At 41.8% G+C, this 72,089-nt stretch overlaps 2 protein-coding genes across 2 annotated transcripts in view; both read left to right on the top strand.

Moving 5' to 3' along the window:
- Positions 1–338: 338 nt before the first annotated feature.
- On the top strand, positions 339–38,165 carry GMPS (guanine monophosphate synthase; the record flags this gene model as incomplete). The annotated part of the gene is made up of 16 exons (XM_080695542.1): positions 339–365; positions 11,929–12,110; positions 13,818–13,932; positions 14,743–14,840; positions 17,100–17,203; positions 19,996–20,189; positions 20,437–20,602; positions 21,890–22,041; positions 22,903–23,076; positions 25,725–25,830; positions 28,631–28,746; positions 32,072–32,197; positions 33,104–33,219; positions 35,696–35,826; positions 36,969–37,141; positions 38,064–38,165. The coding sequence occupies 16 exons, from the start codon at positions 339–341 to the stop codon at positions 38,163–38,165; spliced, it is 2,082 nt and encodes a 693-aa protein (XP_080551668.1).
- Positions 38,166–71,303: 33,138 nt separating this feature from the next.
- The window catches only part of LOC308263011 (vomeronasal type-2 receptor 1-like), a gene marked incomplete at both ends in the record, with an annotated part of 19,103 nt that continues 18,317 nt past the window's right edge, over positions 71,304–72,089 (top strand). Inside the window, one exon of the mRNA XM_080695843.1 lies at positions 71,304–71,542. Within this exon, the coding sequence (XP_080551969.1) occupies positions 71,304–71,542 (239 nt within the window). The remainder of the gene's footprint in view (positions 71,543–72,089) is intronic.

Consider the following 72,089-nt stretch of genomic DNA (forward strand, 5'->3'; position numbering starts at 1 on the left):
CAGAATTGGCCCTTGCCTTCTCTTTCCTCTCCCTCCTCCCTCTGCTGTTTCTTCTCCTCCCCTTCTCCCTTTCCCTCCCTCCCCTTCCCAGGGCGGACCGGCTTCTGGCCCCTCCCCTTATGGGCGTGACCAGGCGGCGACGGCAGCTCCTAGTGGCTGGCCGGGCCCGCGGGGCGCTGGCTCCGCCCCCGGCGGCGGAAGCGGAGCGGGCGAGCGGGCGGCGTGCGCGCGGCTGTTCGCTCTCCCGCGGAGCTGGCTGCCAGGTTGCTCCTCGGCCCGCGCTCTCGGCGGCCGCTGCTCCACCACTAGGCCTCCCCGCGCCTCGCACTGCCGCCGCGATGGCCCTGTGCAACGGAGACTCCAAGGTCAGCCCCCGGGGCCCGCTGCCTCGGCCCGCGCTCTCCCGGCGCGGCGCTTTGTTGGCCCTGCCTGCGCGGCGGCCTGGCGTCGGGGCGTCGGTCCGCGGCCGCGGGGCGCCGATCGGGGACGGAGGCAGGCGGCGCCCTCGGCGGCGGGGCCGCGGGCCTCTTGCCTCGCCGGCCTCTTCCCGCCGCCCCCGCGGGCCCGGCGCCGTCAGCTTTGTCCGGGCCGCCGTCGGTGCCCGCGGGCCGCCCCGGTGCTGGGTCCGTTCCCGGTCCTCGTCCTCATCTGTAGGCCACCCACCCTGTTGGGTCTCCACGGGCCGCTCCCGCGCTCATGAGGGCCGCCCTCTTCCCCTCTCCGGGTCCCCAGCACCCTGTCCGCGCTGATCTAGGGGCCGCCCCCGACCGGGTGCCCCCCGCTTTGGGGTTCCCTTCTCTCGGTCCCCCGGGCCCGTTCCCGATCGCTGCGGGCCGCCCCCGCACCCCGAGCCGCCTCGCGCTTTCCTTGCAGGCCATCCTGTCTTCTCTCTCAGCAACTGGGTACCTTGACTCGCTTCTGCGGTCACATTTTCCCTGGCCTAGCGTTCTTCCAGACCGTCAGCGGGAAAGTGCGAGGGTTCGCGGTTACCTAAGCAAGGTGTCCTCCTGGAGGTGTCCTTCGTGGTCTTACGTAGGAGACCACTTTATGGTGCGAGTGCGTAGGGCTTAGAACTTGGGTGGGAATGGGTGTTGTAGTCATCTGGAGCCGCAGTCCTAAGTGGCACACCTTGGTGCGACCTCTCGGGAATTGGTAATCAGAGGTAATTGTTGAGCAAATGAGTGCAAGTGATGAGGCAGCTGATGACTCTTTAACCGAGGTACCTGCCATTCTCAGCCTGGAACGCTCAGATTGGCGGGAACGCACGCAGACCTCAGGGAACAGGTCTTTTCTATTAACGACTTGCAAAACGTTCCTCTTCTCTATTTTGATTCTTAAAATTCATTGGGTAGATTCATCTTAATGCTAGCACATGAATCAGTCGTAATTTTAGTAGTCAAACCTGACTTTTCAAATACTTACGTATTTGAAAAATACGTAATGCATTTGAGAAGATTGTGTTTACAAAAGTTAAGTGACACCAGAAAGTTCAAAATTCAGTAACATTTTCCCCCCTAACTGGAATTTTTGTTTACTTGGAATTTTAAAGAGAATCTTGATCAGTTTGATATATTTGAACCTAAAGCAGCCGCAGCTAGTGAGGCTCTCAGCAACTTAGACCCTGTTTTCAAATAAAATATAAAATAAGTCTGGGAGTATAGCCCGAAGGTAGAAAGCCTCTGGGTTCCACCCCCAGTACCCCCCCCCACACACAAAACCTAAAGTGAATTATCTAAATTCTATTTCAAGGCCTTTTGGTTTTTTTTTTTTAACAGCATAATTAATCATTTAAAATTATCTTAACAATTTGGTGTGGATCAAATTGGAAGCATTTAAGAGGATCAATCTGGGGAATTAACATCTAGTCTATAATTTATGTACTCCTAGGGGAAAACACTGACAAACCTTGATGTGTCAATCATAAGTATTTAAAGATGTGTTTAAATTTAGGTAAATGATTATAATAAATAGTTGATATAAGTTTTACTTGGAAATGTAAGGGTCTCTTTTCTATTGCCTACAACTGAACCACCTTTGCCTCAGGAGTAAAATACAGATGGCTGTAACAAGTTTAAGGTACACCCATTGTTCTGTTATATGAAGATCCTAGTTCATAAGTTACAGGTTGGCAAAGGACTAGCTTTGATTTCTATTTCTGATATATTTCATTTATTAGGATTTTCTCATAGGGCATTTTTGAAGTTATACAGTGTGGTGTATTGGCTTTAAAGCTAATAATCGGGAAGCTGAGACAGGAGGATCCAGGTTCTTTTTTTTTTTTTTTTTTTGGTGGTACTGGGGGTGGAACCCAGAAGCTTTCTACCTCCGGGCTATCCTCCCAGACCTATTTTATATTTTATTTAGAAACAGGGTCTCAGTAAGTTGCTGAGAGCCTCACTAAGTAGTTGAGGCTGGCTTCGAACCTCTGCGATCCTCCTGTCTCAGCCTCCCAAGCATAGGGATTATAAACCTGCGCCACCACGCCCGGCTAGGATCCAGGTTCTAAGCCAGCCTCAGCAACTTTTCGAGATCTTGCTTCAAAATAAAAAGACATACCTGTAATCCCAGTACTTAATAGGTTGAGACAAGATGACTACAGGTTCAAGGCCAGCCTCAGCAACTTATTGAGATCCTGTTTCAAAATAAAAAGGGCTGGTGTAGCTCAGAGGTAGAATGCCTGAGGGTTCTATTCCAATACCATAAGAAAGAGTCACATGCCTGTAATCCTAGTATTTGAGAGGATGACATAGAAGGATCATAGGTTTAAAGACAGCCTCAGCAACCTACTGGAGACCCTGTTTCAAAAAGAAATGTAAACTGGGCGTGGTGATGCACACTTGTAATCCCAGTACTGGGGAGGCTGAGACAGGATCCAGGTTCATGGCCAGTCTCAGCTATTTAGTGAGGCCCTCTGCAACTTAGTGAGACCCTGTTTCAAAATAATAAGAAATAGGGCTGGGGGTGTAGCTCAGAGGTAGAATGTCCCTGGATTCCATGTCCAGTACTGGAAAAAAGCCCAAAACAAAAACAGGTGTGGTGGCAAATGCTTGAAATTCTAGTACTTGGAGGAGACCGAGACAGGAGGATCACATGTTTGCAGCCAACTTCAGCTTAGTGAGGTCCCCTGCAACTTAGTGAGACCCTCTTTCAAAATAAAAACAAAATAGGGCTGGTGGTGTAGCTCAGAGGTAGAATGCCCCTGGGTTCCTTCCCCAGTACCACACACAAAATGGCCAGAAGTGTGGCTCAGAGGTAGGATGTTCTTGGGTTTAATTCCTAGTACCACTTACATGCACACAAAAATTAAAAATAAAATAATTAAATGGCATTTTTGCACGGTAGAAGCAAGGAAGTGTGACCTAAAAGCTGTAAAAGCTTTTGGGTTGTTTTCATTGGTTTTATACATAGCATTTTAAAGCTAGCTTCCTAAACTGAAAGAACATAGCTGGAACTAGAACCTATTTTTTCTTTTTTTCCCCCAGAGTACTTGTTTAACCATCAAAGGCAGACTATTTGCTTAGTTAAGGAACTGACATAAAGTTATTTCACTAAAGATTTTATCAGCTACAGCATGGCCTGTCAGATTTCCCTTAACTTTCTCTGTCTGTAGCAAGACTATTTGTAACAAAATGTTTCCCAGTTTTATTAAGGCAGCATTATCAGTAGTGTTCTTGGGGTGAAGTGTATAGCTCCCCATTGTTTGCTCCCCTGCCTAAGCGTTAGACTCCTGTTTGGAGTAGAGGTGCTACCTATTCCACTTCCTTTCTTGAGGTATTAAATGACTACAGTGTACCATACTTGTATTAAAAGTGTTTTATACAGCTGGGCGGGGCGGCGCACTCTTGTAATCCTAGCATTCAGGAGGCTGAGACCAGAGGATCGCGGTTCGCGGACAGCCTCAGCTACTTAGTGAGGCCCTCTGCAACTCAGTGAGACTATTAAAGAATAAAAAATAGGGCAAGCGTTGTAGCTCAGAGGTCGAATGCCCCTGGGTTCCATCCCCAGACCCGCAAAAAAAAAAAAAGTGTTTTATATATATTTTTTGATTATGTGTAATACTGAATCTTTAAGGATATCTAATATTATTTATTGTGGTACTGGGGATTAAAGCAGGGGCCTTTTCATGCTAGGCAAGTGCTCTACCACAGAGGCCTAATAATGTTACTTTAAAACAGGAACTTCCACGCCAGGCATGGTGGCTCACGTTGGTAATCCCAGCGTTTGGGAGGCAGAGACTGTAGGATCACAGTTCTCAGACAGCCTCAGCTACTTTAGTAAGGTCCTTTGCAATTCAGTGGGTCCCTGTTTCAAAATAACGAATTAAAAACAGGACTGGGTGTATAGCTCAGAGGTAGCATGCCCCTGGGTTCCATTTGCAGTGCTGCAAAAAGAAAAAGCAAAAAACACAGGAACTTCTAAAATTGTTTTGAATTTAATGGAAATACAACTTGGGATGCACTGGGAGGTAAATAACCATCATCTTTTATAGCTTGCTTGCTCATTTGTTTATATGACTGGGGATTGAATCCAGAGGCATTCTACCTCTTAACTATACTCCAGTTCTTTTTACTTTTTTTATTTATTTTGGTGGTATTGCAGGTGGAACTCACGGGCTTTTCTACATTTGGGCTATACTCCCAGACCTGTTTTATACTTTATTTGGAAACAGGGTTCATCTCACTACGTTACTGAGAGCCTCACTAAGTAGCTAAGGCTGGCCTTGAACCTGTGTGATTCTTCTGTCTCAGCCTCCCAAGCACAGGAATTACAAGCATGCACCACCACGCCTGGTTTACTTTTTTATTTTGAAATGGTCTCACTAAGTTGCTGAGACTGGCCTTGAATCTGTGATCCTCCTGTCTCAGCCTCTCTTTTATAATTTAACTTAAAAATTTTTTTTCAGAGTTCAAAGATGAAATTTTTTTCTTTGTATTTCATTCCATCTGTTGTTCAGCTAGAATGTAAGCACTACAAACAAAAGGAATTTTTGTTTTGTAATGTGCTTTTAGTCTTGAAAGACTTTGAAAGTTTTTCAGGACCTCTGATGACATTCATTGCCTTTAGAAAAGCAGGCCTATTTGTCACCTATTAAAATAATTGTCATTTAAGATTGTGTGTGTGTGTGTGTGTGTGTGTGTGTGTGTGTGTTACTGAGGATTGAACCCAGGGGCATTCTCCCTCTGAGCTATACCCCAGCCATTTTTTTTTTTTCTTTTGAAACAAGGTCTTACTAGGTTACATAAAGTCTTGCTATATTGCTGAGGCTGTCCTTGAATCTGTGATCCTCCTATCTCAACTTCCTAAATACTGGGATTACAGATGTATGCCACTACACCTGGCTCTTAAACTTTGTTTCTATGTCTCCCTAAACTCCATTTTAATACTTAAAATGAAGGCCTCAGGATTAATACATAATCTGAAGCACTTTTTTTTTTTTTTTTTTTTTTTTGGTGGTACTGGGGATAGAACCCTTCTACCTCCGGGCTACACTCCCAGACCTATTTTATATTTTAATATTAAGCCAGCGAGACTGGCTTCGAACCTGTGATCTTCCTGTCTCTGCCTCCCAAGCGAGGGGATTACAAGCATGTGCCACCATGCTCACCCTCTGAAGCACTTTTTGAATCAACTTAAAAGTAACTGTTCTCTACAATTTTTATTCTTTGAATTGCATATATATAATTCTGGGTAGGGTGGAATATTATTTTTTTCCATGATTATTGTGGAATAGAGAGTCTTTTTATATTTATTTGCTCAGGAATTACAGTGTTTTAAAAATTGCTTTGCAGCCGGGTGTGGTGGCACACGCTTGTAATCCCCGTGCTTGGAAGGCTGAGACAGGAGGATCGCATAGGTTTGAAGCCAGCCTCAGCTGGCTTAAGAGACACTGTTTCCAAATAAAAAAGTATAAAAATAGGTCTGGAAATGTAGCCTGGAGGTAGAAGGCCCCTGGGTTCCATCCCCAGAACTACCAAAAACAAAAAAACACAAAACAAAACAAAATTGCTTTGCTACTGTAGTAATATAAGTGGTTGGTTTATTTTGTTGTTGAAAGACCATTGCCATGCCTTCAGGGTCATAGTTTTGAGAACCCAGGTAATACTTTTATGCTGTCTTTCCTCTCCTGAAGATTATGCTAGGTGTGGTGATTCACACCTGTAAATCCCAGCACTTAAGGAGGCTGAGAAAGGATTGAAGGCTCAAGACCAGCCTCAGCAATTTAGCAAGACTTTTCAGCAACCTAGTGAAATGCTCTTTCAAAACAAAAAATAAAAAGGGTAGGAGTATAGCTAGGAGTTGGATGTCCCTGGGTTCACTCTCCAGTGCCAACGCGCACACACACAAATCGTCCCTTATAATAATGTGATAGGAAATAAGGCATTTGATCATAGTAGCACGTTCATATACTGTTTAAACAGGAACACAAGTATAAAAGGAAGTGTGAAAAATAATTTGTAATAATTTCTGCAAAATAAAGCGTAAGCGAGCCGGGCGTGGTGGCGCACACTTGTAATCCCAGCATTCTGGAGGCTGAGACTAGAGGATCACGGTTCGCAGCCAGCCTCAGCTATTTAGGCCCTTTGCAACTCGGTGAGACCCTGTTTCAAAATATAGAATGCAAAATAGGCTGGGGGGTGTAGCTTGGAGGTCGAATGCCCCTGTAGACCCACATAAATAAATAATGCTAAGTGAAATAATTGTGGAGATACACAATATAATGGATAACTAGTGAAACTTATGTAGTAAGAGTGTTCAGATGAATCTTCCGTACCTTCTGCACAGGAGCATTCAGCATCTTTGCAGGTACCTAGCGTTTCCCGCTCTGTTGGGTTTGTGATGGTTGAGAGGCTTTAACCTCCAGCTGGGGGTGGCTGTGAAACTGGCGCTAAGCAGCTTGTAGGGGCCCAGCTTCACATGTTTGTCTGTCGTCACCCCGAGCTGGGTGATTAGCAACTCCTTGTGTAGTGCCAGTGCCAGAAAAGATGAATTGTTGGTGTTTGGCTTTCGCAGTGAACCTGAAGGTAAAGTGAGCGCCCATTCACTGCACCTGCAGCCTATACAGTACCAGACAAAGCCAGGGCAGATGAGAATATAGAGTGAAAGTCTAATAAGTTCATCCCATCCTACTCAAGCGTAATTATTTTTAATATGTTGCTAAAAAAGAGAAATCTGAGGCAAATGTTGCGTTTGGTGGAATAGTGGAACAACAGGTGTAAATTAGAGTGCTGGGCGAACTGGTCTATATGGTCACTTCAGTATGAAGCGCAAATTGTTCTGAGTTTGACTGTGATTTCTTTAGTGATGTATATTTAAATTATGGCTAAAATTTAAGCCTAATGTATAAACATTGGGATAATTTTTTCTGAAGTAATACCTTGCTAATAAGTTATTCTAAAAACTTTGAAGTTTGCCATAACATTGTGTTTTTTTTAAAGTGGAAGCTGGCATGGTGGCCCAAAGTTGTAATTCCTGTATTTGGGAGGTTCCGGGTCAGCCTCAGTAACTTAGTGACGATCTTAGGTTCAGGGCCAGCCTCAGCAACTTAATGAGACCCTGTTTTAAAATACATAAAACAAGGACGGGAATATAGCTCTTAGGTAGAAAGCCCCTGGGTTCAGTCCCAGAACCACCAGAAAAATAAAAAATGGAGAATCAGCAATGTGAAAACTGATTAGAAGGTAAAATATAATCTGCCTTAACATTTACAAGGAATGTATTCCAAACCTTTAAATTGCCTGAGCATGTAAAAGTCTCTTTAGTTATTCTTGTTTGCCTCTGGGAAAACAGAAGGGAACCTTTTTATCTCTTAAAACTCACAGCCATGTAAATTTATTTTATTTTATTTATTTATTTGCGGGTCTGGGGATGGAACCCAGGAGCATTCTACCTCTGAGCTACACCCCTGCCCTATTTTTTATTCTTTATTTTGAAACCAGGTCTCACTGAGTTGCAGTGGGCCTCACTAAGTAGCTGAGGCTGTCCGTGAACCGCGCAATCCTCCTGTCACAGCCTCCCGAATGCTGGGATGACAAGCGTGTGCCACCACGCCTGGTTGCCACGTAAATTTAAATCACCTCCACCTCATCTATGATTTGGAGAACTAGTCTCAATAGTTCTCTGTGTCTCATGATCATAAATCTAGGATTTAAGATTTCTAAAATTCTGTTTTGGACAAACTTTAGGTAAACAATCCATATTTTAGGAAATTATCGATGAATAAAGATACCTGTAGATCATTGTTTTGATGTTAATAATGGTGTACAAAGTGGATTAACATAATGTCCTCCATGTTGCTGCAACTAACAGGATTTTATTCTTTTTTATGGTTAGTGGTATTCCATTATGTTTTTTATCCATCAAGTTGATGGACACTGGTTGTTTCCAGTTCTTGACTATTGTAAATAGTGCTGCAGTTGTTTTCTTGGCAGATTTATGTCATTTTCTTTGGATATACATTCAGTAGTGAGAATACTGGATCATATTTAATGTGGGGAGAGAAACTTCCATACTGTTTTATTTTGGCAGTACTAATTTATGTTCCCATCAGCAACATACAGGGGTTCCCTTTTCTCCACACCCTCCACGGCACTTATTCTCTTTTAGTCTCTTCTATTATTCATTCTTATTGGGGCAAGGTGATACCTCATTATGGTTTTGATTTGTATTTTCCTAATTATTAGTGGTGTTGAACATTTTCTTATAAACCTGTTGTCCATTTGTATGTCTTTGAGAAATGTCTATTGAAATATATTACCTATTCTTTATTTTTGCTATTAAGTTTCTGTAATTTCTTATTTTTTACCTCCTTTGTTAAATTTATTTTTTATTTTTTGGTAGCTATTATAAATGGAATTGTTTTTTTTTATTTCAATTTCAGATTATTCACTACTGGCATATAGGAATGTTGCTGATTTTAGGACCCATAATAGTGCCTCACTTTTTACAGGTGCTTAGTAAATACTTGATGAGTGTTTTGTTATTTTATTTCTGTGGTAATGGGGATTGAACCCAGGGATATTTTTACCTTTGAGTCACTCTCCTCTCCTAGCCCTCTTCAGTTCTTTTTTGAAACAGGATCTTGCTAAGTTGTTGAGGGTCTCAGCAACTGGCCTCGAATCTGGGATCTTCCTCTCAGCCTCCCAAGTACATGTGCTTCTATGCTCAGCTATTTTTAGTTTTTAGTACTGAGGACTGAAGCCAAGGGCATTCTACCTTGGAGCTACATCCCAGGCCTGTTTCTGGTTTTGAAACATGGTCTCACTACTTCCTGAGGCTGTCATTGAACCTTCAATCCTCCTGTTGTAAGTCTCCCAGGTACTAGGATTACAGGTATGTGCCACCACATCTGGCTTCTAGCTGATCTCTTTTGTTTTTGTTTTTGTTTTTTTGGTGGTACTGGGGTTCCTGGAAGCCCTTCTACCTCCGGGCTACACTCCCAGACCTATTTTATATATTTTTTAAATTTGGAAACGGGGTCTCTTAAGTCAGCGCGATTTGAACCTGCTGGCTTTGAACCTGTGCGATCCTCCTGTCTCTGCCACCCAAGCGCGGGGATTACAAGTGTGCGCCACCATGCCTGGCTCTGGCTGATCTTTGAAGTGTTAAACCAACCTTGCATTCCTTGGATACGTCTTACTTTATCATGTTGTGTAATACCATTTACATGTTGCTGGGTTTGGCTTGCTAGCAATTTTGTTGGGATTTTGTGTCTATATTCCTAAGAGATAATGACTTGTAGTTTTCTTATTGGTGTTTTTGGTTTTAGTAATGGGACAATACTGGCATTAAACATTGAATTGATACATCATTCTTGCTTTAGCTGCTGTAGGAGATCAGTTTTGGATGTGAGATTTTAAGATACATTTTGGTTGATCGTGTTCCCATTGTTGTATGTGCGTGTGTGGTGTGTGTGTGTGTGTGTGTGTGTGTGTGTGTGTGTGTGTGTTTGTGTGGTACTGGAGATGGAACCCAGGGGCCTTCTATGTCTGGGCTACACTCCCAGACCTCTTTTATATTTTATTTGGAAACAGGGTCTCATTAAGTTGCTGAGAGCCTCACTAAGTAGCTGAGGCTGGCTTCGAACCTGTGCAATCCTCCCGTCTCAGCCTCTCAAGCGCAGGTGTGTGGTGTTTTTAAATCAAAGCTGGTTTTATTTATGTAATGAGCAAACTTCTGTTAGTTTGCCCATTAGCTTTATTATCCTGTCTGATGTGGCACATGAGGGGTTCACCTGGCCTAGCTCTTTACAGGTTAGTTAGTAATGCTTGTAAGTGATTCCTCTCCTTTCTGTCTTCCATTAGTAGCCCCTTATTTTGAGAAGACAGGAAAAGATACGTGCATTTTTTTTTTATACTGGGGATGAAACCCAGGGGCTTTTCCACTCCCAGGCTATACTTCCAGACCTGTTTTATACTTTATTTGGAAATGGTCTAAGTTGCCGATAGCCTCACTAAGTAGCTGAGTCTGGCTTCGAACCTGTATGTTCCTCCTCCCTCAGCCTCCCAAGCGCTGGGATTACAAGCGTACACCACCACGCCCAGCTCGCATTTTTATTTTTTAAGATATAAAACTAAAGAGTTAGGGTAGTATATATCATAAAGACAAGAACAGAACTAACCATAAGTGTAGCCATTTTGTAGCCTTGACTTATATATTTAGTTGCATTTGGCAAGGGAAAGCAGAATCAAAGTCTTATTTGTTGTATATATCTATGGGGTACAGTGTACTGTTTGAGGAGGAGGCAGGTATGTAAGGTCTGTTTATGGCTTGGCACACTGGCACTCCTTGAGCCCAGGGTCAAAGGTAAGGAAATGATTTCATCAATAATAGGACAGACTATAGAAATCATGGAGACAGGGGATGGTGGAGGATTAGGGCCAGTGATGCAGCGTGTCAGCATGGGAAATTAAAAGTAAAAGTAGGATGAAGAGCATAACGGTTCCTCAGGTCCCAGTTGTCGGGCTCTGCAGTTATCAAGGGTGGTCAGCCTTCCCTGTGCATTCAGTGTACCCCAGTAGGAGTTGCTTGTGTCTCTTGGTCTCTATCTTCATTGTGAAGCTTGACCAGTTGATTCAGCTGTTGTCAATTTATTTTCAAGTTTGTTAATTTTTTATCTAGGGTTTTCTTTTTTTTGGGGGGGGTAAGTATTAGAGATTGAACCCAGGTGCTTTACCTCCAAGCTTTACCTTCAGCCCCCCTTTTATTTGCAGTACTGGGGATTAAAGTCAGAGGCATTCTTTCTCTGAGCTACACCCCAGCCCTATTTTTTATTCTTTATTTTGAAACAGGGTCTCACTAAGTTGCAGAGAGCCTCATTAAGTAGCTGAGGCTAACTCAAACCTGTGATTCTCCTATCTCAGCCTCCCAAATGCTGGGATTACAAGCATGTGACACCACATCTGGCTTCCAGCCCTTTTAAAAATTTTTTTTTAAAATTTTGAAACAGGGTCTTGATAAATTGTTGAGGCTGGCCTTGAACCTCCAATCCTCGTATCTTAGCCTCCCAAGTACTAGGATTATAGGCACTTACCACTTGATTATAAAAGTTTCTTAAAATACACATGATTAATTCTTGCTGTGCATGGTAAAAGTAATCATGCCAGATGAAACATACAAAGCAATTTTAATAATAGGAAAATTATTAATTTGTTAAGACATTAAAATTTTTACTATTATAAAATGAAAGTAAAACTAATATTTAGTATAGTAGAAGTTAATTGGCAACCTTGAAAATTAGTTTTCCTTTTTTTTGTGAAAGGCATATTAATAGTACTAGTTTAAACAGGTCTTCCCGTGTGCAGCTATTTACAAAGTGCTTTGAATTAGCAACTCAGAAAATGCTGTTAGCGATTTTCATTTCTGTGTGCTTGGTGCTGACAGGGGAATCTCATCTTTTTTCTAACTAGTTCTGCTTGTCATAATTTGCAGCTGGAGAATGCTGGAGGTGACCTTAAGGATGGCTGCCACCACTACGAAGGCGCTGTTGTCATTCTGGATGCTGGTGCTCAGTATGGGAAAGTCATAGACCGAAGAGTGCGGGAGCTGTTTGTGCAATCTGAAATCTTCCCCTTGGAAACACCAGCATTTGCCATAAAGGAGCAAGGATTCCGGTAGGCCTTCCGCTAAGGTTTTTATGAGAAGATTGATTTTAGGTTGTGGCATATCTTACTATTAGTTTGCTTGGGCACCGAAGTTTTTATTTTATTTTATTTTTTTGGAAAACAAGATATAGAATGGTTTCACTTGGAATCCTCCTGTCGCAGCCTCCCAAGAACTGGGTTCACAGGCATGAATCACCACACCCAGCCCAAATTATGTGTTTTAAAATATAGTAGCCAAACACTTGAGAGCAGAAACATAGTTGTTCCTCCGGTCACTCATCATGAACAGTTTCTAGGTCTCTGCCCAGAGTTCCTTTTCTGTAGCAGGAGAATAGGAATTACAGCACTGTGACTTTTATATTAGGATAATCCTTTCTGCTCAAATCTCTGTTTGAACATTTTTCAAAATAAATGTTAATTTTCTGAAATTCAAGATATTTTAACCTTACTTATTTTGTGAGTCTTGATCTACCTGATACATAAAATCTGTATTTAGAATGACTTGTGGCTTGTTGGGCCTGGTAGTTGTGAGTTTCAAAATAGTGGAGTAGAAGTAGAAGGCCCAGAAAGACTCGTTAACTCTTTTCAAGACTTATTGAGATAAGACATTATAATTGGTTTAAGTGCAGTGAGAGTTTTATCTCTGACTGAGTTTATCGTATGTTTTTCTTATAGTACTGAGAACTTTATCTTTTGGAGTTTAGCAGGTTAATGAGGGATAATGGACAGTCCCATGGTGGTTAGCCTTTGTAAAAGTAACCATAACATACTGCTGTTCTACAGGTCTTGATTATTAAATATTAACTGTGTTTTATAGAACTTTAGCTTCTGTACTCCTAAGGAGCTAGGTTACGGAGCTACCATTATATACTCCTTTAGAATTGTTATCTTAAAGCTGTCTCATTTATCAGCTGAGTAGGTTGTGTTCCGTCTCTTTTGCAAGAGATAGGATAACTAAGGCTGTATACTGTATCTGTTACCGGTTGCCTGTGAGAGCTGAGAGGGTGCTTTTAGGCTAAGACTGTTGTCACATATTCATTTTTATTTTTATTTACATTGCCCTAGCTTGCTGAGTTGTTTTTTTTTAATGACTTTGACTTTTGTTATATTAAACTGAATGCATCAGTGGCCAGGTCTGTAATATAGATAGCACTGGGTTTGCACTTCTCTAATTAGCTCCTCTCCTAAGTGAACCCATAGAATACTCTGAAATGTTATGATGTTGTTATAGTTGTGGGCTGAGTTCTGAGAGCAGAGCATATAGGTCAAAATTGACATTAGATACCTTTCCTGGATCTCAGGGGAAATTGTTAAGGATATATTAAAGCATTGTTAAAGAATAGATTTTGTATGTCGGGTGTGGTGGCGCACGCTTGTAATCCAGCATTTGGGAGGCTGAGGCAGGAGGATCACGGTTACGGGAGAGCCTCAGTTACTTAGTGAGACCCTTTGAAACTCAGTGAGTGTTTCAAAATAAAGAATAAAAAGTAGGGCTGGGGGTATAGCTTGGAGGTAGAATCCCCCTGTGTTCCATCCCCTGTCTGTCTGTCTGTCTGACTGTCTGTCTGTCTCTCTCTCTCTCTCTCTCTCTCTCTCTCTCTCTCTCTCTCTCACACACACACACACACACACACACACACACACACACACACACAGATTTTGTATAGAAATAAGCAGTTAGAGATTTCTCACCAACTCTGTTCCTTCAATCCACAGTGCTATTATCATCTCTGGAGGACCTAATTCTGTGTATGCAGAAGATGCTCCCTGGTTTGACCCAGCAATATTCACTATTGGCAAGCCTGTTCTTGGAATTTGCTATGGCATGCAGGTAAATTTGCTTTGAGAGATTCTCAAAACTGGACATTATCCCTTTACTTGTTTTTCTGTTAGGGCTGGGTTAACCTTCATCATGCATTGTTATTACAGATAGGACTTCTCTTGTGGAACAGACGTACTAAGCAAAGTAGGAGTGATTATATCAGTGCATATTTAATGTTTAAAAAAATCTCATGTGAATTCATCTAATGTGGGTGGAGAGTTTGGGCCATATGTAAACAGTAAGTAAAAGATTTCCACAAGGAGGGGTAGAGTGAAGAGACCGTTTGAAACGTGAGTCTCTAGGCATATGGGATTTGAACAGACAAGTTCATTGAAAGGCCAGATTTTCTTGCTTATCCCTTCTCTTTAGCATAGCCTTCTGCAGGCTTTCAAACTATTCCTTTGGGGCCAGAGATTAAATAGTGTGGGAGAATTTATACTTGTCTGAATTCCTGTCTTTGCACCTCAGTTCTTATCATCTGCTCTGGCTTTTTTCTAGCTCAGAGTATCTTTTTAAATGCTTTTGAATTAAACTTTGATTTAAGTATTAAAGAAATTTCTATTTTTAACAGAGGAATTAAAGTATGTGAAATAGAAAATCAGCTAGTGTTTAACAGAAATTAACCTCGGGTTCAATTTCTAATCTGATTCAGCTTTATAATTATCCTCTTAATCAGTATATAATTTTATATAATGATACCAAACTGTCTAGATTTGTCAAACAACAGGCATTCTGAAAACAAATAATGTAAATGATTAAATCAGCATAATAAAATGAATGTCTTGATTCATACTAACATCAATTTATTTTCCCAAACAGATGATGAATAAGGTATTTGGAGGTACTGTGCACAAAAAAAGTGTTAGAGAAGATGGGGTCTTCAGCATCAGTGTGGATAATACATGCTCATTGTTCAGGTATTATATTTTTAGGTGAATAAAGCAGTTGTAGAAGGATTTAAAGTTAGCACTGGTACTTTCCACATTTGGAGGGTCTATAATTCATAAAATCAGCACCATAGTGCACTTGCAGCACTGTCCAGGCAGCAGAGGGTGGTGATGCTAATCAGGAGGAAGGAAGGCTCTGAGGAAGTACTTCAGAGGCACCTGTCGTTTCGGAGCCCTGTGATCTACCGATGCCAGCGTTGGTACTTTTCCCTTTTCACTCCTGGCTGAAGTGTGATTTATCCACTAGTGTGGCAAACGTGGCACGTGAATAATGGTCTGACCTGTTCTGCTGTATCCTACAAATACCTACTGCCACACTGCTTTCTTTCTGGTACTTAGTACACCATTTGTTTGCGGATTTCATTACTAAGTTCTTGGGTCCCCCAGCCCCACATTCTTTATGTTGAGCCAGAGTTTATCTTGGTGTACAATCTTGTGGGTTTTTTTTTTTTTTTTTTTTTTCCCCAATACTGGGGATGGAAGCCAGGCACATTCTATTTCCGAGCTACACCCCCGGTCCTATTTTTTGGTCTTTATATTTTTTTGAAACAGGTCTCACTGAGTTGAGAAGGGCCTTGCTAAGTAGCTGAGATTGTCCACGAACTGCGATCCTCCAGTCTCCGCCTCCTGAATGCTGGGATTACAAGCATGCACCACCATGTCCTGCCCATGTGTACAATTTTTTTTTCTTTTTCTTTTTTTTTTTTTTTTGTGGTACTGGGGGTAGAACCCAGGGGCTTTCTACCTCAGGGCTATACTCCCAGCCCTATTTTATATTTTATTTGGAAACAGGGTCTCACTAAGTTGCTGAAAGCCTCAATAAGTAGCTGAGGCTGGCTTCGACCCTGCGCGATCCTCCTGTCTCAGCCTCCTAAGCACAGGGATTACAAGAGTGTGCCCCCACGCCCAGCGTACAATCTTTTTAATACAATGAATATATTAGATGTTATTGCTTAGGTAATAAAGATGCTCTGATCTATTTAGAAGTTGATGAATGATGGCTAAGGGTGCCGCTCAGTGATAAAGTTGGTGCTTAGTAGATGTGGGGGCTTGGGTTCAAACCCTAGCCCCCCTCCCCACAAAGGAACAGAAAAGAAATGGAATTTAAATCTGTAAAATGTAGGCCCATTTTAATTAGCATATGCATGAAGTTAATTTTTTTGTATGTATAGTACTGGGATTGATCTACTTTTGAGTTACACCCCTGTACCCTTGCTCCCTTTTTTTTTTTTCTTTTTCCTTTTGGTCTGCTAGCTTGCTGAGAGTCTCGTTAAGTTGCTGAGGCTGGTCTTGAACCTGCAATCCTCCTGTCTTGGCCTCAAGGACTGGGATTACTGGCATGCGCCACCATCCCCAGTTTGAAATTAGTTTTTGTTATCATTTCTTTTTACTGTGCTAATTATTGCTAGTTATAGGTTTATTTTACTAATATATAGTCTTAGCAAATATAATTTGTGCCTTTTTTCTTCTCATGGTAGTAAGGGATTGAACCCAGAGCCTCATGCATGCTATGCAAGTGCTCAGCCACTAAACTATACCCCAGCCCTTTTACATTTTATTTTGAGACAGCTCAAGCTGGTCTTAAACTTGCTGTCCTCCTGCCTCAGCCTCCTGTGTAATTTATTGTACGTTTTAACCTGCAGTACACATACATCTATATAGTACGAGTACTGAGTGACAACTTTAGTTCTTTGAAATGCCTCTGTTCTTAAGATAAATCCAATAATCTCTGGAATTTTTTCTTTTCTTTCTTTCTTTTTTTTTTTTTTTTGATGCTGGGGATTGAACGCAAGGACGTTCTACCTCTGAGCTACACCCCATGCCCCATTTTGTATTTTGTATTCTTTATTTTGAAACAGGTCTCACTAAATTTCAGAGGGCCTCAGTAAGTAGCTGAGGCTGGCCAAAAACCTGCGTTTCTCCTCTCTCAGCCTCCCAAGTACTGGGATTACAAGCATTCACCACCACCTGGCACTGGAAATTATAATTATGTGTGTGTTTGTATTTTCAACTTTATATGTTCTGCTTTTATAAAATGCCATTTCGAGATTTAAGACCCATTTATTGGCTTTATTTTTAATAGAATAAATTTAAATTCTAACTTTTGTGCTGTTTCATACTTTCATCTAGTGTCTTGATGTTTGCGTATAGTAAGTCATATTTCTAAAGCAAAAAACTTAGGCATGTTTTTAACAAAGATATTTGTGATGGTTATTTTTGTGTGTTTAGGGGACTTCAGAAAGAAGAGATTGTTTTGCTCACACATGGAGATAGTGTAGACAAAGTAGCTGATGGGTTCAAGGTTGTGGCACGCTCTGGGAACATCGTAGCAGGTAAAATTTATAAATTTTGCAGCTCTCATTGCAAATTCCTGCAGAGTATGCACATTTCAATATGATGATACACTCTTCCATCTTCCTTCTATTTTAAGAGTCTGTAAATATGGTAAGACCACTGTCAATGAAGGGAATTTAATATCAGAAGAATTAATGCAGAAGTCACATTTTGGCTTGCTTTGTGGTGCTGAACGTTTGTAATCCCAGTACTTGGGAGGCTGAGACAGGAGGATCACAGGTTCACAGCCAGATAGCAACTTTGTGAGGCACTGCAACTTAGACTCTGTTTCAAAACAAAAGAGTTAAATAGGGCTGGAAGTGTAGCTCAGAGGTGGAATGCCCTTGGGTTCCAGCCCCAGAACCCCCTCACCCAAAATAAATTAAGATACTTTAAAGCTAGGCATATTGGTGCACACCTATAATCCCAGTACTTCAAAGGCTGAGGCAGGCAGAGGGCACATTTGAGATCATATGTAGGGAGGCTCTCAGCAACTTAGTGAGACCCTGTTACAAATTAAAAAATGAAGTAGGGGTAGGGGTGTATCCCAGATGTAGGATGCCCCAGGGTTCAGTCCCTAGTACTGCCTAAAACAGTGGGGATAGCAGTAGAGAGGTCCTGGCCGTGATGGGACCATGTTTGAGGAGGGCAAGCCGACTATGAAGTTAGAGCAGAGTAAGCTTGGTGGAGAATGGTAGAGTGAAGGTATGGAGGTTTGGTCCAAAACACAAGACTTCTGAGCCAGTGCAAAACTTTGACTTCATTCATAGTTATGTGTTTTGTTCTGTTTCTTTGTGATTCTCCTGTCTCATCCTTCCAAGTACTGGGATTACAAGTGTGCCCGACCAGTACCAGCTAGTTACCTGGGACTTTGAACAAAGAGGAGATGTGATTTATATTCAGGATTATACTGCAGTGAAAAGAAGAGTCAAAGATAGAAGAAGGAAGACAACTGCAGAAGCTGCTTAGTATCAGGGGATACCGTTGCTTGGACCAGGGAAGCCGGGATGGAAATAGTCAGGAGTGATTGGACTCTGACTTTATTGGTGCATCGTAGTAAAAAATCACAATGGAATACAAGACTTGTGAGGATATCCAAGCAAACATCATCCAGTTAGCCTTTATCCAGTCCCCATCCCACTCCCTCCCCCTAGGACTCTGACCTTTTGAAGGGAGAGAAAAAGGATTTGCTCTTGGATTAGGTGGAAAGTAGAGAAGATAAAGTAGATTTAGTTTTGGCTGCTGTTTTTTGGCCAGAGTAATCAGAGGAAGAGGTTTCTATTTACCTAATGGGAAAGACTTCAGAATTTTGGATTTACATATTAAAGATGTTTTATTAAACATTGAAATGAAGGACAGTTGTATATAGGAGTTGAACTTTACAGAAGAAAACTTGACTAGAGGTAAAAATTTGGGGGGTTAGCAACATGTGTGCGGAATTTTAAGGTCATGAGAGATGGTGTATGAGAGCATATGGGGTCACTTAGAATGTAAAGAAAAGAGATTTAAGAGCTGAGTGCTAGAGCTGCACACAGTGGATACATGCCTATAATCCTGTACTAGGGAGGTTGCAGCAGGAGGATCACAGGTTCCAGGCCAGCCTTAGCAGTTTAGCAAAGGCCCTCAGCAACTTAGCAAATCACTCTACAAATAAAAGGGCTAGGGTGTAGCTTGAAGGTAGAATGCCCCCTGGGCTCAATCCCCAGGAACAACAGCAATAACAAAAGATGGGTCACATGCCAGATGAGGATCAGCCAGCAGGGAGGACTGAGAGGAGCAAACAGTGAAACAGGAGTGATAACCAGGAGCCAAGAAAAGAAACGCAAGGTATCTTGTTGTAAGAGACCACGTGTGTGTGGCAGCCTGCCAGGCCCGATGTATATTCTTAGAGAGTTCAGATAAGTTTCTTGATGCCTGTGCCACAAAATAGTTTTAGTGTACGCACATAGAGGAAAAAAAGCATCTAGCCCATTTGTCAGAAACACATTGGGTTAATAGATGAAGTTATCTAGGTTGCTGAAACTTATATAGGTTGGTGATCTTTCATCTGAGTATCTGAAATTTTCCAAAATCCAAAACTTTTGAGACCTGTGATGTCACAAATGGAAAATTTCATACATGCCTCCATGACAAATTATAGTCGAAATGCAGGCACACTAAAACTATTGTATAAAATTACCTTCAGATTGTATGTATAAGATATGTAATATAATATAAATGAATTTCATATTTAGAGTTATGTCCCATCCCCAAGATACCTCATTATGTATATGCAAATATTCTAAAATCTGAAAAAAATACAATAGACATCTGATGGAAGGGCATTTCAGTAAGGGATATTCACCCTGTGTTTGTGGTTAATAGTATATAAGAGAGAAACACTTGGAATATTCTGACAAGTCTGATGTATGAGATTTTCTTTTCATATAGAAGGTAGATAGTTGCATATCACATGTCTAAGTCAGATGGGACTGAGAACTAAAGTTATGTTACTGCATTAGACATGGTCACAAAAGCAATGGTGGAGATGTGAGAGAACAGTGAAATAATAATCATTGTAAGACTTACTCCACTGTCCTTTAGCTCACTAATTGCTCTATAAAGAAAAGACCTTTATAAAGAAAGATTATGGCAATGTTGTTTTATGTACTATCTTCATATATCTAAAAACCCCTCACTAAACCGTATTAAGTTGAAACATTTAAGGAGAAAGAGATTTTGAAGAATGAATTGTGGGTATTGGTTCAATCTTTTCAGCATGAAAAAAATTGTGATTATATTCTCTATAAAGGTATAGCAAATGAATCAAAAAAATTATATGGTGCACAGTTCCACCCTGAAGTTGGCCTTACAGAAAATGGGAAAGTGATCCTGAAGAACTTTCTATATGACATAGCTGGGTGCAGTGGGACCTTCACTGTGCAGAACAGAGAACTGGAGTGCATTCGGGAGATCAAGGAGCAAGTGGGCACGTCCAAAGTCTTGGTAAGCACGTTAGCGTCTGGCAGGCTACAGACTGATGTCAGTACTGGTGGGAGGAGCCAAAGCTTCATTCCCTGACAGCCAGTAAATGTTGATTGGGTGAATGCAGGCTTTGTATATTTCATTGCTTTAGAATACTATTTCAATTATAAGGTATATCTTCGATACAAATAGTACTTTTAGGTAATGATCTAAGGTAATGGTGTTTATTTTCTTTGTGTTTAATCTGATTTTTCATTTTACCTTTTAGGTTTTACTCAGTGGTGGTGTGGACTCAACAGTTTGTACAGCTTTGCTAAATCGTGCTTTGAACCAAGATCAAGTTATTGCTGTGCACATTGATAATGGCTTCATGAGAAAGAGAGAAAGCCAGTCTGTCGAGGAAGCGCTCAGAAAGCTTGGAATTAAGGTCAAAGGTATTTTTTTATTTTTTTTATTTTTTATTTTTGCCAGTCTGGGGGTAGAACCAGGGGCATTTGATCTCTGAGCTACACCACTGCCCTATTTTTTATTCTTTATTTTGAAACAGGGTCTCACTAAGTTGCAGAGAGCCTCACTAGGTAGCTGAGGCTGTCCACGAACTGGGGAGGGAGTAAAAGGAAGCCAACAAAAAGCAGGCTGATTTGTGCTGTGGACCTGGGGAGGCTCAGGAATCAGAAACATTGGGTAGCTTCTGGGGCACGGTCTCTTGGTAAGCCTAAAAAGGAATTGGTTAAAAGTATGAGAAGCAGATCCTTAACACAAGAGCAAACCGCCACTGTCCTTCCCCATCAGAAGATGGAGGGGCGCTAGAGAGGCTGAGTGGGAGAGGCTCTGGCTGTGAGCGCACCAGTGTCAGGCAGAGTTAGGGATGGCAGCACAGTAAAAGTGTGTCATGAGTGGTGTCTTCTTCCTCCTCCATGTCCTCTGTTCAACCTTCAGAATGCTGGTAGGCAGGAGAGGAGGAGTGTCTTCTCTGGGGTAATTACCTAGCTTTAAGAAAGACCTACAGATTCACTGACATTCCCCTCCCCAATGAGACAACTGTCTGCCTTATTACCTTATGGGGAAACCACCAAATAAGAGATCAGAGTCAGTGTTTTCTTTGTTTTATGATACTGGGGATTGAACCCAGGGTCATTCTACTTCTGAGCTGTATCCCCAGCCCTACTTTATTTTTTGTATTGAAATAGGGTCTCACTAAGTTGCAGAGGTCCTCAGTCCTTCTGTCTCAGCTTCCCAACAGTCTTTTTTTTTTTAATTCCTCAATCATAAATAACAGTCAAGGATTGCTGAAGACGTGTTCACAATAGCAGTTTTCAGCAGACTGGTCGGCATACTGTTCTGAGGGCTTTGGAAGGCAGCTCACCCCTTTATGCTTACACAGACACAATTCCGGGGACGTTGATTCTCTGTGTATGAAGCCCTGCTTTAGTACTGGGCTTCTCGCTATGGCTTTAGCTCATCGCTCAGTTGAAGCACCGGCCAGAGAGAAAGTAACCAGCATAGTTTGCTATATAGCCCTAGGTCAACCCTAATGCAACGGGATTATCATAGAGGTAAACTTTAATAAATTCCTACATCTGAACTCTGTTATGGTTTATTGATACTTCTTGAATAAATAGACTTAGAGGCAATCAAAAGTCCATCCAGATCTTTCTTGGTTTGACTTTATTTTTTTTTAAAAATCTGCTAGTTCAAAACACTTCTCTCGTATCTCCCAGTGATAAATGCTGCCCATTCCTTCTACAATGGAACAACTACTTTGCCAATATCAGATGAAGACAGGACCCCACGAAAAAGAATTAGCAAAACATTAAATATGACTACAAGTCCTGAGGAGAAAAGAAAAATCATCGGCGATACTTTTGTTAAGGTATCATTTAAACATTCTCAGTGTGTACTCTTTTTGATGTGAATTTTAGAATTTGTTCCTTTTTTGGTCGTATCAAGTGACAAGCTTTGATGAACTTTATCTTTGTATGTGTGTGGCTGAGACTTTTACTATATATTGTTTTTATAAACTGACTAGTAGAAGCTGATTTTTTCCCCCCTTTTGGTGGTATGAAGGATTGAGCCCAGGGCGTTCTACCTCTGAGCTGCACTCCCAGCCCTATTTTATTTTTTTATTTTGAAACAGGATCTTGCTAGGTTGATGATAGTCTCACTACTTACTGAAGCTGTCCACAGATCTGCGATTGTCCTGTCTTAGCGTCCCAAGTACTGGGATTACAAGCGTTTGCCACCTGTTTGAAATTGATGTGTAAAAACATGCATGTTGCTGGTCGTGGTGGCACATGCTTGTAATTCCAGCATTTGGGAGGCTGAGACAGGGGGATCTCAGTTCGCGGACAGGCTCAGCTACTTAGTGAGGCCCTCTGTAACTTAGTGAGACCCTGTTTCAAAATAAAGAATAAAAAATAGGGATGGGGGTGTAGCTCAGAGGTCGAATGCCCCTCCATTCAATCCCCAGACACACACACACACACACACACACACACACACACACACACACACACACACACAAAAAAAAGCATGTTACCAAGCTGTTGTATGAATTATTGAAGATAAATGTTTTGAGATAATATTAAACTTCAATTAATCAGCATTTGTGTAGTTTATGGATTTAATTTGCTGGTTGGTATTACAAAAAAGACTGAGAAATTTAGCTGAAAGTATAAAATTTGCTGTTTTTGATTCCTGTCTTCTAAGGCTGTTTTAATCCTGTTGGTTGTAGATTGCTAATGAAGTAATTGGAGAGATGAATTTGAAACCAGAAGAAGTTTTTCTTGCTCAAGGTACTTTACGGCCTGATCTAATTGAAAGTGCATCCCTCGTTGCAAGTGGCAAAGCTGAACTCATTAAAACCCACCACAATGACACAGAACTCATCAGAAAGTTGAGAGAAGAGGTAAATGATTATGAGAATTCTCCATACAGAAGATAGATGGAGAATCTCTTCCTTATCCCCTCCCCACCCCAGAATTCACAGCGTTGTACAAACATCACCACAGCCCCCAAAGGAACCTGAGACTCCTTTAAGTTAGTCTTTATTCTACCTGTGCCTTCCACCCTCCTGCCAGCCCTAGATAACTACTGATTCTGTCTCAGTGGTTTTACCTTCTTTGGACATTTTATACAATCAAATTATCCAATATGTAGTCTTTTATTCTTTTATGGCTAATTTTTTTTCTTTATTTACCATAATATTTTCAAGGTTCATTCATGTTGTAGCATGTATCAGAACTTCATTCCCTCTATTGCTAAATATTCCATTATATGTATACTCTGTTTTCTTTATTTTTTGGGGGGGTGGTACTGGGGATTGAACTCAGGGGCCTTCTGCTTCTGAGCTACACCCCCAGCCCTGTTTTTTATTTTTTATTTTGTAACAGGGTCTCACTGGGTTGTAAAGGGCATCACTCAGTAGCTGAGGCTGGCTGCAAACACAATCCTCCTGTCTCAGCCTCTCAAATGCTAGGATTATAAGCATGCACCACCACACCTGGCTACTCTGTTTTATTTATTCACTTATTTTGTGACTGACTTATTTCACTTGGCATAATGTCCTTAAGATTCATTGATGTTGTAGCATGTCACAGGATCCATTCCTGAGTGTGGGTAACAAACATGTATGTACATTCTTTTGTTGATCTAGTCACTTACTGGAAATTTGTGTTGCTTCCACTACTGGATGTTGTGAATAGCTGTTATAGCCAGGCGTGGTGGCACATGCTTGTAATCCCAGCCTTTGGGAGGCGGAAACCGGAGGAGACTGGAGGATCACAGGCGGAGACTGGAGGATTACAGTTCCACGAACAGCCTCAGCTACTTAGTGAGGCCTTTGCAACTCAGTGAGACCCTGTTTCAAAAATAAAAAGACTAAAAATTAGGGCTGGGGGTGTACCTCAGAGTTATAATGCCCCTGGGTTCCATCCCCGGTACTGCAAAAAAAAAAGGGGGGGGGGCACTGTTATGAACATGTGTTTTTGATCATCTCTTTAAAGCTCTGGTTTCTGTTCTTTTACATATATACCCAGAAGTGAGCTTGCTGGAGATGTGGCAGTTCTGTTTTTAACTGTTTTGAGGGTCTTTCTATACGTTTTTTGGTTCTTTTGTTTGTTTGTTTGTTTTTGCAGGTCTGGGGATAGAACCCAGGGGCATTCTACCTCCAAGCTACACGCCCTGACCCATTTTTTATTTATTTTGAAACAGGGTCTTACTAAGTTGTGGAGGCTGTCTGTGAACTGCGATCCTCCTGTCTCACCCTCCCAAATGCTGGGATTACAAGCGTGCGCCACCACGCCTGGTTTATACCACATTTCTTAGCAATTGCATCATTTTACAACCAATCAAAATTACATTAAGGTCCCAGTTTTTCCATACCTTTGCAAACATTTAGTGTTTTCTTTTGTTTTTATAATAGCCATCCTAATGGATGTCTTGCTTCTGATTTTAATTATCCCAGTGGCTGTGAAATGGTATCTCATTAGGATTTTGATTTGCATTTCTCTAATAGTTCATGATGTTGAATGTTGAATATCTTTTTAAGTGCTTATTGCTTATTTATAAGTTAGCTTATGTTTTATATTTAATTGCAAATGGTTTTTATAAATCCTTGTTAACAAATCTAATTAGATATGTGGCTCCACCAGTATTTTCTCTTATTTTGAGTTGGTTTCTTGATATAATTTAGATTTTTAATTTTGAAGCTCTAATATATTTTCTAATTGCATTGAGAACTAGAACAGAGAACAGGGTTGGTTTACCCTGATTTATTTTATTTAAAAGATTTATATTTAAAGTGTTTCAAAGAAACATATAAATGCAACTAAAATAATTTATCTAATTCCTTGTAAACACATAGAGTAAATAGAAATGCTTTTTTTCTCTTTTTTCCCCCTCTTTTTTTTGGGGGGGGGGTACTGAGGATTGAAGGAACATTTTACCTCTGAGCAATACCTTGAATTTTTTTTTATTTTTTTATTTGAAACTGACCTCCTGTCTACCCTCCTAAGTATTGGGATTCCAGGCGTGAGCCACCATAACTAGCTAAAAATGCATTTTAATTTTAATTTAACTTACATATTGGTGATATTGGGGATTGAACACAGGACATTTTACCTCCGAGCTACACCCCTTGCCCATATTTTATTTTTGTAATAGGGTCTCCTTAGGTTGCTGAGAATCTCATTAAGTTGGTCTTGTGCCACCACACCTAGCTAAAATGTTTTTGTTTCTGTGGTATTGGGAATGGATTCCAGGGGCATTCTACATCCCTAGCCCTATTTTTACTTTTATTTTGAAGCAAGGTCTCACTAGGCTAATGGGTCTCACTACTTGCTGAGGCTGTCTCGAATTTGAGATCCTTCTGTCTCAGCCTTCCAAGTACTGGGATTACATATGTGCCACCATTCCTGACATCTTAGAAATGAATGTTTGAAGACAGTTTTTACATTAAGGAAAACGCCAACAGGAAAAGTTAAGTACTTATTTCTCCTTGTTCTCTGTGTCAGTTTGATGACAATTTGTATTGTTTGGCTTTTTTTCTTCCCTTAGGGAAAAGTAATAGAACCTCTGAAAGATTTTCATAAAGATGAAGTAAGAATTTTAGGCAGAGAACTTGGACTTCCAGAAGAATTAGTTTCCAGGCATCCATTTCCAGGTAAAAATACAATCAGTTTTGATTTGATTTGTCTCTGTGCCTTGTTGAAGAACTTTATCCTTTTGCAGAGCATGTGATATGTGAGAAAGGAAAGGATGGGCAGGAAACAAAACAGGGTCTTACTGAGTGGTCAGAGCTGTCTTGAACCTCCTGTCTCAGCCTCCCAAGTACTGGGATTACAAGCATTGCCATCATGCCTGGCCTAAACATTTATTCATTTTTTCATTATATTTGATATTAAGTGATTTTCAGGAGTATGCTATATTTTAATAACATTACTACATAGTTCTTAATGGTAGAGCTAAAATGTTTGTTCTTTATACTGTAGATGTATTGCACGGAAGTGAGGATTAAAATTTGGTTCTGTAAAATTATATATATATTTGTGTGTGTGTGTGTGTGTGTGTGTGTGTGTTACTTATTTTGAGATGGGTCTTGTGAAATTGCTCGGGCTGGCTTGGCACCTTGGCTTACCAACAGCTAGGACTGTAGACATGTGCCACTGTGCCAGGCTTGGCTTCCTCAAATTTTTATTCTGAGCAGTTATAGATGAACAACTTCATTCATGTGCAAAGCATTTTTTGCACAGTGCTCTATATAACCAGCTCATAAACAACAAGACAATTTTATGTAGTCATTTGCTGTTGTGCAGAAAGGAATTAGAGGCTACTTGTTAAAAGGTAGGACTGAGAGTCATATTTTTTAATTTGGACAAACCTTGAATCTAAGTTTTCTCTATAACAGTAGTTTGTTGATGATTTGGGAAAATGGTCTAATTAAATTAAAAACAGTAATAACCAACATTTCTCAAGTACTTTCAGTGTGTTAGGCACTATGCTGAATACTTTAAACATATTCTTATTTGGTCTTCACAGTAGAAACAAGTATTACCCTATTTTACAAATGAGGACACTTGCAAACAAGGATAATGTCCCAGAAGTTTTTCAGAATAGAATGCACAGTGGCTGAGTTATGTCCTCGAGTCTCTACATTATATCCCCAGGTCTCTACATAGAGCTTCTGCTATAACCACCTTTTGCCTCTATACATAGTGTTACAGATGTATAAGCCATATAACACTTGTTGTCAAATCTAGTCATATAAGGTTTTCAGTCACCTGTTCATCAGTGAAGGATGGTTGGTGAATGTTAATGGAGACAGGTCAGGTGTTCTTTAGGCTCATTTGATTTTTTTTTTTTTTCCCCCTGGTACTGGGGATGGAACCTAGGGGCATCCTACCCAGTTTTTTAATTTTTTTTTTTAATTTTTTTTTTGGTACTGGGGATTGAACCCTAGGACATACCTTTTTTATTTTGAAACAAGGTCTCACTAAGTAACTGAGGCTGGCTTGAACCTGCAATTCTCCTGTCTCAGCCTCCCAATTCTCCTGTCTCAGCCTCCTAAGAATTGGTATTAAAGCTGTGATATACCACGCCCTGCTCTCTTGGTTTTCTTTTCTTTTTCTTTCCTTCCCCCTCCCCTCAGTACTGGGGATGGAACCCAGGGGCATTCTAACTCCAAGCTACACCCCAACCCTGTTTTTTTATTCTTTATTTTTTTGAAACAGGGTCTCACTGAGTTGCAAAGGGCCTCACTAAGTAGCTTAGGCTGTCCACGAACTGCACACAATCCTTTTGTCTCAGCCTCCTGAATACTGGGATTACAAGTTTGCACCACCACACCTGGCTCTTGACTTTCTTAAAGTTTGCTTTATATGTTGGAATTTCATTGGAAAAATGGTTTTGTGCTTTAAAACCACTTATCTTAAGTTGTGGAATTGAGGGCAAAGACGATGAATATTGGCAGGTTTTTGCCTATAGCTCAAGTGATGCTTTTTTCTGTTGTAGCAATGTAATAGAATCTAGTTTTTCAGAGATTCATGCATACCTTACGTTTTTGTTATGTTTTAATTCCAAATGGAATTAAACACTTTATATGTTTAATAGCATTATTACATTTTTTTATTTTTAGTGATGAGCGTAGTTATTTTATTGTACTGCTCTCCTTAATTTTGTGTGTGTTGGATTTTTTTTTTTTTTTTTTTTTTTGTGGGTCTGGGGATAGATCCAGGGGCATTTGACCTCTGAGCTACACCCCTTGCCCTATTTTTTATTCTTTATTTTGAAACCGGGTCTCACTGAGTTGCAGAGGGCCTCACTAAGCAGCTGAGGCTGTCCGCGAACCGCGATCCTCCAGGTCTCAGCCTCCCGAATGCTGGGATTACAAGCATGCGCCACCATGCCCGGCTGGAAAATTTTTTCGATAAATTTTAAAATAAATTGGAATATATGCTGTGAATTAATATTCACTGCAAGATTTGGGGATATTTAGTGCATAGGTCATAAAAATAGGACTGGGGGCATAGCTCAGTGATAAGAATACTTGCTTAACATGTGCAGTGTCCTATGTGGTTTCTAGCACTTCAAAAAATAATAAAACAGGTGGTAGACATCATTGATGTGGAGAGAATGGAAGCTTTCTAAATGAGTTAGGTGTGAATGTTTGAAATTGAATGTTTTCTTTATTCATGCTGGAACCCAGGGCCTTGCACATACTAACCATGAGTTCTTTTACTGAGCTACACCCTCAGTCTTGGTGATAAACACTTAAAAAAACCCTAATTCAGGCTGGGGATATAGCTCAATGGTAAAGGGCTTGCCTGGCATGCTTGAAGACTTGTGCTTGGACCCCCGCCCCCCCCAACACTGCAAAACAGAAACAAATCCAAGACTTATATACAACCATTTGGAAGTGGCACTTTTATGTTAAATGTTAATTACTGTGATTGTTCCTATCTTAGGTCCTGGCCTGGCAATCAGAGTAATATGTGCTGAAGAGCCTTATATTTGTAAAGACTTTCCTGAAACCAACAATATTTTGAAAATAGTAGCTGATTTTTCTGCCAGTGTTAAGAAGGTAATACTTGGCCTATCTTATTGGTGCAAGGAATTGGAAGGATTTTGTCTTGTATTTACAATGAATTTATTAGGGTTATTTTTATTTGAAATGACTGAGAAAGTATTCTACGGAGACTTCAAGATGCAGACTTTTTTCCCAGGCAAATAAAACTGGACATCCTGAATCTCTAAATGTACTGTATAATGTATTTAAAGCCGTCCTTTTATATGTACCACACACAGTAAAGTAGGGAAAGTGTTTTGAGTTATTAGTGACTTGGAAACATCAGTCCAAGAAACCAAGGCTGTCTGTTCCTCTTGAAGGCAGCTGCCAGCCCCTGTGGTCTCAGGCTTTGGTTTAACAGCTCCATTCACTCTAAGTATTTGGGTCATGAAGGAATGGGAAGTGAGTTAGATCCTCACACAGAGTATTTGAGCTCCACTTTGAGACTGAGTAGAGCAGTCTCCCAGTTCTTCTGCAGGTAGATAGATGCCTGTGTGATCTGCAAACCCTGAGCTAAGAATCTGAACTTAGGGTGGACCTGGTTCAGTTGGTAGTACTTCCAGAAGCAACATAAAATTTCTTTGAAATAATCTTCAAATAGTCCCCCCAAAATTCCCCTAGAGTTCCAGTAAATGAGAGCTTACAATTAAAAAACTACAAAACACATAGAAGTAAGGCACAATAAATGAGAGTGAAAATAGCAGACAGGACAGGATCCTCAGAAACTTCAGACTGGAATTAACAAACATCTAAGATAAGGAGAAATAAAAGAAGCTGTCGCTAACAAAAACTAAAGTACAAGAGACTCCTAAATATGGGCAGATTCGAAAAAAATAAACTAAGAGCTGAGAGTGGTGCACACTTGTAATTCCAGCATTTGGGAGGCTGAGACAGGAGGATCGCAGTTTGAGGACAGCTTTGGCTGCTACTTAGTGAGGCCCTTTGCAACTCAGTGAGACCCTGTTTCAAAATAAAGAATTAAAAAATAGGCTGGAGGTGTAGCTCAGAGATAGAATGGTCCTGGGTTCCATCCCCAGTACCCAGTACCGCCAAAAAAAAAAAAAAAAAAAAAAAATCTAGGAATGAAAGTAACTAAAATTGGCAGAAGAGAGAATGCATGAACTCAAAGGTGGACGTTTAAAAAATGGGTAGAAGAGGTGATAATAGAATGAGAAGTCCAGAAGGAGCTATAGTAGGCAAAAATAAATTTTCCAAAATGACTCAGATTCAGCAAACATAACACATCTCAAGCAGGATAAAGGAAATAATTCGACACCAGATAGGCATATCTTAATAAAATTATTGACTGTTAAAGACAAAACAGCTACAGAAAAGATGAATATCTATAAAGACAAGATTTTATTGTCCTGAATGCACCTGTAAGAGGCAGACCTCAGTGCCTAGAAAATTAATGAAGGTGTGTAACTAAACTGCTTCTTAAGAACTAGAGCAAAGTCATTTTCAGATAATTTGTCACCAATAATCTCTAACTTAAGGAACTAAAAGCAATGACTTTTTTTTTTCTCTCAGTACTGGGGATTGAACCCAGGGGCATTCTACCTCAGATCTACACCACCGGCCCTATCTTTTATTCTTTAGTTTAAAACAGGGTCTCACTAAGCTGCGGGGTGGGAGCCTTACTAAGTAGCTGAGGCTGGCTATGAACCTGCAATCCTCCTGTCTCAGCTTCCCAAGTACTGGGATTACAAGTGTGCACCACCATGCCTGGCTAAAAGCAGTGGCTTTCAACCCTGGCTTTGTGTTAGAATTGCTTGGCAGGAGCTTTTAACGATTATTATTTTTTACTAGTCTGCCTGGGATTTCTTATTTACTTGATCTGGGATAGGACCTGAGTATCCCAAGTACTTGGGTTGTGGCAATTTAGTTAAGAACCATCGATTAACAGCACTATTTTCCAGTGTTTTTTTTTTTTTAAAGCACTATCTTGAGAAGGAAAGAAATTTGAAATTTCAGAAGAAAGCTCTTAACTATACAAGAAGGATTGGTTGACAAAACAGTAAATGGGAAAATTGAAACAAAGATAGACTATAATAGGAATAGTCTCTTATTTATTAAAATGTAACAATTATATAAAGCATTTGAAAATTCTTATATTTGCCATAAGAACTAATTAAATCTCTTTTGGTTAAATATCCATGTTAATACTTAAAGTGAACTGCTAAAAGACTAGAAACAGAATTTAACTTTAAAGCCAACCAGTAAAGGAGAAGTAAACAAGCCAGAGAAATCTCCAGTTTTTTTATTTTTTTATTTTTTGATGGTACTGGGGGTGGAACCCAGAGAGGCTTTCTACCTCCGGGCTATACTCCCAGACCCATTTTCTATTTTATTTGGAAACGGTCTCACTAAGTTGCTGAGAGCCTCACTAAGTAGCTGAGGCTGGCTTAGAACCTGGGCCGTCCTCCTGTCTCGGCCTCCCAAGCGCGGGGATTACAAGCGTGCGCCACCACGCCCGGCTTGAACTCTCCAGTTTAAAAGATGGCAAAAGGCTGGGTGTGGTGGTGCACGCATATAATCCCAGCATTTGGGAGGCTGAGACAGGATCGTGGTTCGTGGACAGCCTCAGCTACTTAGGCTCTTAGCAATGCAGTGAGATTCTGTTTCCAAATAAAATATAAAATAGGTCTAGGAGTTTAGCCCAGAGGTAGAAAGCCCCTAGATTTAATTCCCAGTACCACACACACAAAAAAAAGGCAAAAAAGAGAAACAAAAAATGGGACAGATAGAAATACAGAATAGATGGTAGAATGAAATTCAGTCTATCAATAACTCACAGTTAATTAAAAGGATCAATTAGATAAGATTTAGATTTTAGTTTAGATTATCAAACTAAATTGTAAACCAAAATATGTTTAGTATGAATAGTAAATCTGAATAGTATAGTCCTTCTAAGAGACATTACTAATCGAGATAAGAGGAATGAAAGCAAAAGAATGAACAGCATACTAGTTAAACCAAACAAAGGAAGTGGGTGGGGCTATGCTAATTTCAGACGAAATTGACTTAGTGGCAAAAAGTGTTAGACATAAGCTGATTGTTTGACCAGTGCTAGTTGTTATCACCGCTGGTGACAGAATATTAGGTCCCGATGTTTGTAAGTCTACTCTGTATTTATTATCCTGACATTTAACCTCTTTGTAACCCTACCCACCAGGAATGGATTTTTGGTATCATGTATAGCATATATGGTTCAAGAGATAGTACATAAGGTGCATTGTTAAAAATCAGTAAGTATAGATGTGCAAGATAGAAGTAGATTCCAGAAGGATGAATACTGTGCTTACTGAAAGCTGAGCAACTGTCTCTGTCTCTGTCCTAGCCTCATACGCTGTTACAGAGAGTCAAGGCCTGCACGACAGAGGAGGACCAGGAGAGGCTGATGCAGATCACAAGTCTGCATTCCCTGAGCGCCTTCTTGCTGCCAATTAAAACTGTGGGTGTGCAGGTGAGTCAGCCAGCCAGCCCCCACCCTCAGCCTCTGGTAATAGGAGGTGAACTTTTTAGGTTATACATATGAATAAGGTAATATGGGTATTTCTTTGTGTGATACAGGGTGGGGGGATTGAACCCGGGGTGTTCTACCTTTGAGGTATGCTGCCACCAGCCCTATTTTATTTATTTTGAAGCAGGGTCTCACTAAGTTTAGAGGGCCTCACAAATTGCTGAGGCTAGCTGCAAACCTGTGATCCTCTTATGTCAGCCTCCCAAGTACTGAGATTACAAGTGTGTGCCACCATGCCCAATTTAGTCACTTATTTTCAAGTAAACTTTGTAGAACTCATTTTAAAACATTGCTAAGTAAATGTTTATGAATTATTCTCATCTCCCACTTGTCTGCCAAGTTAGGGTTAGGGTATGCTGGCTATCCATAGTTGGGCAGGTATTTGGGGTCAAAGCCTAGTGGACTTTCTGGCATGTGTCAAATTGTTGAAATTATTCTAACTCTAGTGGAATTCCAGGGCTTTAATCTCTATCATTAATGAAGCATCTAAAATACACTTATTTAAACACTATGTTCTTATTAAATAAAACAAGCCGGGTGTGGTGGCGCACTCTCATAATCCCACTCTCCCTTCATTCGGGAGGCTGAGACTGGAGGATCATGGTTCGTGGACAGCCTCAGCTACTTAGTGAGGCCCTCTAGAACTTGGTGAGACCCGGTTTCAAAATAAAGAATAAAAAATAGGACAGGGGGTGTAGCTCAGAGGTCGATTGCCCCCTGGTTCCATCCCCAGACCCACAAAAAACAAACAAAAATACTCGTAATAGTTCCATGCAAAAAATATTTTCCAGCCCACCTTTTGACTTCCATAAAACTATTAAAAATTATTCATTGTGTATCTGTTTTTAGGGTGACTGTCGGTCCTACAGTTATGTGTGTGGAATCTCCAGTAAAGACGAGCCTGACTGGGAATCCCTAATTTTCCTCGCGAGGCTTATACCTCGAATGTGTCATAACATTAACAGGTATGTCCTGCAGGGGGTGGGGAAGAGGGAGCACGGGTTAAGTGAATGGAAGGGTGATTTTTTTTTTTTTTTTTTTTTGTGGTCCTGAGGGTAGAACCCAGAGGCTTTCTACCTCCGGGCTATACTCCTAGACCTTTTTTATATTTTATTTGGAAACAGGGTCTCACTAAGTTGCTGAGAGCCTCACTAACTAGCTGAGGCTGGCTTCGAACCTGTGTGATCCTCCTGTCTCAGCCTCCCAAGCGCGGGGAATTACAAGCGTGCACCACCACACCTGGCTCGATTTTTTTTTTTTTTTTTTAAGGTCTTCCCAGGAATGAAAGACCAAAAGCTCTTTTGTTGATAGGGTGATAATAGATAAGAACTGTATACTTCAGATATGTAATTTGTACATGGTAGACAGATAGTTAATGTTACCTCATGTTTTGATCCTTTATTACAGTGTAGTCACCTGTTTACTTAATCATTTAGAGTTGAAATAGAACATATTTTAATTTTAGGATAAGAAGCTTCAAAGAATGTCTTTCAGATTAGCTGTGTGTGCTGTTTCATGGAAACTAACATGTTTTATTATAGGACTAAAAATATATATCTATATGTATGTATATATAGGTTAATAAAGCTAGACATAGGGATTGATTAATTATGTAGTAATCCCAAGGAAACTCAAAGAAACAGGCATGTGGCAGATATACATTTGAGTGTATAACTTATTTTGGCAGACCTTATTTTGCTTTGATTCTGCATTAATTTCTTATATTAGATTTATCAACAGATGACTTCTAATCTGTCTCTAATAAAGTCAGTTGTATTCTCTAACTTAAATTTAAAAAATCTCATTTGTTGCTGGGCATGGTGGCGCACGCTTGTAATACCAGCGCTTGGGAGGCTGAGAAAGGAGAATTGCACAGGTTCGAAGCCAGCCTCAGATACTTAGCTTAGGCTCTCAGCAATTTAGTGAGACCCTGTTTTCAAATAAGTTATAAAATAGGGCTGGGGGTGTAGCTCGGAGGTAGAAAGCCCCTGTGTTTCACTCCCCAGTATCACCTAAATAAATAAATAAAACAAAAAAAATCTCACTTGTTGCTGGGTGTGGTGGCGCACGCTTATGATCCCAGCATTTGGGAGGCTGAGACTGGAGGATCGCAATTTGCTGCCAGCCTCAGCTACTTGGTGAGGCCCTAGCAACTTAGTGAGACCTTGTTTCAAAATAAAGAACAAAAAATAGGGCTGGGAGTGTAGCTCGGAGGTAGAATACCCCTGGGTTTCTTCCCCAGTACTGCCAAAAAAAAAAAAAAATTTCACTTGTTTAGTACCTGATTACTTATTAAATATTGTCTCAGTTGTTTGTGATCTCCAGTTTTGTATAACTCGTATGTTTATTTTATAGCATTCTTAGAGTTTTATCTTTTATTTTCTTTTGCCAGAGGACATTCACACTGTTTACACATACCTTTGTGCATTTTTATTTTATTTAAACTTTGTCCTTTACTGTGCTGGCTTCTTTCTTTCCCCTTGTTTTTCTGTCTTTCCCTACCAATCCTTTCTCTCTCCTCAAAAATAAAAATAAAAAAAAAGCCTACCATTCGGCAAACAAAACACTAGATATAAAATAGGGACCTGGCGAGCGGCCCCTAAAAGAGTCTTGGTGGCCTTCTTATTCTTTGTCAAGGTCCTTTTTGAGAATTGGAATTTAAAAATACTTTTCTGTTTTACTAAATTTTTTTCTAATTTGGGTGAGGGAATTTTGGCACAGGGAGGAATTTTTCTGGTTTTACATTCCATGCGGGGTGGGCATCTGTGTGTCCCTGCAAATCCAGCAGCCAGTATTGTAGAAATGCGAAGATGCAAAGATCCTGCTTTGGGGAGGACACTGGTCATTGGATGGAGCCCACCCTAATGCAGTTTGAGTCCATCTCAGCTTGATTGCATCTGCAGTGACTGTTTTCACCCACAGATTCTGGGTGGGCATAAATTTGGGGAGCTGTCACAACTCACTATATTATGTGAAAAGGTAGTACTGATTGATTACACATATCTTTGTGCATTTGTATTTTATTTTTACTTTGTGGTACTAAGGATTGAATCTAGGGGTATTCTACCTCTGACTCCCCGACCCCCGGTTCTATTTTATTTTTTGGTTTGAAACAGGATCTAAGCTGTGGAGAGCCTCATTAAATTTTGGAGGCTGGCCTTGAACCTATGATCCCACTGTCTCAGTCTCCCAAGTACTAGGATTATAGGCATGTGCCACCATGCCCAGCTCCTTTGCGCATTCTGAGTAGTGGTTTTCCAGACAGCACGCTTTGAGAGGTGCCTAAGCACCATTTCCTCCTGTGATCTTATCTCCCAACCTACCTGTTAGGAGGTTGAAGTGAGCGGGAAAGAGGCTTGAAAACACATGGAGAGAATGTTACACTCTGCCTTGTTTCTCATTGTACTAAAACCTAATTTGTCTCATTTTTACCTCTTCCAGAGTTGTCTATATCTTTGGCCCACCAGTTAAGGAGCCTCCTACAGATGTTACTCCCACTTTCTTGACAACAGGGGTGCTCAGTACATTACGCCAAGCTGATTTCGAGGCACAAAACATTCTCCGGGAGTCTGGTATGGTGCTCCTGTGCTACTCGTTCCACACTGTGAAGCGTTGGGGCGTTCGACATTGGAATATCTAGCAGGAGGATGCAGCTTTTGCTTTTTAGATACTCCTAGTTTTATTACTTATTATGGATGTTTTCATAATGTTGCCTTCTAAGTTTATTTACCTTTGTGGCCGCTTGCAGGCCCACCCAGAGTGGAAGGAAATTTGATTTGCCCTCACTCACTCAGACCAGCTGAGGCTGACAAGGCACTGTTCTGCCTTCTTGTTCAGCCACATACTGTGAGAAGGTGTCCTTTCATAGCATGCTTGGTGACATGTTCTTTGTACTTTTGTCCTTTCTGGGGGATGATTTTGCTGTTTCAGATCTCAAGCACAACGCATAAGTGCTATCTGGGTCTTAAGGACAAGGCTGTGCAGCACATTATGAGAAAACCATGTGTTAGATAAGTTTTGTCATATATGAGTTGAAGTGCTGTTGGTTTTATGCTTAATGTTAACGAATTTACCATAAACATTAAGGTGTCCTTTAAACAGAAACACATGTGAAACATGATCATGTATAGATCAGTTGTTGAAAATGTGACCCAGAAGCTGGGTGTGGTGGCGCACACTTGTAATCCTACAACTTGGGAGGCTGAGACGGGAGGATCTCACAGGTTGGAAGTCAGCCTCAGCTACTTAGTGAGGCTCTCAGCAACTTAGTGAGACCCTGTTTCCAAATAAAGTCGTATAGCCTAAAGGTAGAAAAGCTTCTGGGTTCCACCCCTAGTGCCACCAAAAAAAAAAAAAAAAAAAAAAAAAAAGAGAGAGAGAGAGAGAGGGAGAGGGAGAGAGGAAAAAAGAAAAAAGAAAATGTGACTCTGGCTTGCAGAAATCACAAGCTGTTTCCCCAGGAGAAATGGACAGGTTTTTGCTGATTTAGTGTTTGCAGTGTAGGATGCAGTATAATTGCCTGAGTCGTGAGAACCAAGTCTCCCTCTCTGTATCATATCACTGTGGTGGTCAGATCCTACTGTTTGTGTTTGTAGCCGAGTTCACTTAGAATTCTATGGGAGTATGTGAATTCAGTGGGGTATGATTTTAAATATTACCTGGGAGGATTTGTTTTGCATGGAGTGGAGATCATCTTTAACATTTCTTCCTGTAGGATATGCTGGGAAAATCAGCCAGATGCCAGTGATTTTGACACCATTACATTTTGATCGGGACCCGCTTCAGAAGCAGCCTTCATGCCAGAGATCTGTGGTTATTCGAACTTTTATTACCAGTGACTTCATGACTGGTGTACCTGCGACACCTGGCAGTGAGATCCCTGTGGAGGTGATTCATGTGTTTTTGTTAATATTCATTTCAGTACCTCATACATTTTATAGATAGGCTGTGACAAAGTTTATAATTCTAGGCTTGGTTCTTTGTTTGTAAGAGGTTTGCTCTTTTTTTCTGTCTCCATTTATTTGACTAATACACTGCAGCAGAGAAAGCCCTCATATTTAATATGTCCTCCGGATATCTGATTATGATGTACAAAGTAACCATCAGTAATCTATCATTTTATCTAATCCTGTCAACCTCTTTTATTCTGTAGCTCTAGTCAAGTAAATAAAATACCCTAGGAGTGAAGAATTTTAGGAATAAGGATGAATTTTAGGAATCAGGATGATACTAAGACCTACTATGTGTGTGTAAATGTCTGTGTCTTTCTCTTCTCTCTGTGTTCCAATTACTTATTAGTAATTGAAAATCGAACAGACTTTTTTTTTTAATTGGGCCATTGTTCTAATACAAAAGTTTGTGGCCCTGGTTATAGCTTAATGGCTGGGTTGGAGATTCTGGCTTAGCATCTATTTTTCCTTAGGCTCCAATTTGCCATGTCTCTGTCCAGTCAAGTGGCCAGACCATTCTCTCCTCCTGTATACTTGGCAAGGATTATTGTGATAGCAGATTGCGAAGAACCTTTTTGCCCTTAGTTGTACATTTCAGCCAGGCAACTTATAAATCATTGCATTAAACACATAAAATCACATACTTGGCTGCTCTTGCAAATTCAAATTGCTATGTTTTTAAGTACCTGTTTGTGGGCACATTTTGAATTGTACTGACTAACACTAATCGGAGACCATCCCTGTATACACGTAGGATACTAGTGGAAATAGGTCACATTTAATTTTAAATTGCAAATATAAGCTTTCTTGGACATGCCATAGATTCTGACTTCCATTTGTAATCTTTGTTTTTATAATAGGTGGTGTTAAAGATGGTCACTGAGATTAAGAAGATTCCTGGTATTTCTCGAATTATGTATGATTTAACATCAAAGCCCCCAGGAACTACTGAGTGGGAGTAATAAACTTCTTGTTCATTAAGTACCGTGTGCAGTTTAAGTTGATTAGAAACCATTCTCATTATTGACATTCAGTACTGTGAAAAGAGCTTCTGGAGCAGCTACACCACATCTGAGTTCTCCACAGCAGAATTCCATGACTTAAGTGCGTGTTGGGCATAACTCACGGGACTGATGGGTTTGTACGGGTAAATAACCAAAGCCAGCACCATGGCCACGTGCAGACAGGGGGACGCTGCCTTCGCCTCGCTTGTTCGTGTGTGTAACTCACTGTTGCTTTCTATACCTCTGTCTGTGAAGCTGGCTGAAGTTGGGATAGTGCTGGGTTGCTGTCTCCTTGTCAGTTTCTAAGAGCTGTTATCGGCGTGCCTGTGTGTACCTGTTGGAGAATTGAATTTTCCTGTAAGTAACATTATCTCCAAAGGTAAACAGCAGATAAAGGTATAGAGGGACTGTTTAAGGCATTTTTGCAGGATATTTGAGTTATGAAACATAGACTGTGTTAAGGTAGAAAAACATCCGCATTCATGGAAATACTTTAGAATCTTATATCCATGGTGGGAAGGAACCGGGAATTTGTGAACAAATGTCTGTGAGTGGGTTGCTTGTGTTCTGTGTGTTAAACAGTAAAGAACTTCAGGCCTTCCAGCTTTGTGTTACTGGCTGCCACAACCTGCCTAGGCGCTTCCTCTTCTCTCCCCTGGAGGGGCTGTCTCTGAGATGTCTGGTGTAGCACAGATGGAATTCAGAAGGGAGTTTTAATCCCTTGTTTGGCTGCTAAGAGGAGTAGCACTCAGATCACAGAAGTCACAGCACATGCCCACCGCTTATAAATGGGATGAGAAAAATGCTTGTATCTGGTGAAGAGTTGTAAAATGACCTTGTAGGTCTAATCTATAGACAGATCCATTGCTTGCTACTCAGAAATCTGTGACTTATTCTTGATCCATGCAAGTTATTTGCCAAGCCTTGTAATTCCTTATGTAAGAGCAGTTTTAAGACCCAATATGGGGCTTTTTGCTATTGTGTTCAGTTGCTTATAGAATCTTTATGAAATTAATATAAACATGATAATAGGCCAAATTCCACAGCTGCTTCTCTTATATTTTAGCTAAGGTTGTCACCATGTTAAATTTCACCTCAGGCTTCTACCTATTATCTAATTTAGAAGATCTTGTCTAATAATCAGGTACAAATATTTGTTCAGGATTCAGTGTTAAACAACAAAAAGATGTGTGGTAAACTGGGCGTGGTGGCACACGCTTGTAATCTCAATACTTGGGAGGCTGAGACAGGAGGATTGCAGTTACGCAGTCAGCTTCAGCAGCTTGTGAGGCCCTCTGCAACTTAGTGAGACCCTGTTTCAAAATATGGAATATTCGGGAGGCTGAGACCTGGAGGATCGCAGTTCGCGGATAGCCTCAGCTACTTAGTGAGGCCCTCTGCAACTCAGTGAGACCCTGTTTCAAAATATGGAATAAAGTAGGGATGGGATTATAGCTTGGAGTTTAGAATGTCCCTGGGTTCAATCCCCAGTACCACACACACATACAAATAATGTGTGGTAGAAGCCATGTTTTCCTTTTGGCTGATCCAGAAGGAAATCAAAAGCTATTGCAGGAACCAACAAGGGAAGATTAGTCTCGCTATCTGCACCCAAGACAAAGGAAGGTTTGACCTTCACAAGGCCTGATGAGGAGGTACTTACTCATAAAGGCCTTTGGAGGGAAGATACGATTGTGATGTGGTCTTGAAGAGTTTAAACAATTGTCTTAGAGCAGAGTAGACAAGATAAAAAATGCTTAGCAGCATGTATCAGTACATGCCTATGTTAAAAAAAGTTAACCTAGCAAAATTGTATTACAGTTTTGTATTCAAGCAAACAATAATTAGGGTGAATACATGGTAAGAATTTTGATTTTCCAAGATGGCCCTATGGAAGACCACTTCACTTGAGATGCTCCATTTGGAAATGGTTAGATGATTATGGAAGTGCTGGTCATTGGGCCTTGTATCCTGGACATATGTGGTTATATTATTATCATCACAGCTCTGGGAAATTTCAGTTAAAAAGTTAAAAGTTTGCCTAGCTTTGTTTTCATGATGTTTTTTTCTTGAACACCTTTTTATATTTCTTTTGTTAACCCTCTTTCTCTCTCCCTTTCCGCCTCTCCTACTCCTCCCGTACTAGAGGTGAAACCCAGGGCTTCCCACATGCTAGACAAGTGCTCCCCTGAGCTACATCTCCAGTAATCCTTGTACTAGAAAGATGATTTCCCCAAACACACCTTCACATGATGCCATTTTTAAAAAATTTTAATTTCTGGTACTCACGTACTATGTAACACACCCTCTTTTGCACAGCACCTTTTGCTTGGTGCTGTTCAGCACTACCCTGTACTTTCACAGTGTCTCACCAGAGCCACTGAGAGGAGTTAGGGCACAGCTGCATTTATAGTAAGGACATAAGCTCAATTTAAGAACAGTTACCTAGTGAATTTAAGAATTAAATGTCAGGTTTCCTTAGTTTCCATAGTTTTCATTTAATTTATTTGGATACTTTATGGTCAGGCTTGACTGAGACTAGAATGATGATTCATATACTCATGACATAAAATACACTCGTGACATAAAATGCCTGACTCATGACATTTATCATTATCCTGGGAAAATCTTGACCTCATTCCATGGCTCACCATCTTCCTGGGACATTTCTCTAATATATTTTGTTTCTTTGTACTCATTATAATGAAATCAAATTAGTGAACATACAATTTATTCCTAAGACTGGCAGACACAAAACAATTTTCAAAAATTAAATACCTAGGCCCTGCAGGGCATGGTGGCTCACGCTTCTAATCCCCGCGCTTGGGAGGCGGAGACAGGAGGATCGTGCAGGTTCGAAGCCAGCCTCGTTGGTTTGAGACCCTGTTTCCAAATAAAACATAAAATAGGTCTGGGATTGTAGCCTGGAGGTAGAAGGGTTCCATCCCCAGTACCACCACAAAAACAAAACAACAAAAAACATCTAGGCCCTTCTTTAATGGCCCCATCGATGATCATCGGCTCTTAGAAATAGCAGAGTTAGGTTGGCATAATTTCTGAGGTTGTCTTTAGATATATCCAGAGGACAGTCGTAATGTTTCTGATCTTCCTTAATTGTGAGGTAGCAGCATGCATGTGGCCAAACTTAACAGTTTCCTTGCTGTATTCTGTATTTGAGCCTGTCTGCTGATGGTGTGCCTCACTGAATAATTGACTAATTTCTAGAGAACTCTTGGAGGAAATAGGCAGTACCTGGCCATCTTTATTGCTGTGCCCAATTATTAACAGCTATATGAACAGCCCTTTTGTTATAAAATGAGGCAGGGTAGATTTCCAGCATCAAATCCAGCCCTAAATTATTTATAAATAAAAAGCTTAGCAGCTGGGCCTGGTGGTGCACGCTTGTAACCCCAGCACTTGGGAGGCTGAGACAGGAGGATCTGGGTTTGCGGACAGCTTCAGCTACTACTTAAGTGGGGCCCTTTGCAATTCAGTGAGACCCTGTTTCAAAATAAAGAATAAAAAAATAGGGCTGGGGCATAGCTCCGAGGTAGAATGCCCCTGGGTTCCACCCCCAGTACTGCCAGGGGGAAAAAAATATAGCGTAGCAAGAGACAGATTGAGGAAACTGGATAGTTTTAGTTTTTGGTAAGATATCCATTATAACCTAGTCAAAATTATCAGTTACCCTTATTTTTGAACCTGCGGTGGGGATCAGCAAGACTTGGTCACTTGAGGATCTTCTTCATTGAGATGACACCTAAAAAGTATCTATTGAGTCCCTTTACTGTGTTTTTTTATTTTTATTTATTTATTTTTGCGGGTCTGAGGATGGAATCCAGGGCCATTTGACTTCTGAGCTATACCCCCTGCCCTAATTTTTAATCTTTTTATTTTGAAACCGGGTCTCATTGAGTTGCAGAGGGCCTCACTAAGTAGCTGAGGCTGTCCGCGAACCGCTATCCTCCAGGTCTCAGCCTCCTGAATGCCGGGATTACCAGCGTGCGCCACCACGCCCAGCCTACTGTGTTTTTTTTTTTTAAAGCTGACAGTAAGCTGGAGTTTTGAGATGAAAGTTTCTTCAGTTACGTACAACAAATTCTTGGCAGAGCTGGAGTCAGTCAGAATCCAGGCTCTTTTTTTTTTTTTTAAACAGTACTGGGGATGGAACCCAGGGACTTTCCACTTTCGAGCTATATCCACAGCCCTATTTTTTATTCTTTATTTTGAAACAGTATCTCACTGAGTTGCAAAGGACCTCACTAAAAGGTAGTCCACAAACCATGATCCTCCTGTCTCAGCCCCTCAAATGCTGGGATTACAAGTGCGCACCACCCCACCCGGCAGAACCCAGGCTTTCTGGTTCCCTCTATCAGTGAGGTAATGCTCCAAGACCCTTCAAGGCAGGGCTTATGGGGAAGTTCTCTGTACAATTGTGGGGATACGTGTACTTTGAAAATTGTTTCCTTAGAACTGTCTCCTTACCGTCTCCCTACAGTAAGTTTTGGGGACCAGCAATATTAGCAGTTCCCTCCAACATCCCCATGCCCGGGGTTAAGGCCTGAAGCACTCACTACCCTTCCACCTGCACCCGTGCACTGTTTGCTGTTTTCCCTATTCAAACACTCCTTGGGCCTCAGCCGTCACCTCAATGGATGAACATCCCATTGGCCCAAATCCAGAATGTAATTGGAAACGGTACAGGCTGGAGTCTCTTGTATTAGTTTTTTCATTGTTGTGACCAAAATGCCTGACAAAAACAACTTCGAGGAGGAAAGGTTTATTTGGGCTCAGGGTTTCAGAGGTTCAGTCCTTGGTTGTCTGTCTCCAAGGCAGAAACATCAGGGTGGGAGGGCATGGTTCCCTCATGCGGGCCAGAAGGAAACAGCCGGGCACAGATAGGGCCTCGGGGACCTACCTCCTCCAACCACATCCTACCTGCTGGTAGTGATGGGGCAGACACGCTGGCCACCTGTTTGGTAGGGTTTAGGGCAGCTGACGTGACCATTACCCATGCTGAGATCTGAGCAACTGCATAGACATCTCGACCATTTTTCCTATTTTTTTTTTTCTCTCAAGGAGAAACCCACCTCTATGCTGTAGCCACAGATGATTCTGACCGTAGCTAGTTAGCGAAATCGAGACTGATCTATTAACTGCATCAGCTGAGAAATCCTCTGAAGCTATGTCATGAGTATCATTCTTTAAAGAATTGGAATAACCTACATGTAACCTAAGTTTTCTGAATTAGAATAATTGAGCCCAACATCTTAATTTACTGTTAAAGTCTCTGTTCATTGGTAAACCTGTGGTGTCTTTGGGTCTTGTGAAGGTTCCGTGGTTAATTAAGTCAGACTTTGGGGAGTCTGGTCATTTCTTGGGTATACTAAGTTAGATAGCACCAGCCAAGCTTGGTGACATACACCTGTAATCCCAGTACTTGGGAGGCTGAGATGGGAGGATTGCAGGTTTGACGCCAGCCTCAACAATTTAGCAAGACCCTGTTTGAAAAATTACAAAAGGGCCTGGCAGTATAGCTTAGAGGTAGAACACCCCTGAGTTCAATCTCCAGTACCCCCCCCCAAAAAAAAAACAGTTCAATAGCCTCCAAATCTTAGTTGTCTGGGAAGCCTGAACCTTGAGTATTCCAAGTAGAATATATACCTTTGTAAAACAGATTTTTAAGGTAAGTAATTTTCTGTCTTTGCATCTACTATGAGCATCGTTACAATCTTGATAATACATGAAGTGAATGTAAACCTATGGGACATATTTTTATAAAGAAATATTTTGCTAGTTGGTAGGTAGCGTCGTCACGAAATCACTGTGTAATTATGGTATATGCAGCATATATGTGTAACAATGTGAAACGAATCCCTTTTGTCTTCAGTGCACTTCATAAACACGCGGATGACTTTCATAATTTGCCATGAGGACTCGGTGTTTATCAGAAAATCAGATAAACAAGAGTAAGACACACGTCTTCAGAATATGGAAAATAAATTTCATATACTGCCGGTGGTTTGCGGACAATAATAAACTTAATCTATTTCTCTTACATATACAGACAAGTACCAGCATTTTGCCCAGTGTTAACAGTGGACAGAAAACATTGCGTAGCTTTTCAGTTAAATTATCGGCTGATGGCGTTTGGATGCACGTGTGCTTCCAAAATTAGTCCTGTGTGTGTATGTAAACCACAAACAAGGACTGTGGACTCGTTTATATTTGACTAAATCTTTTGTTGGTTTCTCAAAGCATAAATTACTTTCCGTTGTTTGGTAATTACTTAGGTTCTTTAACTATTTGAAACTATGTTATCAGTATCGATCAAACCCAAACTGAAGAATATAGGAGATAACCTCGATCAGAAACAAGATTTGGTGATGACTTGGGGGCAGCCATGTTACTCTGCTCGGTGTTCTCTCAGGTCACGACTTGATCCGGCCTGCTTTCTGAGAAGACGACTAATTCAACTGTACTTTTTAAAGGTTTTTGTTTTTATAGTTTTAGTAGCTCAAAACAAAAACATTACAGGTCTTTATCTTGAAATCTTACCAGTCAAAACTATCCATTCTACCTTTCAAGAATACTTTAGTCAAAAGCTATGTTTAATACTACAGGTAAGTTTTATTCTGTGTATTATAGTGAATTCTAATGAGTATGGAGATTGAATTTTTCTTAAGAAAAATAGCTGGGCATCCCACATTATTATGACCTCACTATTATTAGTTTGTCATTTTCTAATTATTAAATGTTTTAAAATATATGAGAGCTATTTTATATGCATGTATTACTGTTGTTTTAGACAAATGTAACCTCCTAAAACATTCTTTTCTTCTCTCAATTTTAAATTAACATTGTTAGAAGTATTCTTAAAATTCCCATAATATGGCTGTATAAAATGGTGGAAGAACGTGAGAGCCTTTTGTCAATGTGCTTTTGTCTAATTGTATTTGAATATTCTAAGAAACAAGTTTGTCGAATAAAAAAATATTTAGCTAAGTGCAAGAAAATTCCATCTTTTGATTCTTTTGGAAAAAGCTGTTTTATTGTGGATGGTGAGAATATGATAAGTTGAACTATTTATTTGTATTATTAGGGGAATAGCATCAATATATATATATATCGATATATATCATATATATCGATATATATATATAGTGACTATTGTTCAACAATCTTAAAACTGCAAAATTTCAATAATACACAAAAGTAGAATTACCAACCCCCCATATTTATATCACTCAGATTCAAGAATTAGGATAATAACTTTCCATAGTGATTGAGTTAACCGTGACATACAGTTAAGATTTTCAAAGCCAGGAGTGATGGTACAAATCTGTAATCCCAGTACTTGGGAGGCTAAGGCAAGAGGATCACAGATTTGAGGCCAGCCTCAGAAACTTAGATCTTGTTTCAAAACTAAAAAAAAAAAAAAAAGGGGCTCAGGTATAGTTTAGAGGCAGAATGCCCCTGGGTTCAATCCTCAGTACCAAAAAAGAAAGAAAAAAAGAAAGATTTCCAAAAAGTCGGTAATAAGTACTCAGACTTTTAAATAAATGAGATGGCTTGACGTATTTTTTTCCTTAAAATTCAAAATTGTGCTGTTCTATTTTTTTTTTTTATTAGATTGTTGCTTTAAAAGAAACTGTTAAAGCCGGGCATGGTGGCGCACGCTTGTAATCCCAGCATTCGGGAGGCTGAGACTGGAGGATCGCGGTTTGCGGACAGCCTCAGCTACTTAGTGAGGCTCTCAGCAACTCAGTGAGCCCGGTTTCAAAATAAAGAATAAAAAATAGGGCAGGGGGTGTAGCTCGGAGGTCGAATGCTCCTGGGTTCCATCCCCAGACCTGCAACAACAACAACAAAATAATAATAATAATAATAATAAAATAATAATAATAATAATAATAATAATAATAAACTGTTAAGAAATCACTACTGAATAGGAGACATTTTAGATGATTGTTTTGATTTATTTTCCTTTTGTGGTCAGGCTCGTAAAATATCTGATGAATTTAGTATAAAGGTTCCCAATTTTTCTTAAGAGTTTCCTCAATTTGTTTAAAAAATTGAGCCCACAGGAAAATAGATAAGTCTTATTTATTAATATTCATTACTAAGCAACTTAAGAGTCCGAACAGAGCGTTTAACAAAAAGCTTATAACATACACTGACAGAGAAAAGTGCACTGTTTTCATAAGGAACTAGAAGTAATTACTAGTGGGGTGTGCGTGTCCGCTAGGCACTGTGATGACCTCTCCAATCAAGGCCACCCTCCTGATCTGTTCATGCCAATTTTTGAGTACTTTCGTTTCTTTTTTTAAATCTCAGCAGCCACTGAAAACCTAGCTTTGCAAAGACACTGAAAGAAGTGTCACTTGATCTTGAGTTGACTTACCCCAAGCTAGAAAATGCCTCAAGTCTGTATGAGTTTGTTCCAGAGGCCTGGAAGCACGTTAGGGCACAGCTTAGGAAGCACAGTGTCTGAGTATTGTGTTTTTTCTTTCTTCCTTCTTAATTTTTTTTTTTTTATAATTTTGGAGGCTATATCTTGAGATACGTTTCCTTAATTCTGAGAAAGTGGGGTCTAACATGAAAGAGTTGGACTGCTTTGCAAACATGTAGATACGTGAGAATGCTGTTGCTTCTTTCTAGGAGTGGAGAAACAGATACAACACACAGAACAGAAAATATTCATGTATAAAATGTAAAATGTGCCCAGAACAGTTTGCAGCATATCTCCAGAGGACCATGGTAGGAAAGTAAACATTTCCTGTCTGAGATACCATAATGGACATGTCAGCAATTCTTCAGTGACATAGATTCCTAGTTGCGTTTTTAGGTTCCATTTTAAGAAACCTGTTAGGTTCCTAGTTCTCGTGATAAAACATTGGCCCTGAAATTCAACAAACCTGGCTTATTTCTGACCCGGGAGGCTCTGTAACCTTGGACAGGGCACCTCTCTCACCAGGTAACAGCATGAGATGCAGTCATGATGCTTGCATGGGTCAAGTGAGGGGACAAGAACTGCTCATCTGTACTGTGTGTCTGAAAAGATGCTTCGGATGTAAGATGCCGGTGTCAGCGCAATCTCTTATCTAAGACAGACGGAGGGGCAGGTGAAGGAGTGTAATGGGTTTAATAATCCCATTGGGCTCAATTAGCCGGGACAAGTTGAATATGTTTACACAGTACCAGATGCCTAGATTTCGAAGGTGGGGTAACTTGCTTTGAACTCTGCGGATATATGGGCATCTTTGTGAAGTGTGTGCCACATGATAGTGGCCCTAACACAGCGGCTCCCTGTCTCCTCCGAATCGCCAACCTTGCACTTGAAAAGTACCAACATTACACGTCCACTTTCCGCCTTTGAATCGGGTGGTGCCCATGATGATGAGACATTTGTTCTAACAATCCCAGAGTTTGGGACCATGTTAAATAAGTTAAGGAGTAATTGTAGAATAAATATTTAGCCCTTTTTATTTTGAAACAGTCTTGCTAGGTGTCTTGCTAAACACCTGTGCCCGTGCTCTTTATCTCTGGCCTCTGCCCTTTCTCATTAAACTGAAAATTTAATAGTTGAGCCATGCTTCATGTTTTTTTTTTGTTTTTGTTTTTGTTTATTTGTTTGTTTGTTTGTTTTTGGTGGTCCTGGGATTCCTGGAAGCCCTTCTACCTCCGGGCTACACTCCCAGACCTATTTTATACTTTTTTTTTTTTTTTTTTGAAACAGGGTCTCTTAAGCCGGCACGGCTGGCTTCGAACCTGTGCGATCCTCCTGTCTCCGCCTCCCAAGCGTGGGGATTACAAGCGTGTGCCACCAAACCTGGCTCATGGTTTTTTTTTTTTTTTTTAAATAAGAAAAACAATTTATTAGGCATGGTGGCACATGTTTGTAATCCCAGTACTTAGGAGGGTGAGACCAGAGGATCACAGATTCGAGGCCAGCCTCAGCAATTTAGGCCCTCTGCAACTTAGCAAGACCCTGTTTCAAACTAAAGAATAAAAAGTAGGGCTGGATGTATAGCACAGAGGTAGAATACCCCTGAGTTCAATTTCCAGTACTAAAAAAAATAATTAAGAATCATCTCAGGGTAAGAGGAGATTCCTGGGGGAAAGTCCCTGGTTCTCCCAGGCAGGGCCTCTGACTGGAAACAGCGTGGAGAAGCCTGGCAGCTGGCAGTTGGAGCATGTTGGTCTCATCCTGAAGCTGAGTCCACTCTGGCCCAAGTCAAGATCCAGGTAGTTGGCTTCATTCCCCCTCATCTATCTGGCTTTTGGGAGCAACTTTGTTGCTGAACGTGGATGTCTCTGCCCCTCCCTCTGGAGCACTCTTGGCTCCAGGGCCAGCATACAGCAGCACACACGGAGGATGTGGGTGCAAATCCTCTTGGTGCCTCCCCCCCCCCACAGCACTCACTGGTCCTGGGCACTGGGCACTGGAGCTGGCTCCCGATGGATGGGGTCACGGGGTGCTGGAGAGGCTCTATCTGTTGGTCCCTGGGAGGACCTGCTTCCCTCTGCCTCCCCCGTGCTGCTGCTCTTGCAGGGGCCTGGCCTGGGGGGCCTCTGGGCCATGCGGGGGAGAGGGGGCTGCGCTGGGAGAAGCGTCCTCTTCGCCAGGCAGCTCAGGGGAATGGCAGGCAGGCTGGCCCTCTTGCAGACCTCCTGCAGGCCCTGTGTGTGCTCCTTGCCTGGTATGTATTTAGAGGGCGCCAGCCGGCAGGCGCCAAGGTCGAGCTGGCTGGCTCTCCTTCTTTGGGGCAGCAGGAAGGTGAAAGAATCTGCCAGGGATGGGGCAGCACCACCCCCGATGCTCTGGCCCTGCCCACGTCACCTAGTGTTGGAGCAGCAGGTGTGTTGCCATGGTGCTGTCAGGCGTCTTGTTCACCATGACAGCCAGGTCTGGCCTGGGTCACACCCCAGGTGCCATGTCACACTCAGGATTATGGGGTTCGGGCGTTTGGGGAGCAGCTGGGCAGGAGGAGGTGAGGCTCCTTCCCCTGTTTCAGCCAGGGGTGTGCCAGGGTCTCTGAAGCTGTGGTTCAGCTATCAGTAAGCAGCTGATGAGGCTTTCTGCCTGGGAGAAAATGTGAGGGGGCACTGAGCACCCTCCCTGCAGCGCCTGCCACCCAAGATGCTCCACAGTGGTGGCGTTGACTGGGAGGCGGACTTTGAGCCTACAGTAGAGGACCATACCCAGCCCTGGGTTTCTACCTCGGGGCTATCGCCTTGGCAGTGGTCGACCTCTGGGGGGCAGTGGTAGGCAGGCCGCAGACATGGTCAGCTTCTGCCCAGCGGTGAAGCAGCAGCTTGGCCCAAAGTTGACATTCCTTTCCGTGTCTAGGAAGATGTTCTCTGGCTTCAGGTCCCTATGAAGAATGTCCTGTGGCAGTAGTGCACCCCGCTCACAACCTGCCTGAACACCCTCCGGACCTCCTCCTCCTCCGTGTCACCTGGTGGCCAGATGTGGTGCAGCAGCCCCAGTTCACAGGCTCCATCACCAGGTAGACATAGTCGGCCAAGGTATGATCCCCAACAGCTGGACCATGTTCAGGTGCTCCACTGTCCTCACGACGTTCATTTCTGATTGAAGGAATGCGTTGTCTCTAAATGTAGGTAAGACCTTCAGAGCCACCTCGGTCCCAGTGAGGATATGGCAGGCCAGTTTGATGTGGGCAAAACCGCCCTTGCCAGTGTCCCTCAGGATCATATAATTATCCATGAGGCCATGCTCACAGGGAGAGCTGGCCATGAGGCAGGGCCTGGTCTCTCCTCTTTCTCCTTGTACTGTCCATCAAAAGCTGAAGTAGCAACTAATGATGCGAACTAAAAAACAGAACACATCAACAAACCAAAGTACAGCAAAACAACAAACCCAACACACACACACACACACACACACACACACACACACACACACACCCTCAACAAAGCCAAAAGCCAAACCAACAAATCGGATCCAAAGCCACCAGTCCACCATAAGTGCTATCTTGGTGTCCGACAGGTCACCACCAAGAGCTCCGTACTAATGGACAAAAGCCAGCCAGGCGAGGGCCTTATATAGCCTAACCTGGAGACTCCATCACAGTGGCCCCTGTGAGGTCACGGGGCCGGGTCAGGGCTGGGTGTGGCCCACGGGGGCTGGCTCACTTTTGGGCCTCCAGGACTTTTTCACTTTAATAAGAATAAGAAGGACTCTAGAAACTCTTTAGCTTCAGTGGGTTATGGGGGCTGATATTTACTTGTTTAGAAAATAAAATTTGTAGGATTCTTCAATTTTTTTCCCATTTGTAATAAAAAATTGAATAGTTTTTTTTTAACTTTTAAAGGAATCATATCTACACTCAAGGTATTCAGTTTCTTTTTCTTCCAACTTGAAATGATTGGTGTCGAAAGAATGGTGGCATGTTAACATCACGACACCAAATCTCTCTGTTCTCTAGACACCGTAGGGCACGTTCTTAGAATCTATGGGACTGAGAGAAAGGGAGCGCTCATCCTGATCACCCCACAAGTCCTCATCACACTTCTTTTACTTAATTACTCTTAAACGTTTATTGGTGCATGGTAATTAGACGTCTCAGTGAGGTTCAGAGTGACACAGCACATGGTGGGTTTCCTTCAGCATTCCTGCTCCCTGCACACGCTAGTGACATGGGTGGTCATGCCTTCACATATGGAAAAAGCGTTATTTGAACTCTTTCCGCCCTCACTCTTCCTTCTTCCCCGCCCACAGTCCCTTCCACTTCTCTCCAGGTCTCCCGTTTTCATGAAGTCCATTTCGTTTCTTATTTTCTCTCGAGCTTCCACACACGAGAGAAAAACGTATAGCCCTGGACTTTCTCAGTCTGGCTGATCTCACTCAGCATAATATTCTCTAGTTCCATCCATTTTCCTGCAAATGACATAATTTTGTTTTCTTATTTATTTATTTATTTTTCTTTTTTATTTATTTATTTTAACAAATTTTTATTGAACATAAATAGTATACATTTAAACTATATTTGGTGCCCTCTCCCCTGCCCCCGTTTTCTCTTCCCCCCTCCCACCAATGGTTGTCCAGGTTAACCATGTAATATTATAATTTTACACATGTTTAGATGTAGACCCTCATTAATCAAGATCAGCCTTCCTCCTCTCCTATCTTTCCATTCAAACTTTACTGATATTTCCCCTCCATTATCTGGAGTCCCACTGGTATCCTCTGTGTTTCCTAGTTTGGGCATATTAGAGGAAACATATGTACCTTCTCCTTCTGTGCTTGGCTGATCTCACTTAACACAATGTTCTCCAGGGCTTTCCATCTTCTTGCAAATGATATGATTTTGTTCTTCTTTATGGCTGAATAGAATTCCATTGTGTGTACTTCCCAAAGTTTTGCTATCCATTCATCTGTTGATGGAGATCTGGGTTGGTTCCACATAATTTTGTTTTCATATGGCTGAGTAAAACTCCACTGCATGCATAGACCACATTTTTTTTGACTGACACCTAGGCAGGTTCCATATTTGGCTACTGCGAATTGTGCTGCTATACACATGGGTATAGAGCACACACATCTCTACAGTATCCTAACTTCAACTCTTTTGCAAAAATACTGAGGAGTGTGATATATATATATCTGGGTCTCTTGTTCTTGACCACAGTTTAAGTATGGTTACATGAACTCCAATTGTCTTAAAGGGCTCTTCTGTCTAGGAAATATTCTTAAAATCATGGAAGGGTGATTGTAGTTCCTCCTATCAGATCTATTCATTTGAACTCGAGGTGCAAGGCAATGTGGAGTAAAAATAAGTATTTCTTGTAAGAAAGCGTTAGATGTCAGTATGTCGTTTGTGCATCAGTGCATTTAATATGTGAAGTTCCTGAGGAGTGAGAAAGGGTGGGCAAGCCTGAGTCTGTAATTGGGGAGATGGCTGTAATAGTATCATGTTCAATTGCTTGTTGCAAAACCTGGCAAAAGCAGGTAGAATATGGTTTGATTTAAGGGCCATGTGACTTGGGACCTCTTTCCCCTGCAGAAATTCTGACCCAGAAAAGAAGCAAAAACCTCATCTTTAAACATCTGAAGACATCCACTTGACAAATCCCAAGTGGGCAAGTTCTTTCCTGGATACCGATTGCAGTCCCTGGCAGGAAGCCTTTCGGAGCTTCAAAGAGTCAGTGAGAAAGGTTCTCTTGTTTTACTTTGTTTTTTGCAGTACTGGGGATGGATCCCAGGGGCATTCTACCTCTGAGCTACACTCCCTGCCCTATATTTTTATTCTTTATTTTAAAACAGAGTCTCACTAAAGTTGCTGAGGGCCTCACTAAGTAGCTGAGGCTATCTGCAAACCGTGATCCTCCTGTCTCAGCTTTCCGAATGCTGGAATTATAAGCATGCACCACCACGCCTGGCATCAACGCGTATTTCTTAATATGCTAGTTTCTTTGAGTTGCTGGGTGGCCAGAGTTCATAAAGATCGGCCTTCTGACAGCATAATTATTTATTTGCTGAGGAGGCTGGGATAAAATGCTACAGATTGGGAGCTTAAACCCAGAATTGTATTGTTCCATAGGTATCGGCAGAATGGTCCCTTGGAGGCTGAGAGGAGGAAGAGTCTGCTCCGAGCCTCGCTGCTCCTGCGGGAGTCTTGCATTGCTTTGCTTAGCCATCTGCCACCCCACATTTGCCTTCATCTTTCCTGGTGTTCTTCTCCCTCTGTGAAGGTTTGTGTCTAAATTTCTTCTCTTTCTGGCGACAAAGTCATATTGGATCAGGGCTCACTCCAATGATGTCATATGAGATTAGGGCTCACTCCAATGATGCCATATTGGATTAGGACTCACTCCAATGATGTCATATGAGATTAGGGCTCACTCCAATGATGTCATATTGGATTAGGGCTCACTCCAATGATGTCATATTGGATCAGGGCTCACTCCAATGACATCATATTGAATCAGGACTCACTCCAATGACGCCATATTGGATCAGGACTCACTCCAATGACGCCATATTGGATTAGGGCTCACTCCAATGATGTCATATGAGATTAGGGCTCACTTCAATGACCTCACTTTAGCTTGTAGACTCTGTAAAGACTCTATTTCCAAAGAAGATCACATCCTGCAGTCCCATAGTTTGACCCCCCACTGCTTTTACACCGTCAGTATAAATGTCAGCACAAGGACAAAATGCAAATGTGTTGTTGTGAAAGTAATTTGGCTTCACGGAATTCTTGAAAGTATCTCAAGGCCTCGAGCAGCCTGCAAACTGTATGTGAAGAGGCCTACTCGTCCAGTGGAAAAGCAAAAACCAGAGTGAGCCTCTAATCGGGCTGTGCGTTCAGACCAGACGGGCCGTGCACACACGCTCACTTGTAAAGACAATGGCGTCTGTGGCCTGCAGTGATGTATCGAGTAGATATGTTAAAATTCTCCAAACATAAGAAAACAGTATGATAATACTATATTCATGAAAAAAATGACCAATTGGAGAATTTTCAAATCTGAGCCTCTTACCTTGCCACTAGATCTTAGAACTCTCAGCAATCAATATTCAGATTATAGAAGTGTCCACATCAGAGACATATTTGGAAAGTCAGAGTCAGATTGTGAACGACTAAATGCGTTCCTTACTTCATAAGGATCTTCTAGAACTTTGCTTCAGCCCAAATTTTCAACGCTATTGTCTATAATAAATCAATGTTTTAAATTTTTATTTAAGCTGGATGTGGTGGTGCACGCTTGTAATGCCAGCATTCAGGAGGCTGACACCAGAGGATCGTGGTTCGTGGACAGCCTCAGCTACTTAGTAAGGCTCTCCACAATTTAGTGAGACCCTGTTTCAAAATAAATAATAATAATAATAATAATAATAATAATAATAATAATAAAAGGGCAGGGAGTGTAGCTCGGAGGTGGAATACCCCTGGGTTCCATCCCCAGACCTGCAAAAAAAAAAAAAAAAAAAAAAAATATATATATATATATATATATATATATATATATATATATATATATTCTGTGTGTGGTGGTCCACACTTGTAATTCCAGTTTTTAAAATTTATTTATTTATTTATTTACTTATGGTACTGGGGATGGAAGCCAGAAGCATTCTACCTCCAAGCTACACCTCCAGTTCTATTTTTTATTCTTTATTTTGAAACAGAGTCTCACTGAGCTGCAAGGGGCCTCACTAAGTAGTAGCTGAGGCTGTCCTTGAACCCATGATCCTCCTGTCTCAGCCTTCCAAATGTTGGGATTACAAGCATGCACTACCATGCCCAGCCTGTAATTGCAGTATTTAGGCTGCTAAGACAGGAGGATCACAGATTTGAGCCCAGCCTTAGCAACTTAGTGAAGCCCTCTGCAACTTAGTGAGAAGCTTGTTTCAAAATATAAAAAATAAAATAGGGCTAAGGGAATAGCTCAGAGGTAGAATGCTCCTGAATTCTATTACCAGTAACACACACACACACACACACACACACACACACACACACACACACACATACACACACACAATTTATTTAAAAATTACATGATAGTTGATTTATATATTCAGTATAGATGTTTGTTGCATATATATAAAGTATATGACACCAGTCTCTCAGGAACCATCAATGGTAACATGCTATCAATTAGGAAATATTGTCTATTCACTTTTATGAACTTTTATAAGTTATAAAAAACTTCAATTAAGAAAGAAGAGTTAGCCAGGCATGGTGGCGCACACTTGTAATCCCTGTGCTTGGGAGGCGGAGACAGGAGGATCGTGCAGGTTCAAAGCCAGCCTTGCTGGCTTAGGAGACCCTGTTTCAAAAAAAAAAAAAAATAGCTCTGGGAGTGTAGCCTGGAGGTAGAAGAGTTTCTAGGAACTCTAGTACCAGAAAAAAAAGAAGGAGGAGGAGGAGGAGGAGGAGGAGGAGGAGGAGGAGGAGGAGGAGGAGGAGGAGGAGTTGTTACTATTCCTTTACATTATGGCCCAAATATACCTCCCTCCCCTCCTTTCCTCCTCCCCTTCCCTCCCCCTTCCCATCCTCTCCTTTATGAGCCCTGAATGAATTCCAGTGTGGCCTGACCTAGGCGCCCCTGCCCAGCAGTCATCTAGATGCTGCAGGACCCCGTTGCTCAGTGAGCACATCTGCACACTGCCTATTTTGCTCCTTGTGGTGTGTTAATTTATCTCCACTTCATGAAGCCCTCCCATACATAACTGCTGGGTGACCTATACCACGTTTGCTAAGCAGTCTCTTCTTAGCTTGAGGGAACAGTCCTCACACAAGCGGATTCCAAGAGCTGCTGCACTGAATGAGGTCCACAGCAGCAGGAATTCACGGGTCCCTTGGCTCTTTCACTCCGTTTCCTGCTTGTTTTTGCACGAATCCTGCCTGTGCAGATCTGGCTAAGCGAGTGAAGCACCATCTAAGGAGAGGTGCTGCTGAAAAACTGAAATCAGCTGCTGTCTTCCAATTGGCAGAGTCTGGGAAGCCCCTTCTGGCATCCACCATATTAAAGTTTTATAGCAACTGTGATACTTAAGAGAAAACAAACAGGCAGGATGGGGACGGAAGACTTGCCAGTCTTCTCAGCAGGGGGCCTCCCAGCAGGCCACATTTATTGGACTTTTATTTTCCTTCGCCATTTGGAATTTCCAAACGCTTTTTTTACTAGCTCAATCTTTAAGGCAGAAAACTTCAGCCAAATCGTAATGAAACTCTGCAGCCTCGGTCTCCCAAAGCCAAGAACAACCGTGGAACTAGTCCAACTTGGCTGCAAACAACATTTGCTAAGTTTCTTATGCTCCCCTTTCTAGCCAAAGACACTCACACCCCAGGGCTGGGTTTTATGAAGATGGAAACAGGGTATGTGAGTCCCTCTCCCTCTCCTTCTGTTTTGCTTCGTGTTACTGTCTCTAGTTTAGGAATAACTGAAGAGATTTTACAATCCATAACAGAACAAAGTGTGTCCCTAGATTTGGGTCATTCATCTATTTGCTCAGCCTCTGTCGACTTATATGTTAAGCTCGCGGCTCTGACACTTCCAGGTAATCGCTAGTGGGTGTCTCCCTTTGTGATGAGATCCTGCACCGGTGTTTTCTGGGCTGCTCTGAACATGGTCTCATGAGACGACAAATTCCGGCAAGGAAGTCGACAGCCTCTTGTCCATTTGTTACATGGCTTTTCAAAGTGTTCCAGGGGAGTTGATGCTCTTGGATACAGGGAAGAAGTCTGGCTGCCTTACATTTCTGGCACAAATCCTCACACACTGTAAGATGAACTCAGGCTTCAGTAGATACCACCCGCTGTCCACACCGTGCTCAGGAGAGGCGTGGTAAGGCGCTGTGTAGGTAGCTCAGGCATCCGCTTTGGGTTTCTTAGCCTGGTGATCTTGGGTAAGTGGCTTACATTTCTGAGAGTTGGTGTACTTAAGGGAATAGGAGTGTTTATGTTTGGAGGTGCTGGACAAAATTAAGTGAGGTATTGTAGGTGTTCATTTCAATGTTCTATAAATGTCAGCCTCCCCTTCTGGGTGTCTCAGAGGAACATAGAGGAATTCGAGAGCTTGGTCCTCGTCCTCAGCATCTTATAGTTCATGTGGGGAGACGACACTGACTTTACCTGAAACCACTGGGGAAGATGTCTCCAGGAGAAATCCATGTAGCACAAGTTCACTCGTTGTACTGCTGCATTCCAACAATTCTGGAAACGAAGGACTGGCCTTCCTTTAGAAACTGGGTTTATATCCTTTTCCTTAATGGAAATCAGATGCTTGAGTCTTAAGTTAGGCTCCAACACATACACACGCAGGCACACAAAAATTATAGTGACTTTGGGGCTCCCTGAGGATGTTCAGCTGAAAGTTGGGCAAATGTTTGATCCATCTGGTAACAGCTCATAGAACATGTTATTTCCAGTGTTTGCAAATAACTACCTAAATAGAAATCTGCTTGAAGACATTCGACTTAATGTGCATGTACTGAAAGACAGCATATATTAAAATGATCGGAAACCTCCTTAGGCCCATTCACAATCATGTAAATGTTTTTATGCCGTCTGAGCAGCAGGTCATGGTAGGAGAGTTTCAACATGTCACTTGGCAGTGCTTGGGTAATGCCAGCATGACCTCTAGCAGGGACCTCCTTTTGAAGATGTTCTTTAAAATTCTCATTGTTTTTATCCTGGAAGGTTCAGTGGAGAAAGCAAGGGTTTTGAAGCTTGTGAGACTCAGGTTGTAACCCATGGGCCTTGGAATGAGGAACCTACACACATGCTGAGCTGCTGGTGGTCATGTTTGGATAGTAGATAGAAAAATTATTTTTGGTGGTACTGGGGGTGGAACCCAGGGCCTTTCTACCTCTGGGCTATACTCCCAGACCTATTTTTTAATATTTTATTTGGAAACAGGGTCTCATTAAGTTACTAAGAGCCTCACTAAGTAGCTGAGGCTGTCTTCAAACCGGTGCAATCCTCCCGTCTCAGCCTCCCAAGCATGGGGATTACAAGTGTGCGCCACCATACCCGGCAGACACAGAATTTTCTGGGATCAAAGATAGAGTTTTCTCTTCTCATGTTAACTTCTATTAAAGCATCTACAATTATTGAGCCCATTTCCCAAATGCAAAGCAGTATAGGAAAGGTCACTGGGAACTTCTCCAACACGTACTTTTCTGGAAAGATGTGGACCCAGTCTCTCACAGTAGCTCAGTTATATAGGGAAAGGAAATGGTTCTGGACACAGTCTGTGTCTGAAGCTGGCGTCTCATTCTTTGGCGGTAAGCTTAGTAATGCTTTGGGAAAAGGCTTAGTGATCAGCTGGGGTGTCTGGCTGAGTTTACGTCTCACCGAGTTGCTGGTCTTACAAAGACTTTAGCTTTAGGTTATCAGCCTAGGGGGAGGTAGTGCCATCAAAAGCCCCAAGGTGGCGCTGGTGAGTTTGACACCACTAAGTGAAGCTGGGTCAAGGGGGTGTTGGAGGTGCCAGTGGAGGGCTGAGAATAAGGACAACGCAGATGCCTTGAAAGTGGGAGAAGGGGACGGACAGGGTGTCTAAAGGAGCCAGGGGCTGGAGATTCTTAATCATTCCTCTTCTTGGAGAAACAACAAGTTAATCAACTGCAGAGTTGGAACTTGAATGTGGGCCATTTTGCCTGCAGTTCTGATTCTCCAGTCTGTTTGTCCCTGATGAAAGGATGGTTATTTGAATGTAGGCGGAAGAGACAGGTGCGCCTTTCCGTGGATGCGGGATGCCCTTTGCTCAGGTGTCAGGCGCAGCGCAGACTACTGAATTCCCCTGTGTGTTTTTTGAGGGACAAATGCCCTGTAAGTAATTCCCCTACATTAGAGTATTTGCAGAGATGGAAAGTTCAAAGCTCTGTGAGACACTGTTCACAATTTCCAGAATGAACCTGGGCAGGTCTCAAGCTCAGTGGGTGTTGGAGACAAAAACATTTATTTCACTTACCTTGCACAATTTAATTTAGATGCTAAGTTAAACGGAGGAAATGCACATGGAAGAACATTACAGCGAGACTCTTATTAGAAATGGAAGCATACAAAACATGCAGAGAGAAACACTTGTAAGAGTCCTGGATTCCAGAATGACATTTAATAATCTTCCCGTAAAGTAAGTGTTAGGAAAGACTGTTCTGTAGTATGAAGAATTCTGACTTCTCTTGTATACACTCACAGGAGCCCCGGGGGCTGGGAGAGCCTCTCATAGAGTGTGGGCGCGTGCGCTGTGTGATTCCCAGGGTCAAGGGAGTGGGGAGCAATTCTGGGTTGGATGTCTCAGGCAGCGGAGGCTGTTTTGTGATTGCACATCTTGACCTTGTCATCTGTAAGATGGGGGTTCCTGGGAAGTAAAAGAGCCGCAGTCCCCCGTGTAGGACAGAAGAGGGGGGTGTTTCATCATTTTTATGGGTGAGGAGCAGCCTCACGTGTATCCAAATATGGGCGTGGAGTGTCCTCAGTTAGACCTTGTTCTACTCTGTGCCTGGTTTACCTTTCAGCTGGGGATCTCCTGGCCCAGCTGCCAGCAGGGCTGCTTTTCAAGTTCTTTTCTGGTTTTAAGTGTAGGTACTCATTCTCTTTCTGGAAAGGAAAGAAGTCATATTCCATCCAGAAGGAGGCCACGGCTGAACAGAAGGTCTCTGACAGCATTTTGGAGATTGTATAAAGATTGTATAAAGAGTGAAGTTGTTGGACCAAAACAGGGAAAAACACCAATGCCCAAAAGCCAAGGAGGAAACAAGTAAAAAAGGTGGATGAATGGCGGTGAGCTGGAGCCTGGCCCAGAGGCCAGGAGCAGCGACCCTGTGTGCGTATGGGTGCAGGTGAGGGGGCCCTGAAAGGCAAACGGACTTCTAACCCTGACTTCAAATCTAGCCACCAGAGTCGCTCTCCCATACTAAGAAAAAGTTATTCCTTTACCTCCCTGTTACCTTCCTGGGATTCCTTTTCCTTATAATGTGCCTCTGCATACATAAGGTTCATCTCAGTCTGTGTGTGTGTGTGTGTGTGTGTGTGTGTGTGTGTGTGTGTGTGTGACTGGGGATTGAACCCAGAGGCAACCTATACTCCCAGTCCCTTTTTAAAATTTTTATTTTGCAACAGGGTCTCAGTAAGTTGCTGAGGCTGGCCTCAAACCTGTGATTCTCCTGTCTCAGACACCCAAATACTGGAATTACAGAGAACCCCCACCCTCCAAGGGAACAGCTCAGCCTCTGATTGGAACTGCTATAAAGTCTCATAAATCTGGGCTCCAAATATTTTAATTCCACAAGGTATGTGTTGCCATGGTCAGCTTAATATATAATTTAATCTAAATAAGAGTAGAAGGACAAACTGTTAACACTGGCTCCTCCTGGGAAGTGATACCTAAGAGTTTGGGGGAAGTTGTTCTTTGCTTTATATACTTATATATTATTCAAATTTTATGGACTAACTTATTTTAAAAATTAGATTTTCTTTGTGTGGTACTAGGGATTAAACCCAGGGGCATTCTATACCTAAGACACACCCCTAGCACCTAAAACATATATATTTTTTAAAATTTGAAGCAGATTCTTGCTAAGTTGCTGAGGTTGGCCTTGAACCTGTGATTCTTCTGTTTCAGCATCCCAAATACTGGAATTACAGGCATGTGTCATCACATCTGGCTGGAAATTTAAAATAAAGTTAAAAGGACACATTTGAGTGACTGTCCAATAGATTCTTCACTGTATTTGCTGCACAGGGACAGTACCCATGGAAGAAGGTACTATGACTCAGAAAGGGATAGAAAAGGTTTTTTTTCTTTCCCTTTCCTTCTTTATTATTTTTTTTTCTTCTTTTGGTACCGGGGATTGCTGAGAGTCTTGCTACATCGTTGAGGTTGCCCATGTGTACTGGAAGTATAGGTGTGCACCACCACACTCAGCTAATTTTTTTTTTTTTCTTTTCAAGTTTTCTCCTTTGCTTTGAATGAGGTACTTCAAAAAAACTCAGGGAGAGAGACTTCCGGGAAGATGGCGACCGAGAAAAGCGGGGCTTAAGAGTCCCGCTAACAACCAATCTCCATTACCACAAAAAGAGCGCCTTTCATAGCCAGAAAACACCATCACCAGAAAAACAAAAAAAACCACCAGGCTCCAGAGAGAAAGTGGACTGAGAACAGAGCTCAGGGCCACAGAGGAGACACACGAGCCCGAGGACGCGGCAGCAGTGCCACACTGCCGGCGGCAGCGGCGAACTCAACGGACGGCTACAGCAAGCCAGGTGAGCCGCTGCCGAACAGCCAGGCGGGATCTTTCGGCGCAGACAGCATTTAAAGCTTCCAGTGGCTGAGCTCAGCACACGCTGCAGGGATTCAGAGTGGAAATCAAAACCAGAGAAGAAAAAATACGCCAGCCTCATGGCCGAGGGCATGGCAGAGGCGCCATATTGCCACCGGCGGCGGCAGCAGCAGTGAATTCACCGAGTCCAGTACAGCTACATCTGCGTACTCAAGAACAGTGAGTCAAATTGCGGGCCACAGAGGAGAAATCTCAGTATTGTGCCTCCTGGGACTTGACCCAGTGAGGGAGTGGTGGTGGCAGAGATATCACACCATAGGAGAACGTGCAACCTGGCACCCCCCATAGTTTAAAGCAGCCTCTATCGACTCCCTGGGTCGGAGACTCTGTGATACAACCCAGTAAAGGAGTAGTGGGGTCTGAGATAATACAGACTCGAGATCCAGAGCACCTTAAGTGAAGCCATAGTGATCCAAGGGAAGAACCCAGAGAAGGCACAAACCTCCGAAATCATGGGAAAGAGGAATAACACTGGAGTAATGAATGTGCACAACCCCACAACATCAGAACCTGATAAAACAGAAAATCAGAGATTTCTAGAAGATCAAATCAGGAAAATAACTGTAGAAATAATAGAGGTGCTTCGAAAAGAACTCAGAGAGAGCCAAAAAGAGATAAAGGATGCAATTAATGAAGTAAAGGCCTCAATTCAAAGCACAAACAACCGATTAGACCACATGGAGAACAGAATCTCGCTCGTAGAAGATGAGCAATCCAAAAATGAATGCATAGTTTCTAATTTAGAAAAAAATATCCAACAGCAGGAATCTGACATTGAAGAAATATGGGCCCATCTTAAGAGAGCTAACCTAAGAATAATTGGAATAGAGGAGGGAAAAGAAAGTGATACCAAAGGGATCAACAATCTCTTCAAGGAAGTAATAGCAGAAAATTTTCCAAATATAGAGCAAGAGGTTGATACACAGATCCAGGAAACTTATAGAACTCCCTTTAGACAGGATCGGAGAAGAGGATCCCCACGCCATATAATTGTCAAAATGACCAATGTGGAAGCCAAGCAGAGAATCTTAAAGGCAACAAAAACAAAGGGCCAACTGACATTCAGAGGCAAACCAATTAGAATCACTCCAGACTTCCCAAACCAAGTCATGAGAGCCAGAAGGGCTTGGAGTAACATATTCCAAACTCTGAAAGAAAACAACTTCCAGCCAAAAATTTCCTATCCAGCAAAACTTTCTATCAAATTAGATGGAGAAATAAGAAGCTTCCATGACAAACAGAAACTGAAGGAATTTATGTCTTCAAAACCAGCGCTAGAGAAAATACTCAAAGAGATTAACTACAAAGAAGAAATAGGTAACACTCACCAGAACCAGAGAAACAAGAGTTTCCATCCAACAGACAACTAAGATTGGTTATCTGTGGAGATTCATTATTTATGTTAGTCTTTTACCTATCTCTAAGTTGTATTGTTTGCCTTTATTGTTGTTAATTTTTAGGATTTCTAGTTGGAATATTAATATACCTTCAGATATAGCATTTGGAAATATTTTATCCAATTCTATTAGTAACTTTTAACTCTGTTTACATTGTCTTTGGATATACAATATTTTCTTTTATTTTTTAGGGAGTTTGTATATTCTTCTGTTGCCTGTGCCATTGAAATCATATCCGAGAAATCACTGCCAATTTCAATGTTGTGAGGTTTTATGACCCAGATTTTCTCCTAAAAGTTTATAGTCTTAAGATTTATATTTAGGTCTTTTATCTATTTTGAGTTAATACTTGTATGTGGGATTAGGTAAAGGTCCAATTTTATTCTTTTCCATGTAATTATTATTTTTCAACAATATTTAGTGTAAAGATTATTATTTCCACCACCAAATGTTCATGGAAACCTTGTCAAAAATAACTTGACAATATAGGGAAGAATTTAGCTCTAGGCTTGTATTTAACTCCAATGCTCTATATATCTGCCTTTAGAACAGTACTACACTGTTTCAATTATTGTAGCTTTATATGGTTTGAAATCAGAAAATATATATCTGCTAGCTTTGTTCTTTTTCAAGATCGTTTTGGGTATCTAGAATTCATACTCCATATTAGGATAGATTCTTTTCTGAAAAATAAATATATAAATATATGATAGTTTCACCTAAAAAAACAGAAAAAAATATGCTCTAGTAAGAAAGAAAGCAAAAAGAAATATTGAAATGCTATCTTTAAATCATCAAACACTTGGTATCAGACAAATGAAACTGTTATGTGAGATTATCATTTTTAATTTTGGATAAATTGCTATAATACTAGATGTCAACCACTAAGCCAAGCATGGGAAGGAGGGATGGGGAGAAAATGGGGTGGGGATCGGGTGGGGGCTGACTGGGCGATGTGTGTATGTATGTCTACAAAAGTTTGTATCCCACTATGATGTATGAATACAGTGCACCAATAAAATAAAATTAAAAAAAAACCTCAGGGAACTTTTACTTATTAGATGGGATATTGTTCACACTCTTCAAATGTGGACTCTGGAAAATCAAAGAAGGCGGCGGCATTCTCTGAAGACAAAGACCCCTCCCAGCACCCCCTCCTCGGGGGAACGGCTCTGCTCTGGTTGGAGATGCTATAAAGTCTCATTAATTTGGGTTCCTCATATTCTTAATTCCACAAGGACTAGTCTGAGGTTTCCTAGATGGTGAAAATTAATACCATAAATAAGATCCTGGTAATTTCTGAGGAAGTAATGGTTTATATTTATAAAGGCAACTATATTCCTGGCACCTTACAATATCATTTAGCTGCTTAGCTCCATTAAGCACATGTTTATTATTTGCACTGCCAAGTTCTGAGGGGCAAACGGGAAGATCTCACTTCTCGAGCATCCGTGAAGGTGCAAATCTGGCCGAGCCTGAAGGTCTATCTTAATCACAGCTTGGAGAAATGAAGAGCAGGGAAGTATCATGGCATGGTTTGAATGACTGTATGTATCTCACTAAATGAAACAAAAGTTCTCTAAGGCCCAGATGTTCTCCATAATGGTGACTGCTGAACGGCTGCATGTGGATCGAGGTGGTTGTGTGGTACTTTTATTTAGATAACATGACTGTGGGCCATGGTGCATTTCTTAGTGTGTTTCACTGAACTGTCTTTGAACAACCAGTTGAGTTAATTTAGCCGGATTTCAAAGTGCAGTCGCCTTTCTTTGGCAGAGCTGAGCGTTCCTCCCCAGCGCTACGTCCAGTCTGTCTCGGAGGCCATTTGCAGAACTGGAGCCCGAGTGAGCTGCAGTGAGACAGAAAGCTCAGGGGAAATGAAGTTGCTTTCCTGCACATTGGAATTGAGAATTTGTGTTACGCTGAATCCAGTTTGATCTGTGACACAAATACAGGAAGTCTCTTCTGGCAAGATAAGCATTTGACCTATTTGTCCTGAAAAGAAACTGACCAATACCAAAACATCATGCTGTATTCCCTAAGTATATACAACAACAACAACAACAACAACAACAATAAACAGATAAACAAACTAGCATGACCTCTGGGCACAGCAATACCTTTGAACCGGAAATAAATGTCAGTCAACAATTCCTGGCTTCATTTTTCTCTTCACTGGGAATCTCCAATGGAGTAGGGCAACTACTGCTAATGCCCCCTGTCTTTTGTTCTTAAAAATGGATGGGGCAGTTGGGATATCTGTAACTCCCAAAGGCAGGCTGCTAAAATCATTTAAGGCGCTAAGGAGTTTGTGACCTGAGAAAATTGCCTACCTTTTCTGATCTCCAGGTTTTTCATGCATCAAGTATAAATCAAATAAAGTAGTATTGACTGCAAGTATTTTTTGTACAAGTTGACGATGAGACAAATAAACCACAGGCTATATGTCTATTATTCTTATAGTAAATACTGCTATCATTGCTATTACTATTGTTATTAACTGCTATATTCTGAACTCGGGTCAAGGATCCCAATGTGAATAAATAATCCAAATACGTGCAGAGTATATGTATGGTATTATGAACTACCACATACCATCATCTTAGAATACAAGCCGTACAACTTAACATCCTATTGCATATCACCTTGTTTTCTAATTATTTTACTTAGTTTTGTTGATCGTAACAGCTAAATGAAGATTTCTTGGCAGCAACTGCATCTCCGAACACACAGATACGTCCATTTCTTTAGCAGAGGTTTTAATGCAATATATACAGTGTGTGTAAAAGCTATAAAAATGTGAACTAGAGATTAGCAACGCTCATTTTCAGCCAATTTACAAGATGGAAAAGTACTTGAAAACATTGCTGAACAAATAGTACAGGACACACTTCATGCATATAAATGAGAAATTAAGAAATCAAACAGTCCGCTCAAGCCCTCAAAAATCCCAGATCTTTCCCCTGTATTTTTTTTATTGTTCCTATCATTTCTTTTATTGCCTTTTATCCCTTAGTATTATAAAACAGTACTGGCTTAGGCTCAATGCAAACAAAGAATAAAAACAAATAAAAAGAATATCATAAAAAGAATACACATTAACTTACCTACTTTAATAACTTGGCAGAGAATCTTCTGGATGATTTTTATGCATATAGAAAAATATATTTGTGTGGTACTGGGGATTGAATGATTGAACTCAGGGGCATTCTACCTTTGATCTACTCTCTCAGCCCTATTTTATTTTTTATTTTGAAACAGAGTATCCCTAAGTTATCATGGACTGGCCTTGAGCCTGTGATCCTCCTATCTCAGCTTTTCAAGTACTGGAATTGTAGGAGTGTACCATTACACCTGGCTATACACATTGTGTGTGTGTGTGTGTGTGTGTGTGTGTGTGTGTGTGTGTGTGTGTGTTATTGGGAATTTAACCCAGAGGCTTTCTATTTCTGAGCTACACCCCCAGCCCTAATTTATTCTTTATTTTAAAACATGGTCGCACTAAGTTGCAAAGGGCCTCACAAGTAGCTGAAGCTGGCTGCAAACCTGCTATCCTCCTGTCTCAGCCTCCCAAGTATTGAAATTACAAGTGTGCACCACCACTCCCAGCTACATATTTATTTATTTATTTATTTATTTATTTATTTATTCATTCATTCATTCATTTATTTGCGGGTCTGGGGATGAAACCCAGGGACATTCTACCTCTGAGCTATACCCCCTGCCCTATTTTTTATTCTTTATTTTGAAACAGGGTCTCACTAAGTTGCAGAGAGCCTCACTAAGTAGCTGAGGCTGTCTGTGAACCGTGATCCTCCTGTGTCAGCCTCCCGAATGCTGGGATTACAAGCGTGCGCCACCACGCCTGGCTTACATATATTTTAAAAGATCAAACCACAACCATACTTTTGAAACTTAAAAGAAGTTATATAACCAATTCTATCCTGAGGACATTTAGGTTGTTTCCAACTAACCTCTGTTTTTGGATATCCTGGTTATTTCCAATCACTCCCTTCTGTTGGATATTAGATTATTTCCAATTTGCTATTATTGTTATTACCTTTTGCTGCTGTCACAAATGACCATGAACTCAGTGGTTTAAAACAACAGAAACGTACAGTTCTGGAGATCAGAAGTCTGACATCGCCAGGCGTGATGGTGCATGCTCGTAATCGCAGCATTTGGGAGGCTGAGACAGGAGGATTGAGGTTCACCGACAGCCTCAGTTACCTAGGCCCTTTGCAACTCAGTGAGACCCTGTTTCAAAATAAGGAAAATCGCCGGGTGTGGTGGCACACACTTGTAATCCCCGCACTTGGGAGGCGGAGACAGGAGGATTGTACTGGTTCGAAGCCAGCCTTACTGACTTAAGAGACCCTGTTTCCAAATAAAAATATAAAATAGGTCTGGGAGTGTAGCCTGGAGGTAGAAGGGTTTCCAGGAACCCCAGCATCACCAAAAAATAAAAATAAAAATAAATAAATACATAAATAAAACCAGGGTTGGAGTGTAGCTTGGAGGTAGAATGCCCCTGGGTTCCATCCCCAGTATAGAAAAAAAAAAAAGTAAAAATTGTATTTACATAGAATTCAGAATAGCAACAAAATAGTTGCACTTTTAATTCCATTACAAAGTGGAATGCAGTTAATGGAACAACAATTACTTCGTACAAGCTGCATCAGACAACCGAAGATGAAAACCCTATGGTTCCCTCAGGTACCTGTGTTGTGCACCAAAAACCTGCTTTACAGCCCCAAGACTGCACCAGGCGAGGTTGGTGGCCACTTCAAATACCACCAGCACCGGCTACCTAAAGACGTATCTGGTAGTGGATTGACGATGCAAAAACAGACACTGCACAGTTTAAAAACAAATCTTACACAGCCTTACATTTCAATTTATTCTTGTTACGTGAATGTGCAAATATGTCATGATGAATCCCACTGTTGTGTGCAATTATAATGCGTCAATAAAAATTTTAAGAGTGAATTGTGACCTTGGTGGTTAAATATCCTGTAGACCAGGGAAAAACTTGCTAGAACCCACTTCACCATCCTCATCTTCTCCATCTTCCTCTCACTCCTCTTCCTCTGAGTCTTTCTTGTCTTTCCAGCTCTGGCCCCTTTTTGCCACATCAGGCTTTCCTCTGGCCGGGGTGCAGCGCTGCCTCTCTGTGTTTCCCGTGGGCGCTCAGCTTCTCCTCAGAGGCTCCTCCGGCAACCCCAGCTTCTCTGCAGCACCTCCAGTGAGGCTGCTGCTCTCCTCTCGGTAACACTAGGGACAGAACGAGGCGGCCAGCGGTGGCTTCTGGGTGCCCTGGGTCCTTGAACATCTTTCGCTCCCCTTTAGGAGGGCTGGGGGTTTCACAATGAGCCGTGTGGGCCTCCGCCCTGTCTTCAGATGCCCCTTCTCTGTGGCAGACGCAGTCTCCCCGTCTCTGAGCCTTAGAGAACTCTGCAGAGTTGATCAAGCCTGGAGCTTCTGCTCCTGGGGAGTTTGCACGTGCAGTGAGGCCTTCTGCTGGGCTCCGTAGGCTCTCCCTGCCAGGCGGTAGCTTCTCCTTGTGCATCGCCCAGTGCCTGGCCTGCTTTTCCTCCCAGGGCTGGCTCTGTGGAGCTTCATGTCCTGCCATAGCTATCCCGTGACTCCACAGAGACGGAATGTCCAGAGCAGCAAATCTACGGGGACAGAGGGCAGACGAAGGGGCTGCCTGGGGCTTGAAGTGGGGCAGGCGTGGGAACCGAGGCTTCCTCTTCCAGATGATAGAGATGTTCAAAGATTAGATTGCGATAGTGGTGGTACAACTCTACAAATATACTAAACCCTACCGTACTCTCCATCTTCATGAGTCTGTCTTTTGGTATATAAATTATATCTCAATCTGTAAAAATATTAAAAGAAGATCTAGAGATTGATGTGGTCAACTTCCTTCATTGTGGGAATAGGCTTGCACTGGAGGCAGGAAGGCAAGCCTAAGGTTTCCAGGGAACAGCAAAGTCTGGTGGGCGCTCCTTGCGTTGAGTGGAGTCGGATGTTCGTCCTCTGCACTGCTGGGGTGGCAGTGGTTGCCATCTTCGCCTTTTCTCCTGCAGGCAGCTGTGTAGATGAGCTGTGTCCAGGACGGAGGGTGCTACGTGGTACTGTTTGCTCCTTTTTGAGTGGCCTGATTTTGAGGCAGGGGATTAATCAGGCTGTCACATCTTTTCCCCAAAAATAGTTGTGGCAGAAGAGGCAGGAACCTGTGGCTTCCTCTGTCAATTCAGCAAAGCAAAGCAGCTGCTTAAAATGTTTATGCCTGCAGCGTGTGACTTTTCCTTAGCTGGAATTGAGGGCTTTTTCCATTTACATGCATAAAGGGCTCTTTTGTAACAAGTGGTTAGTACTGATTTTTTTTTTAAAGACCCGATGTCTACTTAAGCACCTCAAGTCCCTTTACCAATAACTTGTATCTCATAATAGTAACATATTTCAGAAACCTGATTTTTTTTTTTCCTGGGGTACTTGGGATGGAACCCAAGGGCATTTTACCTCTGAGCTATGCCCCCAGCCCTATTTTTTATTCTTTATTTTGAAATAGAGTCTCACTGAGTTGCAGAGGGCCTCACTAAGTAGCTGAGGCTGGCCATGAACCTCGATCCTTCTGTCTCAGCCTCCCAAATGCTGGGATTACAAGTGTGCACCACCACACCTGGCAAAAATTGATTTATTTTTATTCTTTCTTTCTTCTCACAGTAAATATAGAAATGTACATTATAGTGTCATAATATCTCAAAATTTAATTTTTAGTAATTTTTTTTAGCTGTTGGAGACATACATTAAAACAACTAGGTAAGCTGGGCATGGTGTGCAAACTTGTCATCTCCATGATTTGGGAGTCCTATACAGGAAGATCACAAGTCCAAGGCCTCCTTAGGCAATTCAGTGAGACCCAATCTTAAAATAAAAAATAAAAAGGGCCGGGGCATAAGTCAGTGGTAGATTACCCCTGGGTTCAATACCCAATGCCAACAACAACAACAGCCAACTAGTGTAAAAACAGCAATTTAAACACATATAACTAGGGGTTGTGTTCATTTCTGTTTAGAAAGACAGCTCTGCATAGGAAATAAGAAAATGAAATAGAATTAGTGTACACTCATCTGCTGGTAGGGCGTGAGTGTTACCTAGGATTCCAAGTAATTATAAAGCTCAGGAAGGACTCAGACATAGAAAACCCAGACAAGCCTGACAAGCTCAGCTTGACAGATCTACTAATCCAGCCTGAGCTGGCTGCAGCAGCTAGAGCCCACAGCAGCTCACAGCAGCATCTGTCTACAGTGGATTTAGGGCTTGAGCTTTTCCTGGAAACCATATACTAGCCTTCAAATCCTCTTAGCCTTTGTTAATAAGCTGCTTCTCAAAACCTTCATGGGCTCAGGTGGCCTTTTTTTTCTTTTCTTGGAGGCAAAGACAAGTCTGGACAATAATGTGCTATTCCTGGAAGGAGCTTGACCCCTGCCAGGGCCCTTAGAGAATTACAAGGATTGTATATGGCCAGGGGACAGCGGAGAAACCCAGTTCACCATCAGATATAGGAGCTGGTGTGGACGCACGGGATTAAGTACTCATTTATCCCAACATTCCTCTGGTGTCTTGTGCCTGAATTAGGGGTTTTTGAAGTCAGAGTTCTATGGAAATGATAACTGAGTCCAAAGTATAATCTAGAAATTAGTCTCTCGTCTTGCGAGGTGACGAGATGACGTCCTGCTCAGCTGACTCTGGCAGCCTAATTATTCGAGTCTTGGAAAGGCCCATTCAGAATCATACTGTGCTGACTCGAAGGCCCCCTGTTTGGTATCTCTGAGAGGGTGAACAGGGAAGGGAGAAGGGGGGAATGGCAGGGTAAAAAACCCAGGGAAGTGAGTCTGGGCCAGAAAAGTGAGTTGGGAAGTCCTTCACCTGGATGTGTAGGTAAAATAAAACAGTGCATATCCATAGGACTCTTACAGGCTTTAACAAAATTTCCAAGGTAGCTTAGTATCACCCTGGCCACCGCTGAGGACACTGAGGCACAGAAACTAACTGCCCTTCTCACTACCACCCTCATTAAAAAAACAGCAGAACGCGGGTTTGAAATGCTGTCTTCAGCCAGGCACAGTGGCACACTTTTGTAATCCCAGCACTTGGGAGGCTGACACGAGAGGATCATGACGAGAGGTTCAAGACCAGCCTCTGCAATTCAGTGAGTGTCTCAGCAGCTTAGCAAGACCCTGTTTCAAATAAAAAATGAAATGGGACTGGGATTGTAGTTCAGAGAGAATATGCCCCTGGGTTCAATTCCCAGTAACACACACACACACACACACACACACACACACACACACACACGAACGAGTCACCTGCTTTCCATTCAACCTATTCTACGTCCTTAAGGAAAGAGCTTGGCTTGATGTCACCTGTTTTTCACAAAGTGAGGACACAGAATAGCCCTTTTCACTGCTGGGCAAAGGAATCCCCTCACCCATCCAAGGAAGGCTAGAGTAAGAATGGAGGAGGCTGACCAAGACAAGCGGGCAATTTCTGCAAAATGAAATGGCTCTTTTAAACTCAAACCCCACTGTTCCATTCTTACATACTACTGTGAAGCATAGAAGGGATGTTCGGGAGGTTCTTCTCAAGAGGATCATTCAGCTCTCGGTCCAGTTCCATAAATTGCGAGTGCTCGTGAGGTGCTGTGATTGACTGAGACCTGACAATTGCAGCAAGCCGCAGCATGCCGGGGCTGCCCCTGGGACAGGTCACCCTCACAGCACAATACTGCTCCACCGGGCGCCTCATTAACACCTGGATGATTTCAACAGGAGTCATCTCCCCCAAACTTATCCTATTAAAATGGCTAGCAGAAAAAGATGCTTGGCTCTAGGACTTCTTGCATTTTTGTGGTCTGAATTGGGCATTGAAGGCAAAGAAAAGGAGGAAGAGACCTGTCGGTTGCTGGGCAAGTTTGATTTGGATGGGTACGTAGACGCCAAAAACCACTCCGTAATTATTGGAGGACTGTTTCCTATTCACGCCAGGACCATCCCAGTAAATGAGTCTATTTTGGAGCCAGTATCGGCAAAATGCGAAGGGTAAGCTATTTTTTGAGTCTCTTTATAGGCAGCGGTGGTGGGGGTGGGGGAGCCTTGAGGGCTGAGGCTGGGACCAGGACTCTGACTCTGACACACTCTTTTGTAGCTACATCATGCTTCTAGGCCTCAGTTTCTTCAATGTGGACACTCTGGGTTTGCTTAGAAAATAGAGTAGTGTCCAGTGGGTCTTCTCCCACTTGTAAGTCTCAGACAGAACATAGGTGAGTTTTGCATGGTATGGTTACTGCTCCTCAGAGGGTGGTCAGGGCCAGCAGCAGCAGCAGCTTCACCTAAAAGCCTGTCCACGTGCAAGTGGGGGCTGCATCTCCCCTGGTCATTTTGACGAGACCTTCTGTAGCCTCACATACACGTTTAGGGTTGAGAAGCCACTATCCCGTTAATTGTTATAAACTAAAACGATCAAGTGAAAATACACAGCCTGGGAACACTGATCGTTTCTGAGATAACATCTAGGCAAGATTTAGCTGCTAGAAGAAGTCTGCCCCAGCTCCCAGTCTTCGTGTCATGGAAAGGGATCTGTGTCTCA

This window comes from Muscardinus avellanarius (genome assembly GCF_963383645.1).
Source record: "Muscardinus avellanarius genome assembly, chromosome: 5".
Classification (NCBI taxonomy): Eukaryota; Metazoa; Chordata; class Mammalia; order Rodentia; family Gliridae; genus Muscardinus; species Muscardinus avellanarius.